Source organism: Thermobia domestica, chromosome 2, assembly GCF_964235325.1.
Source record: "Thermobia domestica chromosome 2, izTheDome1.hap1.1, whole genome shotgun sequence".
Lineage (NCBI taxonomy): Eukaryota > Metazoa > Arthropoda > Insecta > Zygentoma > Lepismatidae > Thermobia > Thermobia domestica.
Genome location: NC_137455.1, coordinates 332,818,233 through 332,890,321, shown reverse-complemented (window position 1 = coordinate 332,890,321; position 72,089 = coordinate 332,818,233). Strand labels below are relative to the sequence as shown.

Below are 72,089 nucleotides of genomic sequence, written 5' to 3'. Positions count from 1 at the left end.
AACTGTAAGTGGGTACCCTGAAGATGAATATAAAATTATTAGGTTATTAATTTTAAAGTTGGAACTGGTCGTTTTTCAGCTTTATTGGAGGGAATATTTTGCTCATCTTTATGTGAAAAATTGGTGTATTTTCCTAGTCCATATTTTATAGAGATATACAAATCCCACTTTTATATGGTGATAAACTGTAAGTGGGGTCCCTGTAGATGAATATAAAATTATTAGTTAAATTATTTTAAAGTTGGCACTTGTCGTTTTTCAGCTTTATTGGAGGGAATATTTTGCTCATCTTTATGTGAAAAATATGTGTATTTTCCTCGTACATATTTTATAGATATATATATATATATCCCACTTTTATATGGTGATAAACTGTAAGTGCGGACCCTGTAGATGAATATAAAATTATTAGTTAATTAATTTTAAAGTTCGCACTGGTCGTTTTTCAGCTTTATTGGAGGGAATATTTAGCTCATCTTTATGTGAAAAATTGGTGAATTTTCCTCCTCCATATTTTATAGATATATATATATCCCACTTTTATATGGTGATAAACTGTAAGTGGGGACCCTGTAGATGAATATAAAATTATTAGTTAATTAATTTCAAAGTTGGCACTGGTCGTTTTTCAGCTTTATTGGAAGGAATATTTTGCTCATCTTTATGTGAAAAATTGGTGTATTTTCCTCGTACATATTTTATATATATATATATATCCCACTCTTATATGGTGATAAACTGTAAGTGGGGACCCTGTAGACAAATATAAAATTATTAGTTAATTAATTTTAAAGTTGGCACTGCTCGTTTTTCAGCTTTATTGGAGGGAATATTTTGCTCATCTTTATGTGAAAAATTGGTGTATTTTCCTCGTACATATTTTATAGATATAGATATATCCCACTTTTATATGGTGATAAACTGTAAGTGGGGACCCTGTAGATGAATATAAAATTATTAGTTAATTAATTTTAAAGTTGGCACTGCTCGTTTTTCAGCTTTATTGGAGGGAATATTTTGCTCATCTTTATGTGAAAAATTGGTGTATTTTCCTCGTACATATTTTATAGATATATATATATATCCCACTTTTATATGGTGGTAAACTGTAAGTGGAGTCCCTGTAGATGAATATAAAATTATTAGTTAATTAATTTTAAAGTTGTCACTGGTCGTTTTTCAGCTTTATTGGAGGGAATATTTTGCTCATCTTTATGTGAAAAATTGGTGTATTTTCCTCGTACATATTTTATAGAGATATACATATCCCACTTTTATATGGTGATAAACTGTAAGTGGGGACCCTGTAGATGAATATAAAATTATTAGTTAATTAATTTTAAAGTTGGCACTGGTCGTTTTTAAGCTTTATTGGAGGGAATATTTTGCTCATCTTTATGTGAAAAATTGGTGTATTTTCCTCGTACATATTTTATAGATATATATATATATCCCACTTTTATATGGTGGTAAACTGTAAGTGGAGTCCCTGTAGATGAATATAAAATTATTAGTTAATTAATTTTAAAGTTGGCACTGGTCGTTTTTCAGCTTTATTGGAGGGAATATTTTGCTCATCTTTATGTGAAAAATTGTTGTATTTTCCTCGTCCATATTTCATAGAGATATACATATCCCACTTTTATATGGTGATAAACTGTAAGTGGGGACCCTGTAGATGAATATAAAATTATTAGGTTATTAATTTTAAAGTTGGCACTGGTCGTTTTTCTGCATTATTGGAGGGAATATTTTGCTCATCTTTATGTGAAAAATTGGTGTATTTTCCTCGTACATATTTTATATATATATATATCCTTCTTTTATATGGTGATAAACTGTAACTGGGGACCCCTTAGATGAATATAAAATTATTAGTTAATGAATTTTAAAGTTGGCACTGGTCGTTTTTCAGCTTTATTGGAGGGAATATTTTGGTCATTTTTATGTGAAAAATTGGTGTATTTTCCTCGTACATATTTTATAGATATATATATATCCCACTTTCATATGGTGATAAACTGTAAGTGGGGACCCTGTAGATGAATATAAAATTATTAGTTAATTAATTTTAAAGTTGGCACTGGTCGTTTTTCAGCTTTATTGCAGGGAATATTTTGCTCATCTTTATGTGAAAAATTGGTGTATTTTCCTCGTCCATATTTTATAGAGATATACATATCCCACTTTTATATGGTGATAAACTGTAAGTGGGGACCCTGTAGATGAATATAAAAGTATTAGTTAATTAATTTTAAAGTTGGCACTGGTCGTTTTTCAGCTTTATTGGAGGGAATATTTTGCTCATCTTTATGTGAAAAATTGTTGTATTTTCCTCGTACATATTTTATAGATATATATATATATATCCCACTTTTATATGGTGATAAACTGTAAGTGGGGACCCAGTAGATGAATATAAAATTATTGGTTAATTAATTTTAAAGTTGGCACTTGTCGTTTTTCAGCTTTATTGGAGGGAATATTTTGCTCATCTTTATGTGAAAGATTGGTGTACTTTCCTCGTACATATTTTATAGATATATATATATCCCACTTTTATATGGTGATAAACTGTAAGTGGGGACCCTGTAGATGAATATAAAATTATTAGTTAATTAATTTTAAAGTTGTCACTGGTCGTTTTTCAGCTTTATTGGAGGGAATATTTTGCTCATCTTTATGTGAAAAATTGGTGTATTTTCCTCGTACATATTTTATAGAGATATACATATCCCACTTTTATATGGTGATAAACTGTAAGTGGGGACCCTATAGATGAATATAAAATTATTAGTTAATTAATTTTAAAGTTGGCACTGCTCGTTTTTCAGCTTTATTGGAGGGAATATTTTCCTTATCTTTATGTGAAAAATTGGTGTATTTTCCTCGTACATATTTTATAGATATATATATATATATCCTACTTTTATATGGTGATAAACTGTAAGTGCGGACCCTGTAGATGAATATAAAATTATTAGTTAATTAATTTTAAAGTTGGCATTGCTCGTTTTTCAGCTTTATTGGAGGGAAAATTTTGCTCATCTTTATCCCAAAAAATAGTGTATTTTCCTCGTCCATATTTTATAGATATATATATGTCCCACTTTTATATGGTGATAAACTGTAAGTGGGGACCCTGTAGATGAATATAAAATTATTAGTTAATTAATTTTAAAGTTGGTACTGGTCGTTTTTCAGCTTTATTGGAGGGAATATTTTGCTCATCTTTATGTGAAAAATTGGTGTATTTTCCTCGTACATATTTTATAGATATATATATATATATATCCCACTTTTATATGGAGATAAACTGTAAGTGGGGACCCTGTAGACGAATATAAAATTATTAGTTAATTAATTTTAAAGTTGGCACTGCTGGTTTTTCAGCTTTATTGGAGGGAATATTTTGCTCATCTTTATGTGAAAAATTGGTGTATTTTCCTCGTCCATATTTTATAGATATATATATATATCCCACTTTTATATGGTGATAAACTGTAAGTGGGGTCCCTGTAGATGAATATAAAATTATTAGTTAATTAATTTTAAAGTTCGCACTGGTCGTTTTTCAGCTTTATTGGAGGGAATATTTTGCTCCTCTTTATGTGAAAAATTAGTGTATTCCTCGTACATATTTTATAGATATATATATATCCCACTTTTATATGGTGATAAACTGTAAGTGGAGACCCTGTAGATGAATATAAATTTATTAGGTTATTAATTTTAAAGTTGGCACTGGTCGTTTTTCAGCTTTATTGGAGGGAATATTTTGCTCATCTTTATGTGAAAAATTAGTGTATTTTCCTCGTACATATTTTATAGATATATATATATCCCACTTTTATATGGTGATAAACTGTAAGTGGGGACCCTGTAGATGAATATAAAATTATTAGTTAATTAATTTTAAAGTTGGCACTGGTCGTTTTTCAGCTTTATTCGAGGGAATATTTTGCTCATCTTTATGTGAAAAATTGGTGTATTTTCCTCGTACATATTTTATATATATATATATATATATATATATATATATATATATATCCCACTTTTATATGGTGATAAACTGTAAGTGGGGACCCTGTAGATGAATATAAAATTATTAGGTTATTAATTTTAAAGTTGGCACTGGTCGTTTTTCTGCATTATTGGAGGGAATATTTTGCTCATCTTTATGTGAAAAATTGGTGTATTTTCCTCGTATATATTTTATAGATATATATATATCCTACTTTTATATGGTGATAAACTGTAAGTGGGGACCCCTTAGATGAATATAAAATTATTAGTTAATTAATTTTAAAGTTGGCACTGCTCGTTTTTCAGCTTTATTGGAGGGAATATTTTGCTCATCTTTATGTGAAAAATTAGTGTATTTTCCTAGTACATATTTTATAGATATATATATATCCCACTTTCATATGGTGATAAACTGAAAGTGGGGACCCTGTAGATGAATATAAAATTATTGGGTAATTAATTTTAAAGTTGGCACTGGTCGTTTTTCAGCTTTATTGGAGGGAATATTTTGCTCATCTTTATGTGAAAAATTGGTGTATTTTCCTCGTACATATTTTATAGATATATATATCCCACTTTTATATGGTGATAAACTGTAAGTGGGGACCCTGTAGATGAATATAAAATTATTAGTTAATTAATTTTAAAGTTGGCACTGGTCGTTTTTCAGCTTTATTGCAGGGAATATTTTGCTCATCTTTATGTGAAAAATTGGTGTATTTTCCTCGTGCATATTTTATAGAGATATACATATCCCACTTTTATATGGTGATAAACTGTAAGTGGGGACCCTGTAGATGAATATAAAAGTATTAGTTAATTAATTTTAAAGTTGGCACTGGTCGTTTTTCAGCTTTATTGGAGGGAATATTTTGCTCATCTTTATGTGAAAAATTGGTGTATTTTCCTCGTACATATTTTATAGAGATATACATATCCCACTTTTATATGGTGATAAACTGTAAGTGGGGACCCTATAGATGAATATAAAATTAATAGTTAATTTATTTTAAAGTTGGCACTGGTCGTTTTTCAGCGTTATTGGAGGGAATATTTTGCTCATCTTTATGTGAAAAATTGGTGTATTTTCCTCGTACATATTTTATAGATATATATATATCCCACTTTTATATGGTGATAAACTGTAAGTGGGGACCCTGTAGACGAATATAAAATTATTAGTTAATTAATTTTAAAGTTGGCACTGCTCGTTTTTCAGCTTTATTGGAGGGAATATTTTGCTCATCTTTATGTGAAAAATTAGTGTATTTTCCTCGTACATATTTTATAGATATATATTTATCCCACTTTTATATGGTGATAAACTGTAAGTGGGGACCCTGTAGATGAATATAAAAATATTAGTTAATTAATTTTAAAGTTGGCACTGGTCGTTTTTCAGCTTTATTGGAGGGAATATTTTGCACATCTTTATGTGAAAAATTAGTGTATTTCCCTCGTACATATTTTATAGAGATATACATATCCCACTTTTATATGGTGATAAACTGTAAGTGGGTACCCTGAAGATGAATACAAAATTCTTAGGTTATTAATTTTAAAGTTGGCACTGGTCGTTTTTCAGCTTTATTGGAGGGAATATTTTGCTCATCTTTATGTGAAAAATTGGTGTATTTTCCTAGTCCATATTTTATAGATATATATATATCCCACTTTTATATGGTGATAAACTGTAAGTGGGGACCCTGTAGATGAATATAAAATTAATAGTTAATTAATTTTAAAGTTGGCACTGCTCGTTTTTCAGCTTTATTGGAGGGAATATTTTGCTCATCTTTATGTGAAAAATTGGTGTATTTTCCTCGTCCATATTTTATAGAGATATACAAATTCCACTTTTATATGGTGATAAACTGTAAGTGGGGTCCCTGTAGATGAATATAAAATTATTAGTTAAATTATTTTAAAGTTGGCACTGGTCGTTTTTCAGCTTTATTGGAGGGAATATTTTGCTCATCTTTATGTGAAAAATTGGTGTATTTTCCTCGTACATATTTTATAGATATATATATATATCCCACTTTTATATGGTGATAAACTGTAAGTGCGGACCCTGTAGATGAATATAAAATTATTAGTTAATTAATTTTAAAGTTCGCACTGGTCGTTTTTCAGCTTTATTGGAGGGAATATTTAGCTCATCTTTATGTGAAAAATTGGTGAATTTTCCTCCTCCATATTTTATAGATATATATATATCCCACTTTTATATGGTGATAAACTGTAAGTGGGGACCCTGTAGATGAATATAAAATTATTAGTTAATTAATTTTAAAGTTGGCACTGCTCGTTTTTCAGCTTTATTGGAGGGAATATTTTGCTCATCTTTATGTGAAAAATTGGTGTATTTTCCTCGTACATATTTTATAGATATATATATATATATATCCCACTTTTATATGGTGATAAACTGTAAGTGGGGACCCTGTAGACAAATATAAAATTATTAGTTAATTAATTTTAAAGTTGGCACTGCTCGTTTTTCAGCTTTATTGGAGGGAATATTTTGCTCATCTTTATGTGAAAAATTGGTGTATTTTCCTCGTACATATTTTATAGATATATATATATCCCACTTTTATATGGTGATAAACTGTAAGTGGGGACCCTGTAGATGAATATAAAATTATTAGTTAATTAATTTTAAAGTTGGCACTGCTCGTTTTTCAGCTTTACTGGAGGGAATATTTTGCTCATCTTTATGTGAAAAATTAGTGTATTCCTCGTACATATTTTATAGATAGATATATATATATCCCACTTTTATATGGTGATAAACTGTAAGTGGGGACCCTGTAGATGAATATAAAATTATTAGTTAATTAATTTTAAAGTTGGCACTGGTCGTTTTTCAGCTTTATTGGAAGGAATATTTTGCTCATCTTTATGTGAAAAATTAGTGTATTTTCCTCATACATATTTTATAGATAGATATATATATATCCCACTTTTATATGGTGATAAACTGTAACTGGGGACCCTGTAGATGAACATAAAATTATTAGGTTATTAATTTTAAAGTTGGCACTGGTTGTTTCTCAGCTTTATTGGAAGGAATATTTTGGTCATCTTTATGTGAAAAATTAGTGTATTTTCCTCATACATATTTTATAGATATATATATATCCCACTTTTATATGGTGATAAACTGTAAGTGGGGACCCTGTAGATGAATATAAAATTATTAGTTAATTAATTTTAAAGTTGGCACTGGCCGTTTCTCAGCTTTATTGGAAGGAATATTTTGGTCATCTTTATGTGAAAAATTAGTGTATTTTCCTCGTACATATTTTATAGATATATATATATCCCACTTTTATATGGTGATAAACTGTAAGTGGGGTCCCTGTAGATGAATATAAAATTATTAGTTAATTAATTTTAAAGTTGGCACTGGTCGTTTTTCAGCTTTATTGGAGGGAATATTTTGCTCAATATAATGTGAAAAATTCGTGTATTTTCCTCGTACATATTTTATAGATATATATATATCCCACTTTTATATGGTGATAAACTGTAAGTGGGGACCCTGTAGATGAATATAAAATTATTAGTTAATTAATTTCAAAGTTGGCACTGGTCGTTTTTCAGCTTTATTGGAAGGAATATTTTGCTCATCTTTATGTGAAAAATTGGTGTATTTTCCTCGTCCATATTTTATAGATATATATATATCCCACTTTTATATGGTGATAAACTGTAAGTGGGGACCCTGTAGATGAATATAAAATTAATAGTTAATTAATTTTAAAGTTGGCACTGCTCGTTTTTCAGCTTTATTGGAGGGAATATTTTGCTCATCTTTATGTGAAAAATTGGTGTATTTTCCTCGTCAATATTTTATAGAGATATACATATCCCACTTTTATATGGTGATAAACTGTAAGTGGGGTCCCTGTAGATGAATATAAAATTATTAGTTAAATTATTTTAAAGTTGGTACTGGTCGTTTTTCAGCTTTATTGGAGGGAATATTTTGCTCATCTTTATGTGAAAAATTGGTGTATTTTCCTCGTACATATTTTATAGATATATATATATCCCACTTTTATATGGTGATAAACTGTAAGTGGGGACCCTGTAGACGAATATAAAATTATTAGTTAATTAATTTTAAAGTTCGCACTGGTCGTTTTTCAGCTTTATTGGAGGGAATATTTTGCTCATCTTTATGCGAAAAATTGGTGTATTTTCCTCCTCCATATTTTATAGATATATATATATATCCCACTTCTATATGGTGATAAACTGTAAGTGGGGACCCTGTAGATGAATATAAAATTATTTAGTTATTAATTTTAAAGTTGGCACTGCTCGTTTCTCAGCTTTATTGGAAGGAATATTTTGCTCATCTTTATGCGAAAAATTAGTGTATTCCTCCTACGTATTTTATAGACATATATATATCCCACATTTATATGGTGATAAACTGTAAGTGGGGACCCTGTAGATGAATATAAAGTTATTAGTTAATTAATTTTAAAGTTGGCACTGCTCGTTTTTCAGCTTTATTGGTGGGAATATTTTGCTCATCTTTATGTGAAAAATTAGTGTATTTTCCTCGTACATATTTTATAGAGATATACATATCCCACTTTTATATGGTGATAAACTGTAAGTGGGGACCCTGTAGATGAATATAAAATTATTAGGTTATTAATTTTAAAGTTGGCAATGGTCGTTTTTCTGCTTTATTGGAGGGAATATTTTGCTCATCTTTATGTGAAAAATTAGTGTATTTTCCTCGTACATATTTTATAGAGATATACATATCCCACTTTTATTTGGTGATAAACTATAAGTGGGGACACTGTAGATGAATATAAAATTATTAGGTTATTAATTTTAAAGTTGGCACTGGTCGTTTTTCAGCTTTATTGGAGGGAATATTTTGCTCATCTTTATGTGAAAAATTAGTGTATTTTCCTCGTACATATTTTATAGATATATATATATCCCACTTTTATATGGTGATAAACTGTAAGTGGGGACCCTGTAGATGAATATAAAATTATTAGTTAATTAATTTTAAAGTTGGCACTGGTCGTTTTTCAGCTTTATTGGAGGGAATATTTTGCTCATCTTTATGTGAAAAATTGGTGTATTTTCCTCGTGCATATTTTATAGATATATATATATATCCCACTTTTATATGGTGATAAACTGTAAGTGGGGTCCCTGTAGATGAATATAAAATTATTAAGTTATTAATTTTAAAGTTGGCACTGCTCGTTTTTCAGCTTTATTGGAAGGAATATTTTGCTCCTCTTTATGTGAAAAGTTAGTGTATTCCTCGTACATATTTTATAGATATATATATATCCCACTTTTATATGGTGATAAACTGTAAGTGGAGACCCTGTAGATGAATATAAAATTATAAGGTTATTAATTTTAAAGTTGGCACTTGTCGTTTTTCTGCTTTATTGGAGGAAATATTTTGCTCATCTTTATGTGAAAAATTGGTGTATTTTCCTCGTGCATATTTTATAGAGATATACATATCCCACTTTTATATGGTGATAAACTGTAAGTGGGGACCCTGTAGATGAATATAAAAGTATTAGTTAATTAATTTTAAAGTTGGCACTGCTCGTTTTTCAGCTTTATTGGTGGGAATATTTTGCTCATCTTTATGTGAAAAATTGGTGTATTTTCCTCGTACATATTTTATAGAGATATACATATCCCACTTTTATATGGTGATAAACTGTAAGTGGGGACCCTATAGATGAATATAAAATTAATAGTTAATTTATTTTAAAGTTGGCACTGGTCGTTTTTCAGCGTTATTGGAGGGAATATTTTGCTCATCTTTATGTGAAAAATTGGTGTATTTTCCTCGTACATATTTTATAGATATATATATATCCCACTTTTATATGGTGATAAACTGTAAGTGGGGACCCTGTAGACGAATATAAAATTATTAGTTAATTAATTTTAAAGTTGGCACTGCTCGTTTTTCAGCTTTATTGGAGGGAATATTTTGCTCATCTTTATGTGAAAAATTAGTGTATTTTCCTCGTACATATTTTATAGATATATATTTATCCCACTTTTATATGGTGATAAACTGTAAGTGGGGACCCTGTAGATGAATATAAAAATATTAGTTAATTAATTTTAAAGTTGGCACTGGTCGTTTTTCAGCTTTATTGGAGGGAATATTTTGCACATCTTTATGTGAAAAATTAGTGTATTTCCCTCGTACATATTTTATAGAGATATACATATCCCACTTTTATATGGTGATAAACTGTAAGTGGGTACCCTGAAGATGAATATAAAATTCTTAGGTTATTAATTTTAAAGTTGGCACTGGTCGTTTTTCAGCTTTATTGGAGGGAATATTTTGCTCATCTTTATGTGAAAAATTGGTGTATTTTCCTAGTCCATATTTTATAGATATATATATATCCCACTTTTATATGGTGATAAACTGTAAGTGGGGACCCTGTAGATGAATATAAAATTAATAGTTAATTAATTTTAAAGTTGGCACTGCTCGTTTTTCAGCTTTATTGGAGGGAATATTTTGCTCATCTTTATGTGAAAAATTGGTGTATTTTCCTCGTCCATATTTTATAGAGATATACAAATTCCACTTTTATATGGTGATAAACTGTAAGTGGGGTCCCTGTAGATGAATATAAAATTATTAGTTAAATTATTTTAAAGTTGGCACTGGTCGTTTTTCAGCTTTATTGGAGGGAATATTTTGCTCATCTTTATGTGAAAAATTGGTGTATTTTCCTCGTACATATTTTATAGATATATATATATATCCCACTTTTATATGGTGATAAACTGTAAGTGCGGACCCTGTAGATGAATATAAAATTATTAGTTAATTAATTTTAAAGTTCGCACTGGTCGTTTTTCAGCTTTATTGGAGGGAATATTTAGCTCATCTTTATGTGAAAAATTGGTGAATTTTCCTCCTCCATATTTTATAGATATATATATATCCCACTTTTATATGGTGATAAACTGTAAGTGGGGACCCTGTAGATGAATATAAAATTATTAGTTAATTAATTTTAAAGTTGGCACTGCTCGTTTTTCAGCTTTATTGGAGGGAATATTTTGCTCATCTTTATGTGAAAAATTGGTGTATTTTCCTCGTACATATTTTATAGATATATATATATATATATCCCACTTTTATATGGTGATAAACTGTAAGTGGGGACCCTGTAGACAAATATAAAATTATTAGTTAATTAATTTTAAAGTTGGCACTGCTCGTTTTTCAGCTTTATTGGAGGGAATATTTTGCTCATCTTTATGTGAAAAATTGGTGTATTTTCCTCGTACATATTTTATAGATATATATATATCCCACTTTTATATGGTGATAAACTGTAAGTGGGGACCCTGTAGATGAATATAAAATTATTAGTTAATTAATTTTAAAGTTGGCACTGCTCGTTTTTCAGCTTTACTGGAGGGAATATTTTGCTCATCTTTATGTGAAAAATTAGTGTATTCCTCGTACATATTTTATAGATAGATATATATATATCCCACTTTTATATGGTGATAAACTGTAAGTGGGGACCCTGTAGATGAATATAAAATTATTAGTTAATTAATTTTAAAGTTGGCACTGGTCGTTTTTCAGCTTTATTGGAAGGAATATTTTGCTCATCTTTATGTGAAAAATTAGTGTATTTTCCTCATACATATTTTATAGATAGATATATATATATCCCACTTTTATATGGTGATAAACTGTAACTGGGGACCCTGTAGATGAACATAAAATTATTAGGTTATTAATTTTAAAGTTGGCACTGGTTGTTTCTCAGCTTTATTGGAAGGAATATTTTGGTCATCTTTATGTGAAAAATTAGTGTATTTTCCTCATACATATTTTATAGATATATATATATCCCACTTTTATATGGTGATAAACTGTAAGTGGGGACCCTGTAGATGAATATAAAATTATTAGTTAATTAATTTTAAAGTTGGCACTGGCCGTTTCTCAGCTTTATTGGAAGGAATATTTTGGTCATCTTTATGTGAAAAATTAGTGTATTTTCCTCGTACATATTTTATAGATATATATATATCCCACTTTTATATGGTGATAAACTGTAAGTGGGGTCCCTGTAGATGAATATAAAATTATTAGTTAATTAATTTTAAAGTTGGCACTGGTCGTTTTTCAGCTTTATTGGAGGGAATATTTTGCTCAATATAATGTGAAAAATTCGTGTATTTTCCTCGTACATATTTTATAGATATATATATATCCCACTTTTATATGGTGATAAACTGTAAGTGGGGACCCTGTAGATGAATATAAAATTATTAGTTAATTAATTTCAAAGTTGGCACTGGTCGTTTTTCAGCTTTATTGGAAGGAATATTTTGCTCATCTTTATGTGAAAAATTGGTGTATTTTCCTCGTCCATATTTTATAGATATATATATATCCCACTTTTATATGGTGATAAACTGTAAGTGGGGACCCTGTAGATGAATATAAAATTAATAGTTAATTAATTTTAAAGTTGGCACTGCTCGTTTTTCAGCTTTATTGGAGGGAATATTTTGCTCATCTTTATGTGAAAAATTGGTGTATTTTCCTCGTCAATATTTTATAGAGATATACATATCCCACTTTTATATGGTGATAAACTGTAAGTGGGGTCCCTGTAGATGAATATAAAATTATTAGTTAAATTATTTTAAAGTTGGTACTGGTCGTTTTTCAGCTTTATTGGAGGGAATATTTTGCTCATCTTTATGTGAAAAATTGGTGTATTTTCCTCGTACATATTTTATAGATATATATATATCCCACTTTTATATGGTGATAAACTGTAAGTGGGGACCCTGTAGACGAATATAAAATTATTAGTTAATTAATTTTAAAGTTCGCACTGGTCGTTTTTCAGCTTTATTGGAGGGAATATTTTGCTCATCTTTATGCGAAAAATTGGTGTATTTTCCTCCTCCATATTTTATAGATATATATATATATCCCACTTCTATATGGTGATAAACTGTAAGTGGGGACCCTGTAGATGAATATAAAATTATTTAGTTATTAATTTTAAAGTTGGCACTGCTCGTTTCTCAGCTTTATTGGAAGGAATATTTTGCTCATCTTTATGCGAAAAATTAGTGTATTCCTCGTACGTATTTTATAGACATATATATATCCCACATTTATATGGTGATAAACTGTAAGTAGGGACCCTGTAGATGAATATAAAGTTATTAGTTAATTAATTTTAAAGTTGGCACTGCTCGTTTTTCAGCTTTATTGGTGGGAATATTTTGCTCATCTTTATGTGAAAAATTAGTGTATTTTCCTCGTACATATTTTATAGAGATATACATATCCCACTTTTATATGGTGATAAACTGTAAGTGGGGACCCTGTAGATGAATATAAAATTATTAGGTTATTAATTTTAAAGTTGGCAATGGTCGTTTTTCTGCTTTATTGGAGGGAATATTTTGCTCATCTTTATGTGAAAAATTAGTGTATTTTCCTCGTACATATTTTATAGAGATATACATATCCCACTTTTATTTGGTGATAAACTATAAGTGGGGACACTGTAGATGAATATAAAATTATTAGGTTATTAATTTTAAAGTTGGCACTGGTCGTTTTTCAGCTTTATTGGAGGGAATATTTTGCTCATCTTTATGTGAAAAATTAGTGTATTTTCCTCGTACATATTTTATAGATATATATATATATCCCACTTTTATATGGTGATAAACTGTAAGTGGGGACCCTGTAGATGAATATAAAATTATTAGTTAATTAATTTTAAAGTTGGCACTGGTCGTTTTTCAGCTTTATTGGAGGGAATATTTTGCTCATCTTTATGTGAAAAATTGGTGTATTTTCCTCGTGCATATTTTATAGATATATATATATATCCCACTTTTATATGGTGATAAACTGTAAGTGGGGTCCCTGTAGATGAATATAAAATTATTAAGTTATTAATTTTAAAGTTGGCACTGCTCGTTTTTCAGCTTTATTGGAAGGAATATTTTGCTCCTCTTTATGTGAAAAGTTAGTGTATTCCTCGTACATATTTTATAGATATATATATATCCCACTTTTATATGGTGATAAACTGTAAGTGGAGACCCTGTAGATGAATATAAAATTATAAGGTTATTAATTTTAAAGTTGGCACTTGTCGTTTTTCTGCTTTATTGGAGGAAATATTTTGCTCATCTTTATGTGAAAAATTAGTGTATTTTCCTCGTACATATTTTATAGATATATATATATCCCACTTTTATATGGTGATAAACCGTAAGTGGGGACCCTGTAGATGAATATAAAGTTATTAGTTAATTAATTTTAAAGTTGGCACTGCTCGTTTTTCAGCTTTATTGGTGGGAATATTTTGCTCATCTTTATGTGAAAAATTAGTGTATTTTCCTCGTACATATTTTATAGAGATATACATATCCCACTTTTATATGGTGATAAACTGTAAGTGGGGACCCTGTAGATGAATATAAAATTATTAGGTTATTAATTTTAAAGTTGGCAATGGTCGTTTTTCAGCTTTATTGGAGGGAATATTTTGCTCATCTTTATGTGAAAAATTAGTGTATTTTCCTCGTACATATTTTATAGAGATATACATATCCCACTTTTATTTGGTGATAAACTGTAAGTGGGGACCCTGTAGATGAATATAAAATTATTAGGTTATTAATTTTAAAGTTGGCACTGCTCGTTTTTCAGCTTTATTGGAGGGAATATTTTGCTCATCTTTATGTGAAAAATTAGTGTATTTTCCTCGTACATATTTTATAGATATATATATATCCCACTTTTATATGGTGATAAACTGTAAGTGGGGACCCTGTAGATGAATATAAAATTATTAGTTAATTAATTTTAAAGTTGGCACTGGTCGTTTTTCAGCTTTATTGGAGGGAATATTTTGCTCATCTTTATGTGAAAAATTGGTGTATTTTCCTCGTCCATATTTTATAGATATATATATATATCCCACTTTTATATGGTGATAAACTGTAAGTGGGGTCCCTGTAGATGAATATAAAATTATTAAGTTATTAATTTTAAAGTTGGCACTGCTCGTTTTTCAGCTTTATTGGAAGGAATATTTTGCTCCTCTTTATGTGAAAAATTAGTGTATTCCTCGTACATATTTTATAGATATATATATATCCCACTTTTATATGGTGATAAACTGTAAGTGGAGACCCTGTAGATGAATAGAAAATTATTAGGTTATTAATTTTAAAGTTGGCACTGGTCGTTTTTCTGCTTTATTGGAGGGAATATCTTGCTCATCTTTATGTGAAAAATTAGTGTATTTTCCTCGTACATATTTTATAGATATATATATATCCCACTTTTATATGGTGATAAACTGTAAGTGGGGACCCTGTAGATGAATATAAAATTATTAGGTTATTAATTTTAAAGTTGGCACTGGTCGTTTTTCAGCTTTATTGGAGGGAATATTTTGCTCATCTTTATGTGAAAAATTGGTGTATTTTCCTCGTACATATTTTATATATATATATATATATATATATATATATATATATATATATATATATATATATATATATCCCACTTTTATATGGTGATAAACTGTAAGTGGGGACCCTGTAGATGAATATAAAATTATTAGTTAATTAATTTTAAAGTTTTCACTGGTCGTTTTTCAGCTTTATTAGAGGGAATATTTTGCTCATCTTTATGTGAAAAATTGGTGTATTTTCCTCGTCCATATTTTATAGAGATATACATATCCCACTTTTATATGGTGATAAACTGTAAGTGGGGACCCTGTAGATGAATATAAAATTATTAGTTAATTAATTTTAAAGTTGGCACTGGTCGTTTTTCTGCATTATTGGAGGGAATATTTTGCTCATCTTTATGTGAAAAATTGGTGTATTTTCCTCGTCCATATTTTATAGAGATATACATATCCCACTTTTATATGGTGATAAACTGTAAGTGGGGACCCTGTAGATGAATATAAAAGTATTAGTTAATTAATTTTAAAGTTGGCACTGGTCGTTTTTCAGCTTTATTGGTGGGAATATTTTGCTCATCTTTATGTGAAAAATTAGTGTATTTTCCTCGTACATATTTTATAGAGATATACATATCCCACTTTTATATGGTGATAAACTGTAAGTGGGGACCCTGTAGATGAATATAAAATTATTAGGTTATTAATTTTAAAGTTGGCAATGGTCGTTTTTCAGCTTTATTGGAGGGAATATTTTGCTCATCTTTATGTGAAAAATTAGTGTATTTTCCTCGTACATATTTTATAGAGATATACATATCCCACTTTTATTTGGTGATAAACTGTAAGTGGGGACCCTGTAGATGAATATAAAATTATTAGGTTATTAATTTTAAAGTTGGCACTGCTCGTTTTTCAGCTTTATTGGAGGGAATATTTTGCTCATCTTTATGTGAAAAATTAGTGTATTTTCCTCGTACATATTTTATAGATATATATATATCCCACTTTTATATGGTGATAAACTGTAAGTGGGGACCCTGTAGATGAATATAAAATTATTAGTTAATTAATTTTAAAGTTGGCACTGGTCGTTTTTCAGCTTTATTGGAGGGAATATTTTGCTCATCTTTATGTGAAAAATTGGTGTATTTTCCTCGTCCATATTTTATAGATATATATATATATCCCACTTTTATATGGTGATAAACTGTAAGTGGGGTCCCTGTAGATGAATATAAAATTATTAAGTTATTAATTTTAAAGTTGGCACTGCTCGTTTTTCAGCTTTATTGGAGGGAATATTTTGCTCATCTTTATGTGAAAAATTGGTGTATTTTCCTCGTACATATTTTATATATATATATATATATATATATATATATATATATATATATATATCCCACTTTTATATGGTGATAAACTGTAAGTGGGGACCCTGTAGATGAATATAAAATTATTGGTTAATTAATTTTAAAGTTGGCACTGGTCGTTTTTCAGCTTTATTGGAGGGAATATTTTGCTCATCTTTATGTGAAAAATTGGTGTATTTTCCTCGTACATATTTTATAGATATATATATATCCTACTTTTATATGGTGATAAACTGTAAGTGGGGACCCCTTAGATGAATATAAAATTATTAGTTAATGAATTTTAAAGTTGGCACTGGTCGTTTTTCAGCTTTATTGGAGGGAATATTTTGCTCATCTTTATGTGAAAAATTGGTGTATTTTCCTCGTACATATTTTATAGATATATATATATCCCACTTTTATATGGTGATAAACTGTAAGTGGGGACCCTGTAGATGAATATAAAATTATTAGTTAATTAATTTTAAAGTTGGCACTGGTCGTTTTTCAGCTTTATTGGAGGGAATATTTTGCTCATCTTTATGTGAAAAATTAGTGTATTTTCCTCGTCCATATTTTATAGAGATATACATATCCCACTTTTATATGGTGATAAACTGTAAGTGGGGACCCTGTAGATGAATATAAAAGTATTAGTTAATTAATTTTAAAGTTGGCACTGGTCGTTTTTTAGCTTTATTTGAGGGAATATTTTGCTCATCTTTATGTGAAAAATTGGTGTATTTTCCTCGTACATATTTTATAGATATATATATATATATCCCACTTTTATATGGTGATAAACTGTAAGTGGGGACCCTGTAGATGAATATAAAATTATTGGTTAATTAATTTTAAAGTTGGCAATGGCCGTTTTTCAGCTTTATTGGAGGGAATATTTTGCTCATCTTTATGTGAGAAATTGGTGTATTTTCCTCGTCCATATTTTATAGATATATATATATATCCCACTTCTATATGGTGATAAACCGTAAGTGGGGACCCTATAGATGAATATAAAATTATTAGTTAATTAATTTTAAAGTTGGCACTGGTCGTTTTTCAGCTTTATTGGAGGGAATATTTTGCTCATCTTTATGTGAAAAATTAGTGTATTTTCCTCGTCCATATTTTATAGATATATATATATCCCACTTTTATATGGTGATAAACTGTAAGTGGGGACCCTGTAGATAAATATGAAATTATTAGTTAATTAATTTTAAAGTTGGCACTGCTCGTTTTTCTGCTTTATTGGAGGGAATATTTTGCTCATCTTTATCCGAAAAATTAGTGTAATTTCCTCGTCCATATTTTATAGATATATATATATATATATATCCCACTTTTATATGGTGATAAACTGTAAGTGGGGACTCTGTAGATGAATATAAAATTATTAGTTAATTAATTTTAAAGTTGGCACTGGTCGTTTTTCAGCTTTATTGGAGGAATATTTTGCTCATCTTTATGTGAAAAATTGGTGTATTTTCCTCGTACATGTTTTATAGATATATATATATCCCACTTTTATATGGTGATAAACTGTAAGTGGGTACCCTGTAGATGAATATAAAATTATTATTTAATTAATTTTAAATTTGGCACTGTACGTTTTTTACCTTTTATGGAGGCAATATTTTGCTGTTATTTTCTGAAAAATTAATCACTATATATATGAACATTAAATTAGATAATACGCATGTTAGCATATTATGTGCATAATAAGTTAAAGACGTGAATCGTCATTGACATTGCAGTAGAAGTACCGTGATTGGTTTTGATAGTATACGTTTAAAATATATACTGGCAATCCTGGGAAATTTCGTTTTGTCTGCGGACAAATGTCTGCTAAAGTCACCGCGGTCGAAATATTTACGTGTGACACTTTGCGTGCTGAAATTAATAATAATAATAATAATAATAATAATAATAATAATAATAATAATAATAATAATAATAATAATAATAATAATAATAATAATAATGAATATTTACAATATATTATCATTATTCATATTTTATCTTATTTCTGACAGCAGTGTTACATACATAATTTTGTTTTCTTCAATCACAAGCCACTGTTGTGCTTATCCGATTCAAATCTCCATATCGTTCTGCTTATTTACTCAGTAAAGTACTACTAGACTAATATTCATTCAAAACAATTCTTTGATCCAATACTTTATCCAATTTTTTGTTGTATATACCCACATTCATGTCCAATTTCACCTAAAAAAAACTAGTGTAGAAACAATTTTGTTCCCGAGCGTCATAGTTGTGTATGATTGAATTCCGGATATATGAAGGCCCATAAATATGCAAATTACATATGGGCCGTTAAAATTAGTGCAATATGCATTGGGCCGCGGAGAACTTAGCATTTGAATCAATTTTACACGAATACCGAGAGAACACTTCGCGAATGTAGCATAGATTGTGTCTTAAAGTTACTCATATACAGACCACGACAATAGTCTAGGAGACAAAGTTTGAGTCTGTCTCGTATCGAAAAAGTATCGTAAAAGTGATGGTCTCTTAGGAACTGTATATGTACTTGGAAACGTATGACTTCATGCCCGCCATCAGCCATCTTTTGCAGAATTAAGTGAACGAGAGATATATATATTTATTTATTACTAAGCTACCAGATACAATCTCAGAGGCTATTTTACACTAGAGCCCTCAAATCAACAATAATAACAACATTGGGAAAGGAAGTGGAAGGATGGCAACCAGGGTCTGTATTTTAAGATACCATCTCAACATTGACCTGGTTTAACTGAGGAAACCCCGGAAAACCTCAGTCAGGATACTGAACTCTGGATTCGAGCATGGGACCTTCCGATTGCGAAGCAAAAACGCTGTAATAATAATAAATCTTTGAGTTTTACGTCCCACTCTTATGTCGGCTAGGCTAAAGGAGATGGGAATGATGAGAAATGAATGAAATGGTGGAATGAAGAAAGTGGGAGGAAATGGGCGGGCCCCGAGAAAACCCATGCAAACGGTGTTCGTCCACCACAAGGTTCACTTGGCGGGAGTAGAGATGGAACCCGGGACCCCATGCACCAGAGGTGAACGCTCTACCAATGAGCCACGGCGGTCCTTATAATAATAATAATAATAATAATAATAATAATAATAATAATAATAATAATAATAATAATAATAATAATAATAATAATAATAATAATAATAATACCTCAAGTTTAATTTTGTGTTTTCATTTCTCAGTTGCATGTTCCTTGTACGCAGTTCCTTAAAATTTCGATAGTATTCCAACTATAGATTAGTTCAAAAATAGACGCATAATCTTCTCTTTTAAAGCGTAGCGGAATTTTTAGTTAACTCTCCCATCCATCCTCTTTCAAATACTTTCTACTCAAAACAGTTTTTATTCTTAACAATCTAATAAAGAAATGATTAAAGGAAAGAATAGATTAGCATGTTTATAATGAGTTCGATACAACAAACACTGTAACGCTCCACACTAAATATTCCAAACACCTTAAAGAAAATAATAATAAATTTATCTAGGAACTTACTGAATATTTCTTTCAAAATAAGTCTGGTCGATACAGCCTTGATTATAACCTGTTGTTCTTGTGAAAATTATGCACTTTTAATACGAGTATATTTCTTAAACTCGGTGACGATATGAGTACTGTATGTTGATCGTGCAAAGAAATCAAATTCTAAATTTGCTAGTCGACCTGGGTTTTAATAATTACACTTTAATGAAAGTGCATGTGTCAGGGAAGGAAAGGATTTTTTTTTTAAGAATATTGGATGCAGCGTTTGAAATGAATTTTAGAGAACATTAGCATTTGAATAGAGTTAAAATTTTGAACTTTCATTTCGACTTAAATACTCATCTCAAAGGAAGAAAGGATGGATCTGAATATACTTTTCAAATATTTTTCATAACTCTATTTTTTCCATACGAACAACGGGTGTTTTAGTTAGATATACCACAATGCATGATTAATTTGAATAGTCGCTGTGTGCAATCACACATTTTTGCCATAGCTCAACCAATAAGGTTACCAATTTTTGAAATGGAAATACCGGACACCCTTCTGGAGTTCGTGTTAAGATTAACATCATCGCTCATCAAAGTGGGAACAACTTGAAAGTGATTACCTGACATAGAATTGAGCGATTCAGAGCTCGAATTTAATAATTTTAGTTACTTTTCAAGCATTTATTAAGCTTACTTATTCCAATTTGGGTTTGAGTCCACACATACAATTTTTGTAGTTTATCATCATTAATATTTCATATTTAAAACAGAAAAGCAAATAAAATTGGCGATATAATTATGATATGCACAAAATATACTTGAAAAGATACGTCTTGAATTAAACTAATTGCTCTTTGATTTAAACTAATCTCTGAGCAAACTATTATGTTTATTGTAAAAATTATTAACGGTAACAGTTTCGCCAACTATCCACTTTGAATTCATCAGACACTATAAGATACTAAAGGATAGTGTCTGATGAACCCACAGTGTATAGTTGGCGAAGCTTTTACTCGTTGATAATTTTTATAATAAATGTATTGTTTTGCTCAACGATTAGTTTAAATCAAATTTAAATCGATAATGGCAATGCTTGGATAATGGAAAGTATTATAAACCACGTAACTAATATATTGTCGTGTTAATAAGGTATTAATAATCACTAAGAAGATATTATAATTTTCCTTGACGCCAAATTTTTTAGTTAAATACTTTGCCAACTCCAATTTCATATTTAGTATATTATTATTATTATTATTATTATTATTATTAGTAGTAGTAGTAGTAGTAGTAGTAGTAGTAGTAGTAGTATTAGTAGTAGTAGTAGTAGTTGTTGTTGTTGTTGTTGTAGTATAGTGCTGCCAAAATATCTTGAGCCTTGGCAAAAATGCGAACTAAAGCTTACACCTTCGACACATCCACACGTTGAACCAATAAGGGTTGCTAAGCGGGAGAGCTTTGGCAAAAGGGAGTGGAATTCCTTCAGCCGATAGCAGCGCCTGGAAAGAATGACTGAAGTGTCAAGTCAATGTGATTGTATCTATAGTAGTAATAGTAGTAGTAATAATAATAATAATATTCATTGATTGATTCATTCATTCACTAAGCACCTGATAAGATCCGATGATATTTCAACTTTTATTTGTTTATTTCGTTTGTTACGTGGATGCAATTACTGTTTGGATCTTATAAAGTGATAATAAAATGTCATTGTACTCTTTAGATAGTTCTGTACAATGCTTGTTGGGTGCAAACGGTGATTCACACTCCCATAAAAATACAAATGTTAAGGAAGATCCTAAGAAAAATGATTTCGTCCTAAGAAAGAATCTTACACATAAGAAAATATTTTTTAAAAAATAGCGTGTATACTTATCATCTCAATATCTTTATGAACTCACAATGTTCAATACCTGTGAGCGATTTGCCACTAAGCTTGGTAAAAATGAAATCTGCAATCGAAACTTTCGCAGCCTGCAAACACATTTTTCACAGCTTCATGTGCAGATGTGTCCACTTTCAATCTTAAACAAAAATTTTCTGTGAAAACTTCTTATATTGTGTCTATTGGTGGTTCAGTGGTTAACGCAAATACTTGCTGTGCTCGTGGTCCTGAATTCGATTCCAATCGGGGCATTTGCCTCGGATTTAAACTCAAGTAGTGATTAGTATCCCCCACTAGACGTCGTCTTGTCTCGGTTCTCGATGAGAAATTCCTGAAGTCTTGTAGTCACCCAAGTCTTAGATATCAAACATTATTCTAGCATTATATAATTCAGAGGATTAAAGCTATAAATGGACAAAGTGATGGTTCTAACACAATGAAGAGTCATTACACAATAACCTTCAATAATAAATATATAGTTTAAATGTTATATCACACGCTTCATGGTACTCTTGTGACGCAGAAGAATTCTAATAACTTCTGGATCAACTTAAGAAGTCAGGGCATAAATGCACATAAATTTTAAAAAATGAGACGAGACGAGAAAAAGCTTAATTTTTGACTCGTGAACAACATTAGTAACGATTCGGGTCTCAATTAAAATATTAGATCTCATCTGATATAGTGTCGGTTTTGAAAATCAACCTATTCGACTACCACATTCTAACGTAATTAAATAAGCACTGACTTTAAAAGTTGGGACATGGGTAGTTAAGGAACTGGAAAACCAGGTTTCGTGGTAGTAGGGATGGGTACGGGCGAGTTCGAGCCAGTTTTCTTTGAAATACGACTAGACTCGAAACAGACATTTTAAAGCTCGACTCAAGAACTCGGCTCGAAAAATTTCGTCCAACTCGACTCGAAACTCGACTCGAGTTCAGATCGAGTTTCGAGTCGAGTCGAGTCAAAACGAGCCAAACTCTGTGTGTAAGTATCCTACATAGATAATATAATTATTATCAATGTTACTACTGCTACTACAACTTATTATTATTATTATTATTATTATTATTATTATTATTATTATTATTATTATTATTATTATTATTATTATTATTATTATTATTACAAATCCGTGTATGGACGCCGAATACAAAAAAAAAAAAACTATTTCACTGCCGACTTCGATAATCGTGAAGTCTAGGAGGCAAGGACATCGTTCTCGAGATTCTGGAGCAAGTATTCGGACTCGAGTCAAAAATTGTTAAAACTTATAGGGCGCCGGTCAAACATATTCAAAACTGCTCGGTCCTGGTTTAGGGTTGTCATCGACTGGAGCGGCTCGGCTCACAGCTCATTCACTATCGAGCCGAGCAGAGAAGTGAGCCAACTGCTCAACAGCTCAGTGAGCCCTCGGCTGGATTACGCCGAACAGAGGTGATGGCTCACACCGAGCCGGCTTGAGCCGACAGCTGACCTGAGTCGAGTCTATGGCTCATACAACCGAGCCGGCTCAAGCCATCGGCTTAATTGAGCCAAACTAATGACTCATCCCAACAAGCTGTTCGCTCAATTGAACCAAGCCGAACAGGTTGATATCACTACCCGGTTAGGATTCTGCTTGGGCTCAAAAATTCGACCGTGTAGATTTCAGCCATGATGGTAAGAACTACAATATATACTTATATTGGTGCTCACGACATTTGAGACTGTCTCGTTCTAAAAAAAAATCTATTGTCGTCTCTTTATTGAGTCGAAACGAGATGCGAGCACTCGAGCAGTGTTCTCTCACGTGAGCAACACTAAAAGTATTCCACATTGCTGCTTACATTTCTCATGGCTTTCGTTTTCCAGTCTAATTAGGCTATGATTTCAAAACGAGTAAAAAAAAGTGAACGAGCGAGCCCGAAGCCATTTATCAAACTCGACCTCAGAAACAGTGGCTCGGCTCGGAACTCGACTCGAGAAAATTACCTTTGACTCGACTCGTGCCCATCCCTACATGGTAGCTAGTCGAAATGGAATTCAAAGCTGGATGACTATATTTGATTTCCGAAATAGTTACTCCTTTTCAAGTCGTTTGGTCTACCAAAACTCCTGTATATGTATTTATCCTGTCTGTGTCCGTCCGGGAGACAGAAATTCTTAAGTAACCACCTGATGCATAACAATCAATTTTGGTCAGCATGTAGAGGACGAATCGCGTTTGTTCATGAAGGTAACTCACGGACGTAAATCACGTCCGGTTTTCACGTTCATCACTGTAAGGCAAAAATGGTAATAAATAATGAAAAATGTTTTTTTCTGCAATCAATTAAGCATCCCAAGAATGCAATCTTCATCCTTAAGTCTATACAAAAACCGGAAGTCATAGAAATCTACTACAACTTCCGGTTTCAATGTTGGGCTACAAAGAGGAACAACGATAAGAGGTGGCGAGAAGCGGTGTCCTTGGAATCAATTTACCGTTCTAAGAATAGGAGCCATTTTTCCTCTTAACTCCTATTTCAGCTGTAAATGGTAGAAATCAACCACTTCCGGTTTTAAAGTTGATGCTTGTCCAAGAATATATAGTAGGAAGTCAAAAAACCGAACTAATTGGGACCACAGGTAGTTTGGATTTTCAAATTGTTCGGATTTTCGAAAATGACCAAGAAAATGCCATTTAAGCTTAAATATACTGTACGGTATGCGCTTTTATCGATACAGTGGTTATACAGTACATACAGTAATTACAATATCGTACGTAAGGCTACTTACACTATCGCTTGCGCTAAGACAAAACGTAAAAAGGTTCTAGGGATCGCATTCGGATTTTTGATGTTCGGATTATCGACGTCCTACTGTATGATATTTCATGTCGACTCTAATCTATCTAATAAAATCGGAAGTTATAGAAATCTATTACGTTTCGATTTCAACATTAGTTGAGAAAATATCACGCCATAGAAACCATACTTCTTCACGTGGTGTACACGTGTCGCTGTTACTTCTCTATTCTTTAAAATTTGTTGAATTTACGTACATCTATGAAGAAAAATAGATATTAAAAATAAGTTTTTCTCCATTTCTCATATAACGATTTATTTTTGTATGTAAATAATATATGGAAATCTTGTGTGTTTATAACAACGAGAACATTGTATAGTACTTAGGCTCATAACTAAAAGTTTCATCCACTTAAAATTGCGTTGCTTCTATATTCAGTCATCAACCTTACAAAAAGAGGAAAATGAGGATGCTTTAATTAAAGTATTAAAGATAAAATATTTTTAAAAAATATATAAATACAAAATAATAAAATGGAACCAATCTATCAGGGAAAAAAATATAATGACTCACCTGGCATTGTCGATCCCTATCACAAAAGATACAATCTACTTAGGTATTTTCCTAATCGACATTACCATTTGCCGGGCATTTCCTTTATTCACTTGAATATTTTCTTCGAGGATGCTTTGTAAATACTTTCTCTTAGTTTTTATGAATGACCATCTTCAGATATCAGAAATTGTTAGGGCATATGTGTCATGTTATCAATTCCATTATTGGTCAGTTAAGTCGGGTTGATTTTGAGTTTAACGTCCCTTTCAGCAACGAGGCTATATGAGACGGGACCTGATTAACGTGGAATCTGAACCACATGAGCTTCCCATCGTGAACCGAACCCGAGTCTCTCACACCAAAGGCGCGTACGCTAACCGTTTAGCCACGAAGGTCCATTATTGATCAGTTTCTTACAAATAATCTTATTTTGTATCACATAAATTGCATCTAAGTAACTTTTCATTTTCAGGTCACTAATTAAATAAGGTTCATGATTTTGTCCAATACTTTCTTTTAATTATTTTGTCGTGATTTGTAGTTACAGATTCTTTGCGTTTTTTCATCATATATATTTAAAAATCAACATATTATATTCTATATACAGAGTGTTTCAGTGAAATGTGTCACAATTTATATAATTATAACTATGCGTCCATAGTTCGCATACACTGAAATAATGCATAATACAGGAGTTTAGATTACGGACACAAATATATACCGTCAACGTAACTCCCTCGTGACTACGTTTTTAGCGGGTGAGACCCAGATTCGATTCCCGCTGGAAGTTCATGTGGTTCAGATCTCACATTAAGCTGTAGGTTCACGTCTCATGTAACGTTGAATGGAGTCGCTAAACTCCTAACGTAACAACGGTATTCGTGATGTTCCTTATGGAAAGACTATTTTAAGTGTTACTCGAAAAACTAGAAGCAACTAATTTATTAGTCAGTGAGAAAGGATAGCACAATCTACTGTCAATGTTAACATAGCCTGGGATGGATGTGGGAACTCTAAAGCGTGATTTAGCAATTTGAAAGTCGAGACCCATACGGGGTCGCGAAGAGAAATGAAAAAGATAAATGTAAAATTTTAAAGATTATTTTGATATCCTATTTTCATAGTCGTATGTTTATTTCCGTGCTTAATATCAAGTAAAATTCTGAAGAAATAGAAAAGAGTTTAAGAAGCAATTAGAATTAAAGAGAAACAAAATTGGCGAAACACTTCATATTCAAACACAAGAAAAAAAGAGGACAAATACGACTGTGAGCAATAGGGAGCAATAGTCAAAAGAACTTTTTACGAACAGGAAATTGCTTATGGGAGAAATTGCTCACAGGATATAATATAAAGAATTCGTGATACGTAATAGGTTGAGAAACCCGCTCTAGAGCATCCAAAAAGGCGTGGACATGTTGTACCATATGAGTGGTGATGATGTGTCAAGAACAACGAGGCATGCAAAACTCAAGCCTTTCAGAGAGATATTAGTTCACGCATAATTGTTACCAGCTATAAGGTAAATAAATAAAAATAAGTTCTACTGCATTGGAGTATACCTCAGACAGGTCTGTGCGTAGAGAATATTAGTAGAAATGTATTTCCATGCGTGCCATAGATAACGTTCTGCGTTGCTTCGACATTTCTTTTTTAAAAAGGAATCCTTATTGCATAGACGAATTGGGTGCAACTATTGCTTTCAGAATATTTCTCAAACCTTGTTAGTTAGGTTCATGTCGTAAACTTTACAAATAAGCAATCAATAAAAAGATGAGAAAAAAGAAAGAAATCTGATAGTTGAAATGTGGCAACAAAACAACAGAACTACAACATTAAATCACGGTAGAAATACGATAGAGAAGGTTCTCTGTGGAAATGCAATAAAGATACTATACTTGACTTCAGCTCAATTTCAGGCAGTGCAACGAATTCAGGAGGGTTTTCCCCAGCAGTGGCATTTCAGATTTTGATAGGAGGGTAAGCTTCTTCACTCATACAGGAGTTTTACGTTTTCTGTTATTACGTTCGTATATTGCCATATAATTGATTAAAAATATATATTTCTCAAATTAAGGAGGGACACCCTCTGCCCTTTCCAAATGAAAACCATCGTTCTTCCTAAATTTAGGGGGAAAACCTACCACAGACACATTTGGGGAGAGTCATTTCTCAGAAGTTACAGATTACAATAATTCTCACTAAAATCACACTAAGAGGGAATTATAAAATTGTAATGTATGACGTCCATCCGTTACTGTAGACGATACCTAAGAGTGATTTTTCGATCTTTTTTTCTTTTCAATAGACAGCTAAAACAATTATCTCTAAGTTTGTTAACCCTTTTAGGATTTCCACTTTTTCAGGTAAATTTTAGACTTTCACTGTCCAATGTCTCCAATGGGCCTGAATAAAAAAAAATCTGATATTTTGGGAGTAGTTAGTCCTTTAGTATACCATAACACACAACAAAGCACGTTTTGTGTGTGTGTGTGTGTTTTTTTTTTTTTTTTTTTTTAGCAGAAGGGGTCAAAGTATTAAGAAATGACGTCATACTCTAGGTGTTTTGTTCATAAAATCTACTGGAAATTTGTTGTTGTGAAGTAAAATAAAGTAGGATGAATGGTTAGTTAAGTCAAGGCTCTCAGGCTCGTTTCTTTTCTCTAGTTTTAACACTGTCTTATCAGACCCACAGAAGCACTGGTGAAGAATGCCGCTATCAGCAGAAGGCAAGGAAAGTCAAAATGCACCCTTGACAAAAAAAAAAAAAAAAATGTAAGTATTCCTTGCTCTTGCTGCTTGCTATATCAATGATAATCATGTTTATTCTTGTTTTAACTGTCAACTCATGCAGGAGATTGTTGTCCCTTCTTTCGATCTACATTCTCAAGTCAGTGAACACTTACTCGCTATAAACACTGACAGATTTCCAGTAGATTTTATGAACGAAACATCTCCTAGAGTATGACGTCATTACTTAGTACTTTGACCCCCTTCTGCTAAAAAAAAACACACACACACAAAATGCGCTTTGTTGTGTGTTATGGTATACTAAAGGACTAACTACTCCCAAAATTTCAGATTTTTCTATCCAGGCCCATTGGAAATATTGGACAGTGAAATATGCTAAATTGGAATAATTCCTCCACTTTGCGTGTTTTTTTTTTTTTTTTCATGCCTTTGAGAGCAGCTGCAGGTCTGTAAATTTTTGTGTATTAACTTATGACCCTGGACTACATTCACTCACAAATTCAGAACTCTACATAAGTTGTTTCCTCTTCCCAAACATGTTTTAAATGTCCAAAATAGATTTTATGAACAAAACACCTCCTAGAATATGACGTCATTACTTAATACTTTGACTCCCTTCTGCTCAAAAACATAAAACGTGCTTTGTTGTGTGTTATGGTATACTAAAGGACTAACTATTCCCAAAATTTCAGATATTTCTATCCAGGCCCATAGGAGATATTGGACAGTGAAATATGCTAAATGGGCATAATTCCAAACTTTACGATTTTTTCATGCCTTTGGGAGCAGCTACAGGTCTGTAAATTTTTGTGTACAAACTTATGTCCCCGGACTACATGCACACACAAATTCAGACTTCTACGTCAGTTGTTTCCTCTTCCCAAACGTTTTCAGTGTCAAAAAATATTGCTACTGCAGACCCTGATTTCACCCCCTTCAAGTAGCTTTAGGCAAAAATGTTAAGAGATTCAAAGTTTTAGCTTTGCACGAGTTGGAGACGTCCAGCAATTTTCAATTTGTTGGGGCAAATACATGCTGAGATATTTAAAACAACGTAAACGCCTAAAATCGAAAAAACGCAAAATGGCGCCGGCCCCTGTGTCGCCATGGGATGTTGTAAAAAAATAATTAATTGTGGTTTTGAAGTACCCTGATATAAAATAAACATTCATAAAAAAAAAATAGATTTTTTGGAGATGGTTGAGAGGCACATGCTTGATCACTTAGAATGGATTGACTCTAAAATGTAAAAACGATAATCTCTTAAGTTCAAATGAAGTTCCAAACTGAAAAGTTTTAGTCCATAACAAGATAAACAGTGTCGCTGTACAGTGACTTAAAAAGACCATACCGATATTACATGGAACATGTGGGATAAATAAAAAAATCTTTGTCTTCTGCAGTCAGTCCTGCACAAGCCCTGGCGTCAGTGGCGTAGCAGCTGCCCCCGCAACCCCCGCAGTGCGGGGGGGCCCCGAGGTATAGGAGGCCCCGAAGTCTTGCAATGAATAAAGATTTAAAGAAGTAGAACCTAAACCTTATTTCTATAGGCTCTACAACTAGGGCCCCTTCTCCATACTTTGCGGGGGGGCCCGCAAAATTGTGCTACGCCACTGCCTGGCGTATTTCGCTGCACCATGCTTGGTATTGATTTAGTAGCCATGGAGTCACAAATACTGAAATTACTCTTACAAAACAAAGTGTTCCTAGACGAACACGAAATAAGGCGTACATTGCTGTAAACAATCGGCAATGTTGTGAGTTAGCACGGTACTAATAACGGATTCTTACCTCCAGGAAATAATAACGTCCTTCCACGGAATCTTCCCGAAGCAAACAATGCTGCATGGCGTGGCGGTCTCAGCGTGTCTTCCGGATTATTAGTCAAATTGGACTTGTCCAAGACTGTGGCACATATTGGAGGTGCATTCTAGCGGATTTGATCGGAAACGTCCCAGCACTGAACACTTAGCGTATTTAGCTGTACTGGCAGTTATCTTATATATATATATATATATATATATATATATATATATATATATATATATATATATATATATATATATATATATATATATATATATATATATATATATATATATATATATATATATATATATATATAAATTTACTGCGTCATTAATATTTGGCCTAGAGTCATAGCGCGCCCTTTCCAATGGTACAACTCACATGTCCGTATCATACACTTGAAGCGGGAAATTAGGGAAAACCTGGATTTTTTTCTGAAAAATCACCCCCCGTAAATTTTCACCCGTCTGGCCCGGGCCTGGGTGAACGTAGAGATCTGAAAATCTCTTGAAAAATATGTAGTTATATACACAATGCGTGTGCAAAGTTTCAATCTGATATCTTGTAAACAAAGGCCAGGAAAACTTTTGAAAATCTGAAGGTGACCCATATATACATTCACGTAGGCCGAGTTCACGTAGAGATCTCAAATGAAAAAAAAAAAAAAAATGAGGAATACTTAAAGGTGCACACAATTCGTATGCAAAATTTGAATCTGATATCTTGAAACCTAAGGACGTGAAATGTTTTTGAAGTTTGCCTTAAGAGAAAAATAAGTCACGCCCCTCCGCCCCCACTTGATGCCGCCGGTTTCAAAACGCATCTGGAGTGTTCTTTGGTCCAAGCTTGACTTGACCAATTTTTAAAAAAAACGGCTTATGTACCTGTTATAGGACCTACATAAGCGGTCAGAAACAACAGTACGCCATGGTAACAACTGTTAGCATAAATCCTTAAAGGGTTAATGGAATTAAACCTTTAACATCTTCATGAGTAATGGTGATTTTACGGGTGAATTTAACGTACTGTAGTTTACAATCCATGACATTCCCTAGCCTCTATGCAACCCGTACACTAGCAAAGTATTGTAGGTTGCCTATGATAAACGGATATGTACCTTTTCTTACTGCAGTAAGCTCATTAGCCTTTATTATTAGGATCACGCCAGTGAGCCATTTGTAACGATAGAACCTGCGTCATTCATGTAATCCTTTTTGTTGTCTCCATCGCAGTTTATTATTATTATACTTTTAAGATGGCAGTTCGATTTCAGTTATCAAAAACGTTCTATTTCAAGATTAAAAAAAATGTTAGTGGTACTGTACTGTGATAAATAAATTTATCTTTTGCGTGTGTAGTGTTGAGTAACTCTGTCTCCTTTAACCTAAAGAGTATAACCATGGGATGTTAAACTAAAAATTTGATTTCATTATTCAACGGCAAGGAAGTATTCTTATCTTTTCTTAGTAAGGAACGCGGATTATGATATCGAGATTTTACCCTTTTCTTTCTCAGGTCTGTTTAAATATCCATTGCTTTGTCAAAATAGGGAGTACAGTGGCTCAAAGGTCGAAGGCTTACCTCTAGTGCATGGGGTCTCTGGTTCTATCCCCGGCTAAGTAAGAGTGTGGTGAACAACATTGTATCCGTGAGTTTTTTTAATATCCCTGTTTCCTCTCACATTGTAATTCCACCAATTATTCCATCATCATTCACTTGCCGTATTCATCCGTCTCCCTTAGCCTAAAAGACATAATCATAGAACTTTAAATTGAAAGATTTTTTTCGTCAAAATAATGTTTTCGGAGGGTCGATTGAAGTTTAGAGCCCCTTTTCAGCATCGAGGCTATATGAGACATGGAGCTACGCTTTAAGCTGGAATCCGAACCACCGTAATGTGTTCAAAATTCAAGGCTTTCCCGCTGGGAATCAAACTCGGAACCCAGTGCACCAAAGACATTTAATCCAATAGACAAGCGGAAACAACATATTAATATCTTATTATAGGTCTATACGTATGCTGTATACAACGTGATGGAGTCTAGTTTGTTATAGTGTACACCATGTGAAAATTGAAGCTTGATTTTTTTTTTTTAACGGTTCAACAATTGAAGTTCGTTTCCGTCATCTGCCCGTCACACGATTTACCGCCCATTGCTCACTCAAGAGCTTAAGGGTTGCTATGCTAAGATTTTTAAAAAAATATATATATATTTAAGATTTATCAATGGCGTGATGTTTCCTCAATTAATGTTAAAACCGAAGTTTTACTCAGTTCAGAAGATTTTCTCCTGGGTGGGGGGATGATTTCAATACCTTGAAGGTGAAAAGCAGTATTACAAAAATACTGGTAATCCACATTGAGCACGATAGGATATAAGGTCCGGTGTTAATTTCGCGGCTCTGGGAGAGAGATAGGAATTCCACCGGGCTACCCCCTGAAATCATCACTAATTTTATTACTTCTGGTTTTAGTAGAGAGTTAGGAATTGGGACGAAATGCGTATATTCTTGAAATGCTTAATCAATTACAGGAAACCGCTTCTCTCTATTACTGTTTTTAATCTATAGCGATCAACGTTAAAACCGGAAGTGGTTTATTTCTACTACTTCCGGTAGTTGGATCGCCTTTATCAACGAACTCGATTTCTGCCCTTTGATCCTCTACATTCTGGCTAAAATTGATAGTAAGCAATCAAGTAATTCTTGAGAGTTTGTCTCTCCCGGATGGACACACGGACGGACAAAGCAAATATAGATAGATAGATAGATAGATAGATAGATAGATAGATAGATAGATAGATAGATAGATAGATAGATAGATAGATAGATAGATAGATAGATAGATAGATAGATAGATAGATAGATAGATAGATAGATAGATAGATAGATAGATAGATAGATAGATAGATAGATAGATAGATAGATAGATAGATAGATAGATAGGTAGGTAGATATATTTTGGTAAACCAAGCTTCTTATAAATGTATCGCATAGAATTTAATGTTTACAAACTAAGACATATGGAACTATAAGATGAAGATGAAAAAGAAACCACTAAAATTAAACCAAAGATAGCATTAGTATTCAACACTCTTAATCTTTCATGTGTTGCAGAAAACTGTGATATATTCCTGCGCAAATACAGCATGCTGCAGTAGAATCAGCTCTTTGGAATGTATGGCTCTTAAATTAAAAAAAAAAAAAAGAAATAGTTGATTAAATCTGTAAGAGGGATGATTCGTCAAACTGTAGTTCTGCGGTGGAACTTCAGTAGCCCTCTCATTGACTTTTGTGTGTAATTTTAACAGGTTATATGGCAATTCCTGTCCTATTAATTGAGAGCGCTTTTCCAGGATTCACTAGAATGTTTCAGTTTCCCATCCTAAATCACATCCAATCTTCTTTCTCTAAATCCACTTTATGGCTTTATAGAAATATCTTATGAAATTATTATCGTTATTTCCCTTTACATTTGTAATTTCATTTTTATGTATTTTTCTTCTCGATAAAAAAATAGTACAACTAGCTCAAATATAGTAACAAGAAAAGGACATGAACCTGGCAACGGAACTTCCTAATCAAACCTAGTCCATTCGGTAAACATAACAAAGATATGTTCATGCACAAAAAATAGGTGCCATGGACAACGGAGTAAGTCCCTGGGGCCCATTGACCCTGTTAGTATAAAGAAAATCGTAGACTTGCAGTGAAATGGCTATTGCATCAACACTTCATAGTTCATTGGAAAGTGATGGTTTATAGTTCATTCTCTTCAGCATGAAACAAGCTTTCCAGAGATGCTTTGTATTGGGACACCTAACGTACTTGAACAGGGAAAACTGAGAGATTGTCGGGAAAATTCCCTTCAGAAATCTCTCCCATTAACTCGACCTCTCTAGAGTGGCCCCGGGTAAAAGCACACAACCCAAGTGTATCTCAAAAAATAGTATAGGGGATAAGAAATGCGTGTTTGAAGTTTTCTATTGATAGACAGAATAGCTATGAGAGGAAATCGTGTATTAGTATACAAGCTTTTCCCTCATACTCTGTTGTTCATGGCACTTATTTTTTGTGCATGAACATATTTTTGTTATGTTTATCGAATGGACTAGGTTTGATCAAGAAATCCCGTTGACAGGTTCCTTTCCTTGTAAGACACGAAACTTCGTTTCCGAACGTTCAGAAGAAACTTGTAACTAATAATTAAATTCTGATCGCTGCTAAAGACAGCAAAGAAAATTACGTCTAAAAGTTTCAATTCCGTGCGGTAGCTGTCACCCGCTGAAAGATGTTAACAGCACGATGGTAACTTTTAGAATTGTACAATTATACAGTTTTGTTTGAATAGTAGAAATAGGAATATGGATAACCACCATTACCCGTAAATATATTAACAGATTGACTCCATTGACGGATTCGATCTCTTAGAAAGGATATTAATACATTAATGTGAATAAGAAATGCGAATAAATTAATGTCAATAAGAACCATTAGCATACTTCAATAATAAAATTATTCTTTCCTACATTTCTCTGAAACGGAGCTTCCAAAATTCGTGTAAGTGACTGAAGCAGGGGTGAAAGTGCGGAGAAACGTGGGAGAACGCCGTCCTCCCACCTCGAGAAAATATGTATGTCGTCCCCCCAGTTCCTAAAACATTACAATGGGCAAAGATAGGCAGGGGGAACGAAGTGAAGTCTTGCCGCTACCTACAGTCCCCCCACCTTGTCAGATCCACTTTTACCCTTGGACTGAAGTATTTGCATTTGTATATCAGACAGCTCCACACACACATATATATCACTTGAGCATGGTTTACTAAGCTGGTTCTCTGCCCTTTCTCGATTAAAATATTAATAATTTTAAATTCATACAAGTGAATTAGAATTTCTATTGTGTGTACCAGAAAGACTCTCCAAACACTAAATTTCATGCTTGTAAACACAATGATGCCAGAAATCCTGGAGCTCAGAAGTTTGCACAGAAGTTACTCTATTCATGCTCTCCAGCTTAGGAAATCTACTGAAGAGCGAAAACATGTGCAAGTCTTCCTTGTTCTCCTTACAATTGCATTTCGTAAAACTCTGGTTTCCTTAACTTAGGGTTCAATGGGCACCGAACATTTGTACAAACTTTCAAGTTTCACGCTTGTTTTGAAAATCTGTAGAACGTTTAAAAACCAGTTCAAATCTGCCTTTTGCCTATGATAGTTTAGTGAATGTTAAAAATCGGTTCATACCCTTTATTTCCCGCAGATGTTACATTTCCTAGACCTCTTCAGCCTTCGGTTCAGTCTTTCTTCAACATTATGCTGCAAGAAAGTGTATCCAAAATTTTAAGTTCCTACACTTAACAGTTTCGGACATTTAGTGAACTGAGAAAAACTTTCAAAGTCCTCCTTAGGACCTGCAAAATCCCCGTCTTATCACAGGTTAGGGTACAAGGAGAAAATTTCCATTTATTGAATTCCATTTTTCTATTATTTCAGGGGTTCCGAGATATAGTCATCTGAAAATAATCATTGGAACTTCCATTCCTGTTTCTTTCCATCCCTTTTTGCCTTCTAAGCCAAATATTTAAAAAAAAGAGAGAAATATTAGCCAACAGTGGCAGATCTATTAGAAGTTAAAAAACTGGGGTCATCCAGAAGCCAGACTATCATAGTTATATCATAAGTTTACTATTGTAAGTGGATATTTTCGACCCACTTACTTGTAATAAATTAACTGTAAAAATATCTGGTTTAAATATAGATATATATATATAATCTAATAGTTTTTAAGTTCATTAAAATTCCAGGCCTGGATAATTATTTAAGTGCTTATATATTTATATAGTTTATAATGTTTATATAATTTGTATAACTTATCTGTACATAATTTGTATCATATTTATCATATTTTTTTATATAGCATTAGAGAGATTGCCTTTAAAGATTTTCTGCTTAGATAGATACACTGTTGCATTTGCTTCCATAGTCTTAGGATCTGATACGTGCTTGTTAACTGTTAGAACTTCATGGGGGGAGGTTGGTAGCGTCGGTTTTTTCAAATTTTCAACGAACTTTCTTTATTTTAGCTAGAGATCTTTTCGTTTTTGGATGCTGCCACGTGTGAGCCGAATCGTATATATACCGAGCTGTTTCGCTTGGTAGGCGTTCTTCTGACGCTCTGGACCACATGGTTAAGTTCGACCGACGGTCCTAATGTCTGTTGGATCAACCAATTTTTTTTTTTTTTTTTTTTTTTTTTTTTTTTTTTTTTTTTTTTTTAGCTATGCTGTTTAAGGCTGGCAGGTTAGGATGGTCTCTCGGAATGACCAAGGATAGGGAATAGGTTTTTCTTTCGCAAATAACTTAAGAATATTTTTCTGAGGAGAATTTTTTTTTTTTTTTTTTGTTTAATAGGTTAAATTTTAATCACGCCGAGGACGTGGGGATATCTATTAAATAGGTTTTTGTATTTTGAGATACGTTTTAATCTCTTGGATAGGTCTATTTAAGAATTCTAATTTCGAGCTCAAATGGTTTTGGGTTCGAGTCCCCTCTGGAATGAGAACTTTGTTTCTCAAGTTAAAGTTTATTGGTTTCCTTTTTGATTCCTTGATCCTAACCCCGTGTTAGTGATTATCTCTTGAAAAAGAGACAAGTTTCTGGTCTCTTTTAGAGCGAGACCTTATTTAGGGCAAGGCCTAGCTTTGGTGGCCAGTTTATTGTCTCTAAGAGAGAGACTTGGTTAGGGCAAGGTCCACAGCACGGGCCAGTTTATAGCCTCATGAAAGAGACTTATTTCTTACCCTAACTTAACCTTTTACCTTGTATTGTTATTTAGCCAGGGTTTCCTTTTCGCAGGTTCTCTAGAGTTCTGGAGACCTGTGTAGATAGGCCAAGCATTTTCTTTGATTCAAGGAATTGCTTTTAAAGTTAAGGCAGAGTGGAGCTGTTCCGTTAGAGAGGGCAGAGAAACTTATGCCACAGGACCCTTATAAATTAGAGCATAAATTAGCATGTATTCGTATCTAAGTAGGGAGTGATGGGTTCCGAGTTCGATCCCTCACGGGTAAAGTTTCCAAAGTCCTGAGAGAGAACTCTTTTGCTGCTTCTCGTAGGGAAATATTTAATTTTTGCTCATATCTAGTCTACGAATAAAATATTAAGAAAGCCTAAGTAATGTTTCGTTCTTTAACACAAAAATTTCCCTATGCCTGGATGTAATAAGAATAATATTAATCATACCCTAGACAAATTAAGTTTTCTGAAAGGAGCCAGTGAAGAAGGATTGGCTTGATTTAATCCTTTATTCTGTTTTTTTTTTTTTTTATCTATGTAGTATATTGATCTTACAGTTCAGTTTGAAGAAGACTGTGAGATAAAGAGTTTATATATATATATATATATACTACACTATAAACTTTCAAAAATATAAATAATAGCTTAAATTATTTCTGTTCCCTGGCCCCAGGCTAGATCCATCTCTGTTAGCCAAACATGCCCTCCTTCAAGCTCGATGTTGTTCCTTCAGGTGCCTGTTTTATGTTAGGTTTTCAACTTCACGGATCAGTTTACCAGACAACACATTACAGGAGACTTGCCGTAGGATTGACAGTAAAGACATGATACTTAACTATGTCTAGGAGAAACATCTCTTAAATAAGCTTCATATATCTCTTATGAAAGAATCAGAAGAGAAGCAAAAATTCGATTTTCTCTTCGGAAACTAGATCTTAAGGAAAAAAAATATTTCCTCAGTTTTTCCACGACATCGGTAAAAGAAATAGGCCTATTAGTTTGGTTAGAGACTATTCTTTTGGTTGAAATGTCGGAAGAAAAAATAGTTTGGTTTAGAACGTTCAAAGAATGAAAAAGAAAAAAAGAAATACACCCATGTACCATTTCAGTTTTTAAAAAATGAATATTTGTGAAATTAAGTAATTACGATTTTTGACATAAAAATAAAAAATCACTTCGTTCACTGGGTAATTTTTAAGTCTATTTCTTTACGCCATTACGGGTTCCACACTTCAAAAGAAATCGTCATGGACACACTCAAACCGAGCTGGTGAATGACGAAATTAGTTTTAATATATATATAAATAGGGTTAACAGAAAGGTTCGGAAAAGTTCAGGGGTGGGTTCCTTATCGATAGACAAGTAAAAAAGTTCATTTGAACGTATGTCGGGAAATGCATCGTTACAGAGTTACGATCATTGAACCGCCTGACGGTGTGAAATAGTCACATTCTGTATGCCCCTCAATGTAACTCAATTTAAACCTCAATATCACAGCTCCTAATTAACCTAGGAAGATAATTTTCGTATCAATGTCTTCCTAAAGGATATATTCCTTATATGTCATATTCCTTTTTAAGGAGCAAATTTAATAGAATGAATTTCTTTAATAGAATGAATTTCTTCTAGTGCTCGTCATTAATATGTACCTATGATACGAAATTGATAATAGTGGAAGTGGTACAGGCTTCCCGCTGAGTATCGTATTTATGTGCATTATTAAACGTAGAAATTTTTGGCGTTTTCCATTTTTGCTAACTTTGACGTTGTTACGACCTTAAAAAGTATTGTTTCTATCATTACCATAGCAACCAGAGTTAGTTATCAATGATTCTCGATAGTGGCACGTTCCGCTTGTTTCTTATTACTTGTCATTATCATATTTGTTCATGAAATACAGAAACGGCTTGTTTTTACTGTTTTGTGTTCAATACGTAAGACGTATAATATAAAGAAGAAGAAGAAGAGAATAGAGTGTTAACAAGATTGTTATCGTCACCTTTCAAGTGCTTCCCTTTTTTTCTTTATTCAAACCAATGTAAAAATGCACTTCTCTATTATTTTATCAGTAACCAATGAGAAGACTGTTATTAGACTCGGTAATATAAATAGATAATGAGACCGTATAAACTCAGTATGTCAATATTGATATGGAGGTCTGCATACAGACAACACAGATATCCTGGTAAGTTAACTTCTTCGAAGTTGCATAGTTAGGTTTATTTTTCATTTTTCCGCAGGTTACAACTTTATTTTCCGCACTTGCAGTGTTTTTCTACTATTCTATCATATTACCGGACTTTATTTGAAGTCTTATTTCAAGTCGCTCCTAGCAGCTACAGGGTATGGATATCTGTATATTTCCGCCACTTCTACTTTCTAAACTTACGTTCTATTTTATAGTTTTTTTTTTTTTTGTCTATTTCCTATTAGCACTATTCCGAATTTCTGTTTTAAAAATCTAACGAAACAAATTAAGAAATAATATTAATAAATAATCCTTCATTAGTATTATTTTCTTCATAAGTGAAATGAGAGTAGTTTGATGCTAATGTACTTGAATGGAAGATAAGATAGCATAATGTTTTAGTACGGAAAACAGGTGCGTCGTACTTTCCCCATCAAGATCATTATTATTACCATTCTTTATTGTATATTTTGGAGCCTCCCTTGCTGTTCTAGTGCCTAGCCCTCATGTCTATAAAACACGAGGTTTGACTCCCTCTATGAAAGCATCGAACTTTCTAAAGAGGTTCAGATTAGTGCTGTTGCTTGGTTGAATTAGGGTTTAGGACTCTTTTCACCACTGAAAATTTCTTGAACCTTTTCCATGCTTCTTACATACTTTCATGTTTCTTTCCTATCATATCGAATAAGAAAGTTTTCTTTTGCAGTGGGCTGGGCCTACATCTAACGACAGTGAGCTTAAATAGGGGAGCAGTTTTCTCCTTCATCCCCCAACAGAATTATTGCACTGATAAAGAGACAGAGACACTTTGAAGCATTGGAGGAAATTCATGATTATTTTCTACAAACGAAAAATGATAACTGAGAAGCTTTACATTCTGATCCACTATTTTTTTTTTTTTTTCGTGTCACCCTAACTTGAGCAGCCAAGGCTGTGTAACCCAAACAAACCCAAAATGAGTTGAAATCACCTCAGTACTACAGCATTATTTGCAGAGTTTTAGACTGAACTAGTGAAATCCACTATTCGAACTCAAGTATCCGCGTATTCGATTCCCGAGGTGATATTGTTTCTTAATCAAGATACCGTGTTCTGAATATTTCAAATATAATTTTATGTTTATTGATTTTTCTACTCTTAAAAAGAAACAGTGATTTGAACGCATACAATATAAGAAAATTTTAACAAAACTATTTAAGCTCAAATGCTTTGCTCGTATTTTACGCGATAAGTTTTAGGGAATTTGATTATACAGGGTATTTTAAAACAACATCGACGGCGTTTGGGAGGTGATTCCTGACATCAAGATAAGACATAAAGTATAGACCAAACTGGGTGCACAAATGCTTCCTTTTGGAGTTATAGGCTGCCGAAAACATGAAAAAGCGAACTTTAAAAGCACATAGCTCCAAAACTATGGAACCTACCTTAGTCGGGTCAAGACTTTACTTTGGAACTAGCATGTGCCCTATCCAAATATTCAAGTTTCAGAATCCTGCGGTACTTCCGCAACAGTTTTTATAGAGGTAGTTGGTGAGTACTTTCAATTAAATGCCCGTAGCCAAACCCCCTGTATAAAAATTGTTGCGTGACTACCTTAGGATTCTGAAACATTTATTTTTGGGTAGGGCACATATTAGTTCCTACGTGAAGTCTTGACCCGACTACGGTAGGTTTCATAGGTTTCGAGCTATGGACCTTTAAAGTTCATGTTTTCATGTTTTCGGCAGGCATTTGTGCACCCAAGTTAGTCTATACTTTTGGTCTTATCTTGGTGTCAGGAATCACCTCCCAAACGTTGTCGGTGTTGTTTTGAAACATCCTGTATATATATATATATATCACCACCATCAACGAAATCTATTCCTATTTTAATTTTCCCCGCACTGACAATATATATATATATATATATATATATATATATATATATATATATATATATATATATATATATATATATATATATATATATATATATATATATATATATATATATATATGAACTTTCATATGTATTCTGTCTGTGCGGGAGAGACTAAATTTTAAGAACTACTTAAGTGATCATCGTTGAGGATGGTGATCCATCCAGTTGATTCCAATAAAGTATAGCCAACAGATATTCAAAATATATTGAAATCCTCATGTACCCGTAGAAGTAATTAGTTATATTATCCTTACTTGATGTACTACCCGCAGTTTTGTTGGGGGTAGAGGGTTAGTATAATGTTCAGGATGCAAAATACTTGTCAGTCCGCGAAATACAATGCTTAAACGAAACTAAATATCTTTCTATCCGACAAATCGGAATACTTGAATGATTCTCAAATATCCATTCATTATAATAAAGTTTTTGAGTGGAAAATAGAGGATGAGGAAAACTTCGGAAATTCAATTTTGTTGTTATTTTTCCACTTCCGGTTTAATTAATTGCAGAAAACCACGTTTCGCTATCTATTTCCATTTTCACTCCATATCGAAAAACGTTAAAATCGGAAAAGGTTGATTTTTACCACTTCTGGTTTTAATAGATAGATTAACTCGTTCCCTGCCACTTGACGCCATATCTCGTCATTCATACCTATTGCTGTTTGCCATTGACGCCATTTGGCGTCAAGAGGTAGTTCTCATTCTAGACATTCTCTATAAAATAGCACACAGGTATTAGAGGTCTGCACAGGCCGGGTCCGAATCCTCGGGCCTAAGCCCGACCCGGCCCGCGGACCAGACCCAGGCCTACAAAGCATATATAACTTTTGGCCCGGGCCGGGCTCGGGCAGTAAATTTTTAAATATACAACCATATTTCTCGGACCTAATTTTGTAAATACACTATACTACGATATTTATTGGACCGTTCTTTCTGGAGAACTTTTAAAGCACAACTACAAAATTAAATTTGTAATTGCTGTAAATAAAAATACAAGTTTTCGTTAATGATTTCGTTTCTGCAATTCGGCTTATTTCGGGCTCATTTGATTATCACACTAGCTCAGGCCGGGCTCGGGCCTAAATGCTAAAACATATTTCGGACTCGGGTCGGACTTCACATTATAAATTGACGGGCTGGGCTGAAAATTCCGGCCCGTGCAGACCTCTAGAAGGTATAGAGCTTTTATACTCTGGTGGTACACAGTGTTGGCCTGGTCATTTTCGTAGTGTGCTTGGTTTCCGCTAGATGTAGCTAGTTTGTTGCAAGAGGCTAAATGTTGCAAAAGTGTAGGTGGCAGATTTGGTTGAGATACTGAAATCAAGGTGGGAGCGAAAGAGTTAAAGTGCGAATGCAACAAGCTTTTCAGAAGCTTAATTTATTACCGAAAATTGTTTCTATCTACTCTACCTATTATCATTTTCACTCTATAGCGATCACTGTTAGAATCGATAGTAGTTGATTTCAACTAATTCCAGTTTGAATAGATCATTAAGAGAAAATACGGTAGCTATTCATATTATAGTTTCCAAGAAACCGCTTCTCGCCATCTGTTATCATTTTTACTGTAGGTAAATTAACGGGCCTCAAGGGCGCCCATGTTGTGGTTTCCAAGGGGGGGGGGGCAAGTATAAGCGACGTTTCAAAAATAGTTTCAAATTTTGCTGTAACCAATGTAAAAATTCTATTGGATTTTCGATATTCTGAAGTACAATTTCCTCTAGGGGGGGCGAGCTCCCCACCTTGTCCGCCCCTGATGGGCGCCCTTGATGGGCCTATTGAAAAGTTGTAGTGGATTTCTCTCAGTTTTGGTTTTAGTAGAGAGTTCAAGGATGGAGAAAGTAATGTATTCTTGGAACGCTTAATCGATTGGAGAAAAATGTTTCTCTCTCTATCTATTACCATTTTTGTTCTATAGTGACCAATGTTAAAACCGGAAATGGCCCATTTCTACAAGTTTCTATTTGAGTATAAGCTTTAAAAACGAACTAGATTCCCGACTTTTGACCCTCAACACCATGGCGAAATTTGGTTATGATTGACCAAGTAGTTCTTGAAGGTTTTTGTTTTCCTTCCGGACAGACAATGTAAATACATAAAGGAGTTTTTTTCTCTCTCTCTCTCTTTCTCTCTTGTCGACTAATTGAAAGAGAATTTATCGCAGATAACGTCTGTGTTTTAAATCAAAACCTATCAGGTTTTCTTCGGGTGTATGTGTATGTATATATATATATATATATGTGTGTGTGTGTGTGTGTGAGAGAGAGAGAGAGAGAGTGTCTGTCTGTGTGTGTGTGAACCATTCTACCTTCTTTCAGCACCTGATACAGAAGCGTCGCGCTGTGAATAACTGCACTTCTAACAAGAATAAAAGGAAATGATGCGTACAAGCAAATATGTTTTCCTTCTTCTTGTTCATTAATCGACGACAAAGATCGCAGGTGTAAGCTAATTATACAGATAGAGATAAGAGGGACAATTATAGAGCAGGGAAACTATTATATCAGATTGTATGTATCTTCTCTTACGTACTCGTAACAGTGATGCACGAGCGTCACAGACATAACTGCGTCTATCGGTAGAGAAAAATAAATGTTATCACTACAATCTAAGGGAATAAAGCTTCATACAGCTTCAGGTATACAAGAATTAGCACATTTCCTAATTAGCTATTAGCAGTATTTACGAGCCCACTTGCTTCACACACACACACACACAAACACACACACATATATATATATATATCAGTGTGGTAATTGAAGGGGGAAATTCCTAGGCACCTCTGAACACTTCCCCGGAACCTCGTTCCCTTTGTGCTTTCTAGGGGAGGGGGGCTTAGTAATAACATCAAACCTTCATGTGTAATTTCAAAAATTAAATTTATAAGCAAATAAGAAATCAAATCATCAGTTTTGCAACTAAGGAATCTGCATCGAAATGGATTTTACTTCAAGATGACAGAGTACAAAGTTTTAGCACAATGAGTTATCCGAAGGGCTGAAAAGTAACATCTCCTGAACAGTGAACAGATTGAGGTGTGTTGCAGTTTCTCAGGTTTAGTTCTGTGTTTCGTTAAAAGCTATTTTACTGTGAACAATTGATATAAGATAGTTTTTAACAAATATCTGTTCTACCTTTTTTTTTTGTATAATACATCTCTTTTAAACTAAAAGGTTAGCTACTTTGAAAAATAATAATCATAATTGCAGTTATGCATATTTGTAACTTAAATTTAACGTATTGTTCTAGTGATTATACAAATTACAATTGTGAGCACACTTTATGGAGATGCTCTCACAGAGAGTGCCCAAGCACCTTTATACGCTATGTATATATTTTTTTTTAAAAAAAACTGATTTTTCAAGTCTTTTGTGACGGAAATACTGTGAACTGAGAAATCATAACCTTTTCCATATTGTACAGGAGTATTTTCCTGCGAGTAAAAGTTCCTTTTGGAATGCGTTGAGAAATTAACAATTACTCTGCAAGGCAGTGGTATCTTGTGGACCACTGGGCCTACCGGCGTAGCCCTAGAATATTACAGAATAAAGTTATTATAATATAAACTAAATTCTATTAATAATTTTATACTTTAGTACCTTCTTACAATGATACAAGTTTCTGAGAACTGTATGTATTTAGAAAGATCCACTAACTTCTTTGTACGCAGCCTGTCTCGCGAACTTAAGCGGTCTTCGATATGACACCGTAGCAGAAACCATTCTCTAGCTACTACACCAAGAATCGTATCCTTTGCTCCACCACCGCCCACAGCGTACGAACGGGCTACCAGATAGCAGCAGTTGCCTCTAGAAAAATCGTTTTTCTTGGGCGTGAGCGAAGAGTAAAGGGAAATTGTACGAGTAATGACTGTGCATTTTGGGGGTCTCTGGGAATTGTTTTGGACATCATGAGCCTCGTTCCATAGTGATTTGCGTTAACGCAACGAAAATTTTGTGTTTTACAGCAGTTTGCGAAGCTTTTACAGACTAAGGCCAGTTTTAGACGAAAGCATTTCTCGTAGCAGATATGCTGCCAAAAATCTCGTACAATATTCTATGGCATCAAAAGTATATTGTGCTCTTACACGGTAGCATTTTGATAAGCATTTTGTTGTGACGTAGCAAATAAATCACTGGAGAACAGCGCAATTATGGCTCCAAAACTAAAAACAGATATTTCAGTCAGTATTTCTTCTAAAGCCCTTTTTCGCATATGCTTATTATGATACAAAGGACTTTTAACGGTGCAGGTATACTATACAGATTCATAGATTTTAAAATTTACAGAAAAAATTTCTAATATTTTAATAGAGTAGTGTATAAATAATGCAAATATGGTGTGGTGTGATCTGAGATGCATATTTACGTGAAAATATAGAAATTAAAGTCGAACCTAAAATGCACGTAATCTTCAATAAGCTGCCATAAAATTTTGGCAAGTCTGTAATTTCCCCATTTTGTATCGAGAACAGAACCCAACCAACCCCTTCGGGGCTTCTAACCCGTCCCACTATTATTATTATTATTATTATTATTATTATTATTATTATTATTATTATTATTATTATTATTATTACTTACTCCTCCTACTACTAATACACCTACTACTACTTCTCCTCCTTCTCCTCCTCCTCCTCCTCCTACTACTACTACTTATACTATGGATCCGTATAGTAAAACTACACGTTGCCACCTGTTAAAGTGAACCTGCAGCGGAGAATGCAAGAGCACACCTCAGAAATGATTGCTGAAGATATACAATAAATGAAACGAGAAAGTTTTTTTAAAAAAATGAATTTCTGTGTGGATCCGTATAGTGAAACTGCACGCTTTTAACTTTGTACAAACAAGGATGTTCCTCATATTTTTAATCAACATAATAATAGTATCCCTACTCCAACTCATTTTTCTTTACTACAATTCAATTTCCCACACAAAACAAAGAGCATGGATATTTGACACAAAATCTTTCGCTTCCTTTTAACACACCACGGCGCTGCAATCGGAGCAGAAATGCTGGCGAAAATGCTACGAAATAGAGCACGTTCAATCGACAAGAAATGCCATAGGATATGCCATGGCATGGGAAATGCTATAGCGTTTGCTACTTTACACGGTAGGATATCGATGATACGATTTTTGCTACGAGAAATGCTACGATAAATGCTTCCGTCTAAAACTAGCCTAAAACTCCTTCTTTGCTAATTGCCTATTTCAGTGTTCATTTCTACTCGGGCAGCTTCCATTTACTCTGGTGAGTAGGGTTACCACCTATCCAATGCGAAATGTAGCGATACTTCATGCAACAAATAAAGGTAGAAATGTATGTACGATCATTTCTCCGTAATACTAATAAAGTAATATGTCTTGCTAGTGCAGAGAAAATATTTATCTACTTGATAAAAGGATGGTGTTTTTTTTAAAGACCGTATAACCCTCCTATAGCCAGTGGCGAAGGGTGGTAAGAGGCCCTGAGGCCCGGCCTACCCATTTACTTTCAGAAATTATGATTTATAATTAATTCATTTTCCTTGCACAGAATGCATGATATTTTCTAATTTGAAAAAAAAAAAGTTCGATAATGAAATCGTGGTTGGCACCACTGCTGTGAGGCTCACCTTGCAGTGTCTCATGCGGCAGTAGAACTACCGCCAAGCTACTCAGAAAATCCCGCAAGAGAACGTGTTGGAAATGACGTTTTCTTCACCAGCGTATAACCTGCGAAAGAGACCGGCCTCAGCGCTTATCGACCTTCGTTTCTACCTACTAGTTTCTCTCGAGACCTTCGATTTCGATTCGATATATCAAACAAATAAAGAGCAACATAACGTGGGCTTCATTCCGTTCTAACTTTGCTTAATTTTGCGGACTCTAACGCAACGCAAAAACTGGAACAAGAAATTCTAAAGGCGCTACGCTTATTATGCAAACTAATGCCCCTTTATTCCGTTGCGTTGGCGCAAACCTTTACGAAATCAGACTCGTTGAGTTCATTAGAAAGAGTGTGTGTTTTTTGATATTGTGAGTACAATGTTAGTAAGTAGAGAATATGAATATACGTAATATAGTTCGTGTTAAAGAACCTTCTATGTCAGTGGTCTTTTGAAAATTAGTGTTATATATATATATATATATATATATATATATATATATATATATATATATATATATATATATATATATATATATATTTGTAGTTGTTGGAATAAAGAGCAGCGTATAAAAATATTTAAGTCTGATTCTGTTTTTAAAGGGGAATTAAGTGACACAAAAATATATTGATTGAATGCTTGTTATGTGTTTTGAACAATATTATTAAAGACAAAATTTTACAAGCAGAGTTTGTTTCAGTACATGTAGGCTAAACAACATATGTTTCTTGTGAAGCGCAGATAATGTGATAGTCCATCTTCCCCACCCGACCACGCCAATTAAAACAATTAAATTGTATTATGGCGAATTAAAATCATCTATGAGTCACATACATCAATTTCATTATGAAAATTGAGTTCCGGATCGTGGGCTCAAGTGCTGTCGATGAACTACAATTGCATTAAATTTATGTGAATTCGTCTTTTTGTATTTCTGTAGTAAAATATTTATGTCTAATCTGTTTCATTTTATTATTATTATTAGTAGTAGTAGTAATAATAATAATAATAATAATAATAATAATAATAATAATAATAATAATAGTAGTAGTAGTAGTAGTAGTAGTAGTAGTAGAACATTGGGCCTACCCTCTTGAAACTATCACGCTTCGCCACTGCCTATAGCCCCCCTTGGATCCGCCACTATATATATTAAATAAAGATTTTATTTAATGTAATATTTCGAGGGAAGTAAATATAAGGAGTAAAAGAGAAAAAGCCCATGCCAATTATTGAAATAGCTACATTTGAGCGATGACCCATCAGAAATACAATCTTAAAATCTGTCCTTTAGAATCAAAGTGTGAACGATAAAGATGCGTGATTTGTTTCATTCCTACATATACAATACACGATGCTCATTTTTTTCTTTTTAGTTTAACGTCCCATGATTATGACTCGAGGCCAATGAGACGATGATGATGAGATAGATGATAACAGTAAATGAAGTAAGTGAGAGAAAACGGAAGAACTCCGAGAAAACCCACGCATACGGTGTTTCTCCAGTACAAGATTCACTTTGCACAAGCTGGATCGAATGACAAGGCCTACATACTAAAGGTGAATACTCTACCACTTGAACCATCGGAGCCTTGCGATCTAAGTTTTGCATTCGCAGTTCCTAATCTTTGGTAATGGTTATATGCTGACCCAGTTCTCTTGTTTAATAGTTGCTCTGAAGATATACAGTGAAACCTGTCAACTTGGCCACCTCTCTAAGTTGGCCACCTGCTTATCTTGGCCTAGTTCGTCTTGAACCTGCATTTTCCCATAAGGCATTCGTTACTTACTACTCTATAAGTTGGCCACCTGTCTATCTTGGAAGTTGACCACACTGGAGCAATGTTTATCCTATGATGATAATGATAAATTTACCTGTGTATCTTGGCCACGCAAAATACAATTTTGTTGATTTTCTTAACTCTTTCGAATTCCCATATGCGAGGCATATGTTCTTTATTTGTGGCTGGAGAAAAGAAGCAAGGATTCCCGCGATATGCTCTTGGAGGTCAATGGCCAGAAGACTACCCTGATAAAGGGGTGGTGAAGGAAGATGTGAATAAGAAAAAGCGCATACAGGAATTCAGGAAATGGTTGTACGTATTTGCTTATCCTGTCTGTTTTGGTAAAACTATTAGCTATATCAGCTCCTCTCATCAGTGGGGAGCTTTATTAATTCCGGAAAATTCTCAAGGTTAAAACTAACCATCTCAATTGTCAACTATTAGCATCTATCGGCTTGTCAAAAGATAGCGGAGTTTTTGGGATATGAATTCCTTCAAAATTTTCTCAAAACATCTTTGGCTCCGACGGAAACACTTTTAGCTCATTAACAAGAGGTAGTTAACTACAATATTAGAATGTGCATATCTGCCAAAATGAATAAAACAAATACGTCTAGAATGAACCACCATTCAGTAACAACTGAAAAGAAGTCATATAAATTGAATTTGAATTTCTCAATTTATAACAGCTTTTCTTGTTTTCAATCTGAATAACTCAGTGTGGTATAATATCAATTTTAATAAACTGCGTACATACACTTCTATTTCTTGGTTGTTTGTGTTATTGTGTTTTCAATCCAAATAATCAATGTACCAGACTAGTTTTCAGGAAGAGAAAGGTATGCACATATGTTAAACATACTATAGTAATATTTTCTAGTACTGTATATTTTTATGATTACTCTATATACATTATTTATAAGTAGATGTCGTGCCACTGCTTATTAAAATTTTACAATCAAGTAATACTAGAAATCCTATTCTAAAAATACACCAATCACACTTGTTTTCTGTAAGTTGGCCATTTTCAATGGAACCGATGGTGGCCAACATAGACAGGTTTCACTGTATATGGTGATTTTCAGATAAGACTTTACTTAATTCATTTTCACATTACTAACAAAAGTGTATCAATCGTTCTTAACTTTTACTGTTGTAACAAAGTAACTCAAATAACTCGAATAATTACAAATAAATTTACAATAATTGAGAGTGTGTAGATTAATTTTCTTGTTATGTGAAGTACATCAGTAACAATGTTACATCACATAACAATTATAAAAAGGTTCTTTTCACACACATACTAAATTAAAGATGTGACAGTGCTTATCAAAACAATCTTAGTACATATAATAAGTCGAATATCGTTTCCTTAAAAGCTTCCGAAAGCATGGGAAAATGTACTTTGGAGCTGAATATTTCCTAAACTTCTAGGCGAAGAGCTGAGATCGCATGTTCCTGTCTTAATCCTGAATTTCAATGTCACAAAGTTATTCGTTTCAGACAATGATCAATAAATATGTGAATGATAAGACACAAATAATGTAGTATACTAAAGAAAGTGAGTGAAAAGTAGAGAACTGCACGGAAATTCTTGTTACGTGATGTTCGTTCTCCAAGTTTCAACGAGGACTTCATACAGCAGAAATAATGTTTCTGTCTAAGGTTGCTTACAAGATAAGAGCTGTCTCGATAAATTGTAGTGAAAATGATGTCTCTTCTCGTCTTGTGGTCAACCGTAATTCTGACACTAAGTCGTCATGACCGCCTGCTCCTCTCTTTCATACTATTATGATTTTAGCAGTTATTAACGTAATTTTCACAAAAACGCTTAAGTTATACAAGAAACATCATCATTAGACTCAGAAATTACATTTTTCTCTCTTTTTCTAAAACTCGATATTTTATTAGCATGCGTATTATACAGAGTGGCCCAAAAGTAGGTATACACCCCTGCACTGATTAAGTATAACATTCTAATTTATACTTTTATTTGCTTTTGCTGTTCCGAGCTTAAAGTATGAGTAAAAAGACATTAAGAACAAATAATAAAAAAACTAGGTCTACTTGTTTGATAACAATAAGAAATGATATGAAATACAGTGAGCTGATCAGTACGGAACTGTATACCTACTTTCGGGCCACCCTGTATATGTATATCCTCCGCCATCTTTAAAATACTTTAAATAACGATTTGCCACAAAGGCATTTTTGCTTTGTGATCGGATGGGGTTTCTCAACTTCGGGGTGTTGCGAGAGGAATGCATGGGGCCGCGAAGAAAGCTGAAATAGATACATGTAATTAGGCTTTATATGTATGTTTAAAAATTGTTTTCTATTTTTTATTTTGTTAGATATACAGTATTTTCATGGCCGTGCTTTTTGTCAAATTCACCAGAGAATATTAAACAAATAAAGAATCGTTTTTCATCAGTTTCATCTGTAACAGACCGATTAACGGTTGTTTACATTGTATTTGAATTGGCTCCCGGATTGTAATGTCTACCCGTATTGAAATGTTTACCGGTTGCTTATGCAGCGTTAAAGTTGGTTCGTGTATTTTAATACTGCACCCGAGTGCCTCCAAAGATTCGTTTTGATGTTAATTTGTTTCGTTGCCAATGAAATAAATGGCATAAAAGGGTTATTAGTTTTATATGCGATATGCAAAACACATATGAGATACGCAAACACACCAATAGTTTATCACAAAATTTCGAATTGTTTCTTTTTTAAAATGTTTTTCGCGTTACTGTAATAATTCAACTCAGGTTATAGTTTAATATAATAAAAATTTAATTTACACTTTTATTCTACTTCAATTTACCTTACCTTATTGAAATAACAATCCAAAACAAGTCTTTGGCTAGAGAAAATTTGACTGCTCGTGTTATTTTGTTGTTTTCCGTCATTCTTCTGTTAAGAACGTAGCGATCATTTCTGGTTATTCCCGCAAGAGGGCATTCGAATCACCTTTTGACGAAAAAGAAATGCTAAAAAGTATAAAATGGCGGTTTGTTAGCAGTTGTGATTGAATCGTAGCCATGGTGAGGAGAAATAATCACCAGACAAAAGTAAACAGGTATTTCTAAATTATCAAATGTGATCCCCAGTAAGTTAGAAATTGGAAATATATATAAATATTCGTGATCTTTAAGGTTAGATTCTTGTATCGATATGTATTTATGGTAAAACTGTGTTAATTACAGTCGAACATATAATATTTAAAAACGCGTTTATTAAGGTCTGGTGACGCGAGGATGATGACGCAGTGAAACGCCGTTTTACAATGTAAAAAGAACGATGGCTAGGTCGGCTCCTTAAAATATAGAAATTTTGTAACCAAAAGTATAATCTCTCGGAACTAAACCTAGTATAAATTACTAATTGGTGTTAACCTGAATTATTTGAAAAAAAAAGGAACACTGAGGAGTCTGACCGAAGTGAAAATTCCATAAAACAAGTTTTGGCTAAAGCCATCGAGTGTTACTTCCGCCATTACGAGTGATAGCGTAATGTGCAGGAAGTAGGTTTGTTGGAGTTCATCTCAGCGGATAATGGGACCAAGTCCCATATTTAATAGGGCATGGAACTGATACCCGAGGAGATTGATTGCAACATGTAGATAAATAGGTTTGCTAACCTATTCTGTTCTGTGAAGTCAAGGATCCAAGTGACGAGGACCAAAGGGCCATTTTGTAGGAACCTCAACCAATTGGGTAACATTCATCCATTTTATTTTTTTATTTTCTTCTTGTTCCGATCATAAACAGAACCACTAATTTACCAAATGGAGTGTTGCAAAATAAAAATGTATAGTTAAAACGAAAGGCGTTACGCGTTTAGACAGCTCATCTCGTTACCACTCAATAGCATGATATCATAAGAATATGTGATCAACATCGAAAATTGTTGGTGAACTTTACTTTAAGCGCACCGCTTGATATTAATATTTTCCATGTGACAATTGATACGATTTTCTTTACTGTTAGATTAAGTGATACTTTCACTTTAAGATGTCATTTTTAACGTGTACCTTATTAGATAATATATTTTAATTGCGTGTTTAGGTTAGGTAAGATTTAAATTGAACGTGTCCCACAATATACAGCTATTTTGATTGTTAGGTTAGGAGATTAGATTGTGTGTTTACTATTAAACAATGTCATACTATGTTGTCTCGTGATATATTTTGGGAAATGTATATTTCGATTACTTGTTTAGGTTAGGTAAAATTGAACTTCTGCATTTACGGTTAAATAGTGTCATATTGTTTTGTCTCGTGATATATTTTGGGAAATGTATATTTCGATTACTTGTTTAGGTTAGGTAAAATTGAACTTGTGCATTTACGGTTAAATAGTGTCATATTGTTTTGTCTTGTGATATATTCCGGGAAGTGTATACTTTGATTGTTTGTTTAGGTTAGGTAAACTGGACTTGTGTGCTTACGGTAAAATAATGTCCTGTTATTTTGTTTCGCGATTTTTTTTAAATAATATCTTTTGGATTCTGTCTCGCGATATAGGTTGGGTAATAGATTTCAATTGCTTGTCTAGGTTAGGTAGATTGAACCTGTGTGTAGGGTTTCGGTAAATTAGGATAGTAAATATACCGGTTTTTCATTGTTGTTGTCTCATGATATGCGAGTGCATACTTGATCTATGCAGATTTCAGATATATTTAAAATCTTGTTCGAATATGCTTCCGTGCAAGACTCTGTCTTGGGCATATATTTAGTTTAAAGGTGCCATTCACGCGTCATGGAATTTCTTACATATTTGCCTCATCGGAAGTCAACGTAGTTAACTGATGTTCAACTTTACTGATAAACATATACGTACTTACATTTATTCAATTTGTCGATCTTAAACACAATTTGAAATTTATTATGTGTCCATTGCTCTTGAAAATTAATGACATTATATTGTGAAGTTAAAAGTGATAATAATGTTGATAATGACGTTCTAATCTCTCATAAAATATGTAAACCCTGGCGTAGAGAAGTAGAAATAGAGCATTTTTTTTCTTTCATTTGTAAATATATCATCTCATTAATAGTAGGGTTTTTTTGTGTAGATGTATTATGTACGATTGATACATGCTACTTGATTGTTCTAGAGTACAATGAGAATGTAGTAGCAGTCATGTAGGGCTTATGTTGTTGCCTCATTTAAATGAATTACAGGGTTATGAATAGTGAACGTCTATTTAGTGATAATTTTAGTAATGATAATGTCATCTTGTTAAATGAATAATTAGAGCATATGGACTGTTATTCCTAAGTGATCACGAACTGAGTATATATATATTGTAAAGATATTGAAATGTGAAAATTGATACAATTTTGAAGTTAAGTCAATGTAATGACATAATAACGTAATTGTCTGAACGTACTGCGATGTAGGCAAATATTTAACAGACTTTATTCTGTTGCTCTTGTTAATTACAATGTAACTGTTGACCGATTGGCACAAATAAACAATCACGACCGAATCTCAATTTTATAATTTCGAATACTGCTCATAGAGTTAAGCATATGTAAGTTTGATATTTTTTTTCATTTAACTTAAGTTAACGACGTTGAGTCTTCTTTCATTTCGATTGGCCACTTAACAAGAATTTGGAATCTTTTGATAAAAATTTGCTGCGCATGCTTGAACTGATTTTTTTAAGCTAACATAACCTAAACATTAAGTTAAAACATAACCAAAGAAAATGGTTTGTTATAAATTGGTTTATTCTTGAGATTTTCTCATCCCTTGAAAAGACTGTTATAAATCGGCGACCCTTTGCTATAATATGTGAAGCTAGGCTGTTATAAATTGACGATCCAATCCAGGATTTGCCTGATAGGTATTCATTTCTTTAAATGATCGTAAAAACAGTGTGTTATAAATTGGCGACTTCAGCTTCAGGATATTTGTTTACTTGATAAAGTATTCTGTTTTGTGTGCTAACCGAGATGAAAGCTAAATAATGAGTGGATATAACGATGATGAGTTGCTAAACGCGTGATTCAATTAATATGATGTAAGATGAGTGAAACAGATATAATGCATGAGACTGAAGAATATAGTTGTTGTAATGGTGCAAATAGTGTTGAGAACGCGATTGCAATTTGTTGCGAGAGTTGTGACAAATGGTACCATATGAATTGTTTAAATATACCGGAAAAGGAACAAGAAGTGTTAAGACACTCAGAGGAAAATTGGTATTGTGCAACTTGTGTAGGTAAACAATCTGTAGAATCAGATGGGGAGGAAGTGAGACGTACACAAAACCCAAAGAAAGTTGCTCCAGAAATTGAAATTGGTGGAGGTCCGCTTCTAGATAAGTTAGTGGACATAATTAAAGAACTAAAGTCTGAGGTTTCTGAGGTACGGAAGGAACTAAAGTCTGAAGTTTCAGCAGTAAGAGTAGAACTGATTAATCAGATGACCGTTAACAAGAATGATTTAAAGGCAGAAATGAAAACTGAATTAAATAAGATGAGTAGTGAAATTTCGTCTTTGAAAGAATCTTTTGTGTCAGTAAAAGGGGAATTAAAAACTGAAATATCTAAGTTAAGAATTGAAATTGATGAGACAAAAACTAATTTAGGACAAACCGTAGAAAATGTACGCGATAGTTGTATGATGGAAGTAAATAATGTAAAACAGGATATGACTAGTCTTAGGTTAGATTTAGATAAAGTAACCGTAGATGTTAGTGAATTTAATGAAAATGTGAATTGTAAATTAGAAGCTACTACTAAAGAAGTGTCAGTGTTGAAAACCCAATTCGGGAATATAACTTCCAAATTTGAATCTGAATTGAAAGGTGTCAAAGAGCGACAAATTGATGAATATAGGAAATTCCGGGATGTAAACGAACAGACCGTGAATATGATAAAGATATTAGAACGTGACATGGTCGACGCGTATCGTCAAAATCGGGAACGATGTGAGCGGAACACCGATACTTTGAAAAAGATACTTGAATCGGATGGTGTAAATGCGAATAATGAAAACTTTCCATTTGAAGAGAATTTGGCTAATAATGAACGAAGTTGTCAGGATGTTAGGGAACCTTCAGTTCCAAAATTAGATAAAAGTCGATTTGAGGAAATTACAAATATGACCGAGATGTCTTCCTCGTCTGATGTGGAAGAAATTAGGAATAAACCCTCACATAAACATAAGAAAGTGAGACAAAGAAGGAAAGAGAAAGGATCGTGTTGTGAATCGTGCACTGAGCGGTGTCCTCCATTAGATCTTGTTGTGAATAATCATGAAACCGAGGATAGGCTTAAACTAGATTGTGAAAATAGAAATAATGACAACAGTCCTTCGTATAAAAGGGGTGCAGGAACCTATTTGAAGGAATTGCATCATTTCCCAAAATTTGATGGGCAACTGACCCAGGGAATGGCAAAAATTTTCCTAGATGATCTTTTACACACGATAAACATGTATGTTCTCACTGATAGGGATCGAATGTATATAGTGGGACGAGTTTTGGAGAAATCTGCTAAGATCTGGTATCGTAGTGTTGCTTCCCAGATAAAATCTTTCTCTGACTTTTTGCGGCTTTTCAAACTGCAATACATATCGGAGCGACTAGAGAGGGCACAGAAGCGCCACCTCTACTCGCTACGATATGACAAATCGAAACATTCTTCATTGCTAGGGTTTGTACGGCATATTGTCGAGAAATATAATTCAATAGTAACTTCACCTTCAGATCAAGAGTTGAAGGATCTGATTTTAGATTGCCTTCCTGAGGAAGAAGCGAAAATTTTGAAATTAGGTTCAGTTAGCACAGTGCAAGACCTGATGCTACGAATAGCTAAGTTAGAATGTAGTCCAACTCCTTCCTTAGGAAATCAGGGTAGTTCAAAATTTCCACCTAGGAAACCACAGGTTAGGAAAACATTCTTTTTACCTAATAACACTAATCGAACCGACAATGCGGTGCAAACGGAGCCGACCTGCAGTGAAGGTAGTGTAAGAGAAAATAACTCTAATTCTCAATTTGGAAATAAACCTCAAAATTTCAACGGGAGATCATACCGTAATAACTGGAAAAGAAACCGAAATCAGAAACAAGCATGGGAAAAGAATAGAAATAATAACTTTAGACCCATGAACGGTATTCAGCCGGTTCCGATGTATGGGGGTGTACCAGTACCAGTACCTTACACGGTACCGGGAATGTATAATTTTAGTAATATGAAACCGGTTATGATGCCAGGTCCTTCGGTTACTATGGTAACTTCTTCGTTTCCCCAAAGCTTACCTGTTGTGACTACTGTCACTTCCGCTTTACGTTCACCGTATCCTTCGGTGACTGCGGAACCGACAAATCCGGTTGTTGTTTCGGAAAACATGTTGAGCAGTCGTCACTGAGGGGAGACGACGGCTGCTCCAACCAACTTCTCTCCCCGAATCAAAATGCTAGTAAACCTTATTCTTTTGAGAAAGAAAATGTGTCGATTGAAAATGAGTCTTCGTTGAAATTATTGACTTATTTTGTGTTAAAGGAAGAAGAAGGGAATATGTCCAAACAAGATTTCGAAATATTTCCTTCCCCTTCTATAAATTGCAAGGTGGGGGAAATGCAAATTAAATGTATCCTTGATACTGGGGCAGAGCTGAACCTCCTCAATTATGATATTTGGCAAAACTTTCAAAATTCTTTTCGTTCGGCAAAGCTCAAACCAGTACCAAGTGTACATTTGACTGCTTTTGCAGGTAAAGACAATTTTCCTGTGAAGGGATTGCTTGAATTAACTTTAAATATACAAGATAATCTTTTCAACGTCCCAGTCTTTGTCGTTAAAGACATGAAAGCTGGACTATTATTAGGCTCGCCATTCTTCGCTAAGTTTCAGGTCACTTTCGATAGTCATAACAGAAAATTAATTTTGAAAAATAATAATGAGGAAGAAGTAACTTTGGATATTTCCTATCCAAAGGTGCTCCTTGTTCATTTAGATACTAATTCGGAATTACGTGAACCTAACCAAATTCTTTCTTCTTCTAATGAACAATGTAGAGATTACGGTGAGATTTCTGAATTGGAAATTAAAGAATACATTAAAGGTCGCGATGATTTAGACGATGATACAAAAATAAAATTGGAAAACTTGCTCCTTAAATTCAAACACTTATTTTGCGAATATCCCAAACCCATCCGATGCGAACCTTATAAAATAGAATTAACAGACCAAGAACCTGTGGTCGGAAAGATCTATCCAATCCCTCAGGCTATGCAAAAAGAGTTCGAGGAGGAATTGAATAAATGGATAAGGTTGGGGATAGCCAAAGAACATCCCAGCAGTTATCGCAATCCAATTCATTGCGTGAGAAAGTCCTCTGGGGGTGTGAGACCTGTAATCGACCTCAGATTATTGAATTTAAAGGTTGTAAGTCCGAAAATACAAGTCGAACCCATCAATGAGATTCTTACTCGCATCTCTGGAGCTAAAATTTTTAGCTCCATGGATGCTACAATGGGATATTATGTATTCGACTGCATCCTGATTCCTTCGCATCCACAAGTTTTATATATTTAGGCCGACAGTATGTATTATGTGTCCTACCAATGGGTTTAAAGTCTAGTCCTAGTATCTTCCAAAATGTGATGAATTCATATTTTGGACTAGATACTAGAAAATTTGTTGTAGTGTATTTAGACGATTTGATGTGTTTTAGCTCTACTTTTGACGAACATTTTATCCATTTAGAACAACTCTTTGAAATTCTAACTTTTGGAAATTTTGCGCTAAATTTTAGAAAATGTCAGTTCGTCAAGTCTGAAATTTTATTTTTGGGACACATTGTGAATGGGAAGGAATTAAAGCCGAATCCCAAACAAAACGAAGCGATAAAGTACTTTCTGATACCGAAAACTAAGAAGAAACTTAGGTCCTTCCTAGGCATTCTTTCCTGGCGAAGAAAATTCATTCCTCAGTTCGCCGCTCTAACAGCGCCATTTTTCGATTTGTTGAAGAAAGACAAGAAATATTGTCTAACTGAGGAATTGCTGAATAGATTCCAACAATTGAGAGAATTGTTGAGTGAGCCTCCAGCGCTCAGTCAACCTAATTTCGACCAACCGTTTCACTTATTTTCGGATGCGACTAGAAAATTTGGCTGGCTATCTGGCTCAGTATGATGATACTGGAGAACTTCTTGTTATCGGTTATGCAAGTAGAAAATTAAAGTTATATGAAGTTTCCTATTCGATCTTCCAACTGGAGTTGCTGGCAGTATTGTTTCTGTGCGAACATTTTTCGTATTATATTTTAGGTAGAAAAGTTACGGTCCATTGTGACAACAGCGCAGTAACATACGCTTTTGCGTTACAGAACTTAGATCCCCGAACCACAAAAATTTTGTTAAAGTTACAGAGGTTCGATCTTCGGTTCGAGCACATAAAGGGGGTGGAAAATAAAATAGCCGACATATTGAGTCGCAATACTCCGGAACTCCCTGCCGAACCTGAAGAATACCATGTTAATTTTATTTGTTATGATGAGAGTACGTGGTTCACTGTAAATGAGTTGATGCAAATGCAAGCGGGTGATAAGTACTGTAACGAACTAAAAGCGAAAATGTCAGACAGTGCCGATTCTCGAATTCGTCTAATAAATAATTTGGTCTATATTCAAAATTCAAAAACGAAACATTGGCTGCTGGTAATCCCGGAGTCATTAATTGAGAGAACGATTAGGAAGGTTCATAAAACGGGGCATTTTGGTGTTAGCAAATGTTTGAAATTAGTTCAAGAATTGTTTTTCTGGAAAGGACAAAAACGTACATTTCAAAATTTCATCAATAATTGTGAATTGTGTGCCCGAACGAAGTTCTCCAATAGAATCATCGCTCGTGAGGATCTGCATATTGAGGCAGATAAGCCACATATCAAATTGTGCATAGATCTCGTGGGAAAATTGCCATGTAGTTATGGATTCTACTACATCCTCTCAATTGTTGATGTCTATTCACGGTTTCTATGTTATTTACCGTTGAGGACTGCCACAGCTGCTGAGATTGTTCGGACTCTAGAAAAGGAATATTTCTATCTCTTCCCTTACCCAAATTTTATCATATCCGACCAGGGCCCACAGTTCCTTTCGAACACGTGGAAAACTTACTGTAATGATCACCAAATTCAGCATATTCTGGTCTCGCCATACAACCCTTCTGGGAATGGCATCGTGGAACGTTCGCATCGAGAACTCAATCGAATTATTCAATTATTGTGCAGCCATAACCACACTATGTGGAAAACAGTGCTAAAAGTAGCACAAGACCTATTAAACTATTCTTATAATAGTACCATTGGATGTACGCCTGCTGAGGTGTTCATTTCTTTTTCAGCTGCTGATAGATTTCGAGAAAAATTTTCATGGCCTTCTGAATTGAAAACAGTAGAAAATTCTAAACGGCATATTCAGGTGGAACCCCGTTTGTTATCAAAAAGAAAACGAAAGTCGCAAAATAATGTGATTGAAATTAAGGAAATGGATTTGGTTATGGTTAAAACCCATTTTCAATCGGATGCGTTTAAGAAAATCACACATAAGTATATGCCTGTATTCACAGGGCCTTTTGTTGCGACTCGAGTGCATCACAACTCTGTTTCTTTAAAAGATTTGGAGGGGAGAGAAGTGCCGACTCAAAATTTATCAAATGTAAAATTATTCAATTGCTCTGCAGAAAAGAGAGAAGAATTGTTAAAAAAACTTTAAATAGTCATAAAAAATATATTTGTTAATCTATTTTTTTTTATTACTTAAAGCCGCCGGGAAAACATCCCTCGGAATAAAAGAGAGATGAAACTGATGAAAAACTGTACATTCAAATACAAGAAAAATACGAATACAACGAAAGCTGCGGATTGAAATACAATTCAAGATGAAGCTTAATGTGATTCCTCTAAGGTTCACAAGCGATAAGCAAGAATAATGAAATAGCTTATTACAAACTGAAAATTATTTATGGGAGCCGCTGGCAAGGGGATGTAATAAAAGTGGTGTCGTGATATTTAATAGTTTGAGAAACCTTGTGATAGTAGATAGATCTACGTGTGTTCACTTGTACCCCTAATTTTACTTTCTAGAACTTCCTAGAATCCCTTCTGCCGGCATTGAATGATTCGAAAGTACGTGTTTTTGGATAAAGCAAATTTACGAGTCCAAGACAAGAACACACCACCTCAGCTCTACAGCTAATAGCTTAGGAAATATTCAGCTATAAATTCCATCAAAAATTATTAATTGCTCGCCTGAGTGTCTTTGATATTACAGATAACATTGTATTTCCCCATGTTTTCGAAAGCCTCTAGCTCTTCAAGGAAGAGATACTCGACCTGTGTTTGTCTAGACATTAGTCCATCATTTCAGTTTGTTAACATACTACACATACAACCATTGATATTACAAATTATATTTCTAGTTGATCATCTTAGTTAGTTTTCCGATTATTTAAGCTATCATCCTTCATATGATTTTTTTCCTTTGTTAAAAATATTATAAGGATATCATATATGTACAGTCGCATTCAAAAATTCTTGGGCCACCAACTTTGGTTTTAAATGGTTATATTCTGGCAAGCGTACGTCGGAAATTCTAACACTTTGGGTTCAGGCCGGTAGCCAGCCCAAAAATTTAGGGAGGGGGCGGTAGAAGTTAGTGGGGGCCCGATCCAACCATACTATTGTTCATCACCATATTGTAGTTTATTTGCAAGCCTTGCATTCCACACAGTTGCGCATCAAAACGGTCCTAATTCCATTGATTATTATTGAAAAAAAATATTCCCAGACTCTAAAATCGCAGCCAAATTGTGATTGGCCGTACAAAAACAGAAGTTGTAAATTCTGTTCTAGCTCCATCCCATATAAACTGTAATATGATTTCTTGCAGACATAGGCGACATTGCTACGTTAAATGAATCTTGTAGCTATCATAATAATAATAATAATAATAATAATAATAATAATAATAATAATAAACTTGCAACCCGATCTTTCTATTTACTATTTAGATTTTACAACTTCTTCAAAGCAAGAATGGTGTCTCCACACGTGCAGCACTGCACTCTAGTAGACAAACAGTGAACCTCCTAATTAAAAAATGCATATTTTGGCGCACTTCCCCTCCCTGTCCAAAAGAATCCCTTGTTTCGGAAGAGGTGAAACTGGTTTTTCCTTTATGTCAGCGGGAGGGCGATAGCAGGTAGCAAGCAAGACATCCCAGAATGTTGCATACTCTTCAACTCCTTGCAAGATGGAAAAAAAAATTATGACCCTTTCAAGACTATTTATAAATGGTGAAATATGGTAGGGTTTCAAGATTCTTTTTATGATAGCTACAAGTTCTTCTAAAGTGGCAACCCATCTATACTCTTTATAGGGGTTTCAACATATGCTACTAATTACGGACGTGTGAAAGTGTTTCCAATCATGATTCACTCTTTTGATTAAACATGAACTCACATGGTGAACCCTAATACACTCACCATATAGTCATGAGGGAGTTCTAGCGTTCATGTGTCGAAAGTTAATGCATAGGCCTATATTACGAGTTAGCCGGACGGAAGTGTGTGAGCATTTTGGCATGCTATCTTTACCATACTTTACATGGAGGTAGATTTTGACAAGTTTAGTAGGCGTACGAAATATTATGATGTCCAGTCTTTTGATTCGCGAGTTATGGGCCATCGAAGTTAAGATTTGTTTGTCAAATTTTCGCGAAATAATTTCTCTACGTGATGCATGAAACTCATCTGATCTTGATTAAACTCTGTCTACATACATCTACCGAGTCTTGACGCACTTAGAACTCATATGAAATATGGTACGAAGATCTTTGATTCTGAAAGTCAGTTACTGGTCATCAAAGTAAAGAAATTGAATGATAAAACGGTTGAATAAATTATAAACAGCTGATTAATTATGTTGTAACGGTTCAGTAGATAATGAAACGGTTGATTAGCTATGTTGAAACGGTTGAACACATGACAGAAAGGTTGATTAACCATGTTCAAACGGTTCAGTCAATGATGAAACGGTTGATTAACTATGTTGAAACGGTTGAGTAAATAATAAAACGTCTGAATAAATTATAAAACGGTTGATTAAATGTAGTGTTCACTTATAATAAAAACTTTCTAAAATAAATGAAAGACAAAAATTTTCCTTAATAGGGGAAGTTAAATATTTTTCAGTTGTATTTAGGAATAATACATCCATGTTTTTTCTCATTGTGTTTACATTTATTTCAATTACAGTAAGATGAACATGTCGAAGCCCATTCCGATTGATCAGCCAGATACTGGACACCATCGTATCATAGAATCCCCTCGAAGGATGAGCAGCGATGAAGGATCTCCCCGAATTAATGACTTTGATGAAGCTGTGACTGATTGTTTGCCATTTCTCCTTAAAAAGCTTCAGGTATCTCAGATTGTCCAATCATCTGGTGAAACTTTCAATGAAGCTGTGACTGATAGTTTACCTTCACCCAAAACACCGAATACTATCCTAAACAATATCCAAATTATCAAATCGTCTGTTGAAGCTTTCAATGAAGCTGTGACTAATCATTTGCCTTCACCCAAAACACCAAAGACTGTCCGAAAGAACATTCAAATGCCGCAGGTTATCCAATCGTCTGGTGAAGCTTTCAATGAAGCTATGACTAATCATTTGCCATCGCCCAAAACACCAAAGAGTATCCGAAAGAATATTCAAATGTCGCAAATTATCCAATCGCTTGCTGAAACTTTCAATGAAGCTGCAAATAATCATTTGCCATCGCCCAAAACACCAAAGACTGCCCGAAAGAACGTTCAAATATCGCAGATTGTCCATGCATTCTCTGAACCTTTTAGTGCAATTATGAATGACTCAAGTGTTAGTCTTCCAAAAAACAGTGGCACTGTTTGGTATCAGGACTGATAGTGTTGCTATCATCCCAGTTACATGTTAGCCTTGGTAATCGTCTATTTAAAACTACTCTTTCTTCACGAAAATATTTAAACAACAATGGGTTTCTCTTATATTTCTTCAAATATGGTTTTATATACTCATCGTATTAGTAAGTGAATTGTTTAGTGGTTAAAATTTCTACCTGGAATTGACCTAAAGAAACTTTAACAGGATTTATGTTATTCCAAATAGTCTCGTACCTGTAAAATAATTGTGGTAAATATATAAAGCGATTAATTGTGCAAAACTGAAACTCAACACGAATGTCCTTTGTCGACAGACAGAGTCGGTCAATTTTGATATGTGATAGTCCTTTCATTAAAATTCTGGTTGTTAGAGCAAATTGTTAAATGTTTGAAAGATAATAATGAAAGAAGTAAAAGGAATATGACAATGTATGTAGGACTGTAGAGATGAATGTGTGTGAAATTGAAAATGATATTTGCCTCTAAAGACACAAAAGAAGTTATCGTGAATGAGAATTTTGAAAAAAGAAAGAAAGGAAGGAAAGAAGGAAGAAAAAGATCCTAAACTAACATATCGCTAATCTCTAATTAAATCTGAATGTAAATGAGTTGGTCAAATAGGTGTATTTTGAGACACTGTACACAAATCCTCATCAAAAAGATTCCCAATTGGTTATTAAAAGAAACTGTTATTCACTTGAACGGTTCTTGAGGACCTTTGTATCACTAAGTTTCGCTAAGATCAATAAGTTGAATCGAAGTTTATAGGAATCACTATGTGGTAAGTACACACTCCGATGAAATTTTAGTAGTCTGACGGAATCCACTGAAAGAAAAAAATTCTGTCTGATGTTTTAGCTGACGATTAATCATACACTGACCTTCTGGTAACTTCCTGATTGCCTAATCTAATCTAATCTGATCTCAAGATGGGTCCTGCTGTTTCTTCTATTGTGTCAATAGCGCGGGGACGCTTATCTCATGTGTCATGAGATTTTCTACCTTTAGGGTTGTGTTGACGTAAGTGATCACACGGTGATATATTTCCTTTGAAGTCGTGATTATCGATCAAAGAAATACTTTACTCGATGTAATATGAGATGCTGAGAAGGCCTCAGATTTAATTTGAAAGAAGCAATATGTTTTCCTTCCTAACTTTCGAAGCGATTTAAATCCAAATACACGATGAAGATATTGTCATTTGCAGAATCTTACCGTCACTGTCGTCTTTTATTACAGATAAACACGTAATGGGAGCTATTACAATTAAATATATATGTTATTTCAACTGTTAGCAATCCCAAGACAAAGTTAAAAAAGTAGTTACTATTCATTTTTTCTACATTGTATTACTGTTATACGAGTCTCTATGGCAATATAATTTCCAAATTTCTTAGTAGTTCAACATGCTCTTTTCCATTGCACCAGGTAGTATGGAATTTCTACTTATTTATTTTATATCGCATTAAGAACTTCTGTTTTGAATACAAACTAGGAATTAAATACAATGGTCACATTTTTTAATGTATTATACCGTAGTGTACTACTCTACAGCATTTAAAGTTCACCTCGAAATGTATACAGTTCACTTGATTGACCGGGTTTTGGATAATGATTATCCTCCTGTATATACAGTATGTAGTATTTATATTTAGTGTTAAGTATTTGTTTTTAAAATTATTATTATTTATATACTGAAATATTATTTTGTACTATATTTTATACATGAAATACAATAAATTATATATAATTTATGTATTTTTTTTTACTAGAAAAAACTTACTATTTCAAATGTGCCCCTGCTGGTGGTGCTGTCGACGTGTGTTTTCCCGAATCTCCCTCAAAAGAGGAGGGACAAATTGCTGTGATCGAAGTTCTTCAACAGTTGGATGTGGGTCACATTAAATTATTTCACGAACTTCGCTTTGCACTGTCTTGTTAGCCATTTTGAATAGCGTAGGCCAAGGTCATTCACTTCTTCTCCCTAAGCAAAATGAAGGTTTCCTCTTTGAAAGGTTGGCGGGGTGGGGCTAAAGTATGTTTTACATATTTTTCAGGGGCACACTTGAAAGGCTAATGAATAAACACAGAATCTTTAAGCATCTAGTCAATAAAACAAGTTATAAAAGTAACTATAATATTAGCGACGTGAACGAATCCAAACTTTTTGCAACGAAAAGTCTGATTATATATATTGATACGCATTCTTGATGAAAAAAGGTTAGTCATGATTCTACAACTCACATATATTAAGTAGTTAACATCAGATAAGAATTTAAAAACATTAAAAACAGAAAATTTCAAAAAGGTTTAAGAAAAACGTTACTATTCTTTTTTTTAAAAAAAAATGTGCTCACTTAAGCAAATTATTACCTTAGACTAACTAAACTAACTAACTCTATGGCCTATGGAACCCGGAGGTTCAATGCCGCGTTCACAAAACCTCTCCACTGACTTCTATCCTTAGCTAACTGCATCCAGTTTCTACTTTGTATTCCAATCTCTGCGAGATCCATCTTAATATTGTCCTCACATCTGCGCCTAGATCTTTCTAATGGTCGTTTTCCGATTGGTCTTCCAGTCAAGACTTTGAAAGTGTTTCTACTTTCTTCCATTCTAGCTACATGACCCGCCCACCTAAGGCTCCTAGACTTGACGACCCTAACAATGTTGGGTAAGCCATATAAATTATGTAGTTCCTCGTTATGAAGTTTCCGCCATTCCCCATTCCCGTTCCTCTTGGGTCCGAATATTCGTCTCAGGATCTTGTTTTCAAATACTTTCAGTGTATGTTCTTCCCTCAGAGTAAGTGACCATGTTTCGCAGCCATACAGAACAACAGGCATGATTATCGTTTTGTATATTTTAAGCTTCAAATTCATCGACAGAATTCGCGACGACAAGAGATTTTGAACCGAATAGTAACACGAATTCCCTGCTTTTAGTCGACATTTAATTTCTCCGTGAATATGATTTTCCTCTGTTAATATTGATCCTAGATATTTGATACTATCTACTTTATCAAAAGTATTATTTAATATTTTAACGCGTCCATAATTTGCTGTATTCCGGTCCCGACGCACTTCCATGTATTTAGTTTTCTCTGCATTTACTTCTAAACCCATGTCCCTGCAAGCGTTTAATAAGATCTCTGCATTTCTTTCTATTGTTCTCCTATCATCCCCTATTAAATTTACATCATCAGCGTACGCATAACCTAGTGAACACCGTTCAGCTCTACGCCCTGGTTGCTATCTTTGATTTTCCTTATAGCGTATTCCAGGGCAAAGTTGAATAATAATTCTGACAACGCATCTCCTTGTTTCAGGCCATTCTTGACGTGAAAGCTCGTGGCCAAAAATTTTCCTACCCGGACTGTACTTTGGGATTCATTTAAACATATCTTAATTAATATAATTAGCTTTCTCGGTATTCCAAGTTCTGTAAGAACGTTGTATAATGTTTCTCTCCTAACCGAGTGGTACACCTTTCTAAAATCAATAAATAGTTGATGTACCGGGGTATTGTATTCCCACTTTTTTCCGAGTATTTGGCGAATGGTAAATATTTGGTCGATAGTTGATCGATTTCGTCTAAATCCGCACTGATAATCTCTAAAAATTTCATCTGCGTATGGGGTCAGTCTTGCTAATAGAATATTTGAAAGGATTTTATAGGATGTTGACAGAAGAGAAATGCCTCGATAATTATTACAGTCAGTTTTGTCGCCTTTCTTGTGAATTGGAACAATGATTGATTCTCTTCCACTCTTGTGGCAATTCTTCCTTGTTCCAGATAAGGAGAATGAGTTTGTATATCTTGTTCCACAATTTTTCGCCTCCAGCTAAAATTAACTCAGCCGGAATTTCATCTACGCCCGGAGATTTGGGTTTCTTTAATTTCTTTATAGCGGTTTTTACTTCTATTCGGTTGGGTTCTGGGGTGTGTATCTCCTTTTCTTCACGCACACTAGTTTTTGGTTGCGTGTTAAGCAAATCTAATTATTACCTTAGACAGGTACCTAAACTGAAGGTAGGACATTAACTTCCTAAAAATAGTTTGAACTAAAAGGTATAGGTGAACATTAAAAAAAAAAAACTTAGTCTACGCGTTACGGAAGTATAAGTGAACATACACACAATTACAGTATTAACACTATCAGTTGCTGAGTAGTTTTATAGTCTAGTTCCAAGCACTCTAGTTATACCCGATGAAATTTACATCTTGACACTTCAAATTTGCTTTTCCCATTCTGCACACCAAATGCATCACTCTATTCGTAAATTTTCATTCTGCACACCAAATGCGTCACTCTTCCCGTGAATTTCTATTCTGCGCACCAAATATATCATTCTACCTGTAAATTTACCATTCTGCACACTAAATGTATCACTTTGCTGTAAATTTACCATTTTGTACACCAAAAGTATCACTTTACCCGTGATTTCCATTCTGCACACCAAATGTATCATTCTGCTCGTGAACTTACCATTGTGTCACCAAATTTGCCATTTTGCGATGTGAGTGTAATAAAAGATATATATATATATATATATATATATATATATATATATATATATATATATATATATATATATATGCGCCTCCAAATACTCCCGTAGGAGCAACCAAAGTACCGCCTGTATGAATAACATCGGCTGAGATGTGATAATTCGATTCGACTGATACGTTGCACGTTCTCAATAACCAGAAAAACCTTGTATTTATGTCACAATTGTCACCATTTTTCCACCGTTGGTACACCCCTGAATGGGATACAAGTTTGCATTCGCATCTGGCTTCACTGGAAGCGTAGCTGTTTTCTATTAGCGCTTGCCCAAACTTTTTCACATAATGACATCAACATTTTCAATCTGGACCATCTACTTAATTTGTAATTATTATGTTGTGATTTAATAAGTGCCACATTCCGTACCTGCCTTCGCAAAATTCTGCATATAGCATCACTACGCAAATATTGCAAGAAGTAATTATAACTGCTATGTAAACTAACACAAATTTGCGTTTCGTTGAAACAAACATTATACGGAATGTACCCACAAATAATATTTCCTATTGTAAGTTTGGGCAATACATTAGAGGTACCGACACTGTCAGAAAATGCTTTGCAATTTTCTGTACTATGATATTGCCATGGCAACGTTGAAGAAAGGAACAACAAAAACATTCCATTGTGGTGGTTGAGTGTTGTGACAAATTTCAAAGAGTTTTAATAATTCTCAGCTAAAAAACACAAACAAGATGCCTGATTTAGTGGAAGAGCAGATGTACTGCTCACAACAAATTCAAATTCCTTCAGCTTTCCCAGGTATTCTAAAAGAATTCACAAAAGCAGCTATACGTACTCAGCCTCGAGACTTACTGGTGTGGGCAGCTGCTTACTTTCGCTGTTTAGCCAACGGAGAACAACCACCTGTGAAAGAACGTTTAGAATATCCACCATTTGATTCGCAGTCAGGATTGTCTCCTGGATACCTGAAAGTGCTACACAAGCAATTGGGGTCCAAAGTGTGTGTTGCTGGAAGTTATTTACTAAAGAAGTGGAGAGGTCTATGCCTTAACATCGAAACCTTGGGAGAAATATTACAAGTTGGGGAGTTTGATGAAGAGGTTGAGTGGCTTCGGTTTCTTGCAATTGGAGCTGGATATTTATCCAAGACATTGGGACAAACAATGACTCTGCTCTGTGAAATTTTAACGGATGAACCGGAAGGGGGTTCTGCAGCCATTAAGTATGAACAATTTTGTGATTTATATACCTACCTAGCTGCTCTTGATAAAGAAGAAATTCCAGGTATTGGAGGTGTTGTTCCAGACGACAAGGTTAACGATCTGCTTTCGTATCTTAAAGAAATGGCTGATAAACAAGAGGGAATGGTAATGCCTCGAAATTTACTTCATTTCTTATGTCCTCCTATACAGTGACAATATTATAACATGTAACAATTAGTTGATTTCTAACTTGGAACTTCGGTATTTTATTACCGTATTAGCTGTATACAGTTTTAAATTGTAGAAATAGCTAAGTATTGCTATTAGCGTTCGAATGTCTCATAGACAAGTTCTCTTAGATAATATTACCGTTGCGATTAAATCAGAAAGGTTATAGCAAATTATCAATTATTAGATAATAGGCAGTACGCAATAATTTGATTTTTTGTACACTGACAATGATATATAACCTGTATTGTATGGATCCAGTCCAGAAACTAGTTCTCTAGGCAGTTACACTTGTGCAATCACGTTAAACTTAAGTTACTGTAATTTCTGTGTTACAGTGTAGTCTATCATGTTCCTATGCGAAAATCTGAATTTAACAATAGGATTTTTTCCAAGATCAAAAGAAAGTAGAACAAGCTCGGAAATATATCTTAAACTACTTACTAAAACAAACTGCACTGGAGAGTTAATTTAATCTTTGAAGTACCAGAAATTGGAGATTACCATGTACTATGGTATTGCATTAACTGTTTTAGTAATGAGATCTAATTAAGATTGTACAGATGTAAATAGTAAAAGAGGTAATATTAAATATTTGTTAGTTATTTCGCAGATGTGAATTAGGCCTAGCCTATAATAAGACAAATCTTTTCAGTTCCAAAATTAACCATCCAGTGAATCACATGTTGAATAACAAACTATAAAGACAAATACTTCACCTACTTATCATAGACCATTGTTATAAAAATACATTTTATCATAAAAATACATATTACAAGCACATTGTTGAAAAATTCTTACATTTTGAACGAATATATGAACAAAAGGCATTACTGCTGTATCGCCGGACCAATTTGAAAATCGAAAAAGTACCAAAATGTACTGTATTCGGTTATATTTGGTTGGATTACATTACGTTACGTTAGATTACGTTATTAGGCGTGTAGTTTGTTGTTTTACGTTATAAGGCGAAGTCTGTTGTAAATGACCTCGTTTAAGCGTATACCCACCATCGATGACGCACCTGCTTCGTGTGGATGCATCCCTCCCTAACGTTCGGATCCCCTTGCTGCGCTTCTGCTTTGGCTCGGTTAGATAGAGTGCATGCTTTTTAGTGGTCACCTAGCAGAAGTTGGTTCGCGTTTTATGCACTGTAGTTTTTATGTTATACGTCCACACTGTATTTGTACTCATGACTACATCACAGATACAAATAACGAGCCGTAATCACTAACAAGTGATTTGAGAGAAAAATTAAATAATATTCAATAACTAGTAGACGATACGAAGATTCGTAAGACTTCCTGTAACTTATCCTCCGTATACATTTAGAAGGATAACATCAAGTACAAAACAACAAGGCTTTCTAAGAAATATCAAGAACAAAATTTCTGTGAAATTCATGAACACAATAGAAGTTACACAATTATTTTGATATATAGGAGTTGTAATGCAGATCTGTGGCCGAGCACTGATTAAAAAAAAAAAAAAAAAAAAAAAGTACTAGTGCAGAATAGTCTGTTATAAGAGTACTAATTTTACGGTTAACATGAATGACTCCATATGAAAGATGATTGTTGTAGAATATTAATTTCACTCTCGGAGCATTTCTGCACAATGCAAAAAACTAATGTTTACGAGTGTAACGTTACTAGTGTCAAACAATTACAAGGGCTATACTAAGGTTAAAATGAGTTGAATTGTAATATGAGCTAGTAATTTTTACGTTAATATTATCAGAAGTGTTAAAATTAAATGTTTAAAAAATTAATGAAATAGAGGATACCGATAAGACATGACCATTTGCCCGTAAATGAGAAGTGTCCGTTATAGAGAGAGGTTACACGAATTTGGATTTCTCACAGGTTATGCGGCAAGTGTATGCATTATACAGTAAATGCATGTTATAAATGGTCGAAATGCTGTTTCAAATTACTAGAGAGTGAGAGGGAGTTACCTACTGTTAACAAACTAAAATATACTTCGAGGATGTGTTTATACGAGTCGTATTGTCATGTACTGCAAAATAAGCTATTTTCTTTTCATCCCTTGCAAAAATTTTTTCACCCCTTGCAAGTGAGTACGTCTCATCCCTTGTAAAAATCCCTTAGTTCGATGTTGACTTTACGAAAACTAAAAGTAACACGATAATGAAGAACATTCTACATTATAATTAAATACTGAAAAAATATCAGTTCCAAAATTAAGAGTTAGAAATCACCAAGCATAAAAGTCTATGAGTTTCTTGAGAAAAGTCAGTCTGGAATATACTTCTAAGGACACTACAGCATTTTAGAGTCTTCTGCGGTATGTCGGTCTGTATCTTTTCATGAAAATTTCTGATGGTTTTGTTGAGTTGATTTTGAGTTTAACGTCCCTTTCAGCAGCGAGGCTATATGAGACGAGACCTACTGATTAAAGTGGAATCCGAACCACTTACAGTTCCTGCCAACTGATGGTTTTGTCTTCTTCAAACAAGTATGCTTTATATTTACTTAGTAGAAATCCATATTTTTGATTTTCAGGTGTTAAGAATACCTGACTAATTATTCAATACATTCCAAAGCTTCTCAGTTGCGGCTGACGATTGAATATTATAAGAACAATATTATATTCTTTCTCTGAT

The 72,089-nt window shown here is 33.6% G+C and overlaps 2 protein-coding genes across 2 annotated transcripts; both read left to right on the top strand.

The window, feature by feature from the left end:
- The first annotated feature begins 51,563 nt into the window (after nucleotides 1–51,563).
- On the top strand, nucleotides 51,564–65,208 carry LOC145679857 (uncharacterized). Its single transcript, XM_081750379.1, has 2 exons — nucleotides 51,564–51,636; nucleotides 62,837–65,208. The coding sequence occupies exons 1-2, from the start codon at nucleotides 51,599–51,601 to the stop codon at nucleotides 63,504–63,506; spliced, it is 708 nt and encodes a 235-aa protein (XP_081606505.1). The 5' UTR covers nucleotides 51,564–51,598; the 3' UTR covers nucleotides 63,507–65,208.
- Nucleotides 65,209–68,605: 3,397 nt separating this feature from the next.
- LOC145678712 (ropporin-1-like protein) lies at nucleotides 68,606–70,068 on the top strand. Its single transcript, XM_081749139.1, has one exon. The coding sequence runs from the start codon at nucleotides 68,765–68,767 to the stop codon at nucleotides 69,446–69,448; it is 684 nt and encodes a 227-aa protein (XP_081605265.1). The 5' UTR covers nucleotides 68,606–68,764; the 3' UTR covers nucleotides 69,449–70,068.
- The last annotated feature ends 2,021 nt before the right edge of the window (nucleotides 70,069–72,089 follow it).

Coding starts and splice junctions, on each gene's coding strand:
- LOC145679857 (XM_081750379.1), top strand. CDS start 51,599: ATGGTGAGGAGAAATAATCACCAGACAAAAGTAAACAG. Junction 51,637..62,836: donor CACCAGACAAAAGTAAACAG/GTATTTCTAAAT, acceptor TTTCAATTACAG/TAAGATGAACATGTCGAAGC.
- LOC145678712 (XM_081749139.1), top strand. CDS start 68,765: ATGCCTGATTTAGTGGAAGAGCAGATGTACTGCTCACAACAAATTCAA.